The 72,089-nt window shown below is 36.3% G+C and overlaps 1 protein-coding gene across 2 annotated transcripts; it reads left to right on the top strand.

Annotated features, from left to right (window-relative positions):
• Positions 46,933 to 57,349, top strand: LOC109838057 (F-box protein SKP2A-like). Of its 2 annotated transcripts, none has more exons than XM_020406511.1 (5): positions 46,933 to 47,062; positions 47,777 to 47,968; positions 51,966 to 52,314; positions 52,396 to 52,537; positions 56,796 to 57,349. In XM_020406511.1, the coding sequence occupies exons 2-5, from the start codon at positions 47,784 to 47,786 to the stop codon at positions 57,182 to 57,184; spliced, it is 1,065 nt and encodes a 354-aa protein (XP_020262100.1). In that variant the 5' UTR covers positions 46,933 to 47,062; positions 47,777 to 47,783; the 3' UTR covers positions 57,185 to 57,349. The 2 variants fall into 2 exon arrangements, with proteins under 2 accessions (XP_020262100.1, XP_020262098.1); XM_020406509.1 differs by having other exon boundaries at positions 46,938 to 47,062; positions 47,717 to 47,968.

Here is a 72,089-nt window from a genome sequence, read left to right as displayed (position 1 = left end):
TATAATTTTAGGATGCCAACTACAGTACCATCCGGGCTTGACATAGCCGAAAATAATTGCCTATCAAAATTTTGCTCCCAAAAGTATCATAAGTTTCAATTGACTATTTATATGTTAATTCGCTATCAGTTAGTCCTAATTCATGTGGTACACAATTTTTCAGGAATTATGATGTTATCAAAATAGCTAACAACAGTTTGAACAGAGAAGAGTTGTTGTATTTGCTTCATGGTTGCCAGCTTGATGACAATATTAGATTATATAAGCTTAATAATTGAAGGTGTCTTGTTTATATTGAATTTTAATTTTTCATTGATGTTACAGATGAAAGAAGCAGTGTTGGACACGGTTCAGATAGATGCATATAACAAAAAATTTGGAGTCGTCTCAGTGTTCTTTCTTGTAAGTACATGTTAGGTCTAAATTAACGTGTTAGTTCTAGCTGAAATGCATGCTATTTCTATCTGGGGTGCATGTTAATTCTAATGGAGTTGCTGTTACTTTTAATTGAATTCGTGTTAGTTCTAATGGAGTACATGTTAGTTCTAGTTGAGTTCCTGTTATTTCTAATGTATTTCATGTTAGGTCTATCATCCCTCATGCATAATCCTAGATTCTTCCTTTTAATTTCAACCCATACATTATTTGGTTTGTAGCACTCACTCTATAGATAAGAGCCGGACAATTATATGCTATTTTTATCATATATTGAAAAATATACCGCTATCCGCATAGAGCATCTGTTGATCCCTATGGTCAGGGACGGTCAATAGTATCTGGTGGAGGTTGATTTGAAAAAAAAGTCATCAAACATTACAGTTCTACTAGTCATGATGCTTGGTTAGATCCTGTTAATAAAATCATAAACTATTTTGATCACCAGCAAGCTGATTTTGTTAGTGCAAGGGTGCGGAGAGAATTTAAATATAAATCTATCAAATGCGAGCAACAAAGAGGGATGTTAGTTCTAATGTTTTAATTGTTTGTCTAGAGATACAACAGAAAAAACTAGCATACACATTCTATGTTGCAGCTATGACTATGGCATGTTAGTCTACCTCTTTATGCAAGCAATAATTGAAGGTCGCTCGACATTACACGTGATGCCTCCGGACGATATCCTTAAAGCTATGCGAGCAAGACTTGCCGCACAATTATTAATTGTTAGTTGTGAACAAAGATATAAAGACGGATCATCGTTTAGTGATGAATGACATGTTTATACAAATACAATAATGTATGTATATTTAATTAGAAATGTATATTTTATAGTTTTTGTTAGCTCTAATTGATATCCTGTTAAGTCTATCGCATTTCTGTGCAGCTCTAGTTGAGCATTATTTCTAGTGGACTACATGTTAGATCTAATCGAGATCCTGTTAGTTCTATCTCATTTCTTGTTAGATCTAGTCGAGCATTAGTTCTAGTGGACAACGTGTTAGATCTAGTCGAGATTCTGCTAGTTCTATCTCATTTCTTGATAGGTCTAACTTCGCGTTAGTTCTAATAGAGTAAGTGTTAGCTCCAGTTGAGATTAAGTTAGTTCTACCTTATTTCGTGTTAGTTCTATTGCAGTTCTTGTTAGTCCTAGTGGTTCTCGTGTTAGCTCTAGCTGATTTCGTATTAGTTCTACTTCCAGCTCGAGTTAGTTCTAGTAGAAGTGTTGGTTCTAGTGGTTATGTTAATTTTATTGTAGCTCATGTTAGTTCTAGTGGTTTTCGTGTTAGCTCTAGCTGATTTCGTATTAGTTCTACTTCCAACTAGAGTTAGTTCTAATATAAGTGCTGGTTTTAGTGGCTATGTTGGTTCTATTTTAGTTCTTGTTAGTTCTAGTGATTCTCGTGTTAGCTCTAGCTGATTTTGTGTTAGTTCTACTTCTAGCAAGAGTTAGTTCTAGTAGAAGTGTTGGTTTTAGTGGCTATGTTAGTTCTATTACAGCTCATGTTAGTTCTAGTGATTCTCGTGTTAGCTCTAGTTGATTCCGTGTTAGTTCTACTTCCAACTAGAATTAGTTCTAATATAAGTGCTGGTTCTAGTGACAATGTTAGTTCTATTGTAGTTCTTATTAGTTCTAGTGGTTCTCGTGTTAGTTTTAGTTAATTTCGTGTTAGTTCTACTTCCAACTCATACTGGTTCTGCTAGAAGTGTTGGTTCTAATGGCTATATTAGTTCTACTGTAGCTCATGTTAGTTCTAGTGGTTCTCGTGTTAGCTCTAGTTGATTCCATGTTAGTTCTACTTCCAACTATAGTTAGTTCTAATATAAGTGTTGATTCTAGTGGCTATGTTAGTTCTATTGCAGTTCTTATTAGTTCTAGTTGTTCTCGTGTTAGCTCTAGCTAATTTCGTGCTAGTTTTACTTTCAACTCGTGTTGGTTCTGCTAGAAGTGTTGGTTCTAGTGGCAATGGCTATGTTAGTTCTATTGCAACTCATGTTAGTTCTAGTGATTCTCGTGTTAGCTCAAGCTAATTTTGTATCAGTTCTAATACTTGTAATATTTCATCTAGTGGAGATGGTGTTAATTCTCATTTAACATGAATATACTTACAACATTAAACAAAACATAGTAGTTTGTAAATATACAAGCAAAATAATTAACAACATTCTAAACACTTAATCATCAATAGTTTTATTACATGTTTTATGATTATGACCTTCCATATGACATCAAGAGCATTTAAGTGGTCGGGTGTAAACAGTTATATTGTTGATATGCCTAGTTTTATTTCTCCCTTTCCCTTTTGTTATTAGTGGTGGTAGGATCGGTATCTCATCACATGGTATGCTACGCTTCTCGTAATCAGGGATAGGGTAGAGGATTAGCTCGTATCTCTTTTTAAAAGCTTCAACCGTCATAAACCAGTCACAAAATTGCTAAACATCCCTCTTCATAAACATAATGGTTGTGCATGCATGTTTGCAAGGGATACGAGTTACATCCCACGAATGACACGTGTATGTTTTTTGGTCAAGATGCACTTGACAAGTTCTATAGGATTTTACCTCAAATAATCCTCCATGGGATTGACGCACATTCAATAAACACTCATTTTCCATGTTCTCTTTGAGGACAAGCTCAGCTTTAGGACAAAGAAATTGATTCCAATTTTCAGCCATGACACGTCACTCATGCATGCGAATCATAATCTGTTTACGTATGTACTCTACTAGTTGTAGTATTTGTAGAAGTCTAGCCTCATGTATCTTCTTGTTGAATGACTCTGCAATATTTGATGTAAGGTGACCATATCTAAAACATAACAAGGAATTCATCACAATTTCTTGTTAGTTCTACTGAGTAGGCATTCATGTCTAATTTCATTATGCAAACGACTTAATTAAAATAAGAAATGAAATAGCTTATAACTTACCTAATTCTAAGAAAAAACACATTTGCTAAATTCTCTGGAGCGTAGTTCATTACAATATTATATGCTCTTTCGTCAATCAGTCTAATGTTGTCCATATAATCATTCCATTCTGCTTTAGTATATTTATAACAAGCAGATTGAAACAGGTTCCCCAAAATCTGTGTATCCTTTGCCTTTAGTCCTAAGTCCTTCAAATTTGTCCCGAAATTCTCAACTAGATGTAGAACACATCTAGAGTGTATAGCATCTGGAAAAAATTTTCTAACTGCTTCTCTGATCCCCTTATTCGTATATGATATTATAACTAGCTTGTGTGGAGGGTTATCTAGATCTAGCCTTTCATAGATAATAGACTACAAACCTATAAAGAGTTGTAATTAACATACACGAAGTTAGAGTTAACAAAAAATGAGTTAGAACTAACATGAGAAGTAATAGAACTAACAGGACTCAAGTTAAAACTAATCTTGTAAGAACCACTTCCAGTTAATATTATTTTCCTGATCGCATAGGCTAATGGAAATATCCCCTGATTTCCATCGTATGCTACGGTGTTGAGGAGTATACCTTTGAATCGATCTTTCAGAAAGATACCATCTAAAAATATAAGTGGTCTACATCCATGCAAAAAAACCATTTATACAGGCGGCATAGCAGATGAATAGCCTTGTAAACCTCCCCTCATGTTGTTCAACATGAATATTGCTACTTGGGTTTATCTTCTTAACATTTTCTACATACCTAAAAATTTAAAGATTAAGTGTTAGGATTAACATTAACAAAATTAGTATAAACAGCGTAACATAAATGAAATTAGTTTATATATGGTAGATATTATCTTTTACCATCGTAATTGATCATAGGGCTCATGAGCATCACCATATAATTGCTCTTATGCTCTATCTTCACCCCACCATATCTTACTATAACCGACCCTAAGCCTATACGAACTTAAAAAACTCCTTTTGTATGTTAATAGGTCGTATATCAGGTCGGACCTTTAACGTGGGTTGTAATTGGGTCGCAATGAATTGTCGAAAGGCCCTAGATTGACCTGCATTATTGCCATGCTTCCCACAAGTGTGATTGTCCACAAACCTTTTGATTTCAAATCTATTTTATTTTTAGGTGGAGAGGCAAATAACATCCACGAGCAACTTTTGGCTTCCTTAAATCGACAATAAACTCGAATACGCTTCGGTTCATTCTTTCTAAACAAGTACTCGAATTTTTTTGCCATGAAATAGTATAGCAAAGCCAATCTCAATTCTTTCGCACTTTTAAATCATTGTTCCTCACCGGTTAAAGCAGTGTGCCACCAAGCAAGAATCCTCTGATTTTCTAATCATATCATCAATCATCAAAACATTATCTCTGGAAGGATTATCATTAGGAATCCAATCTAAAACACATGAGGACGTCGACAATGGCGGATCACAGTCTATATTTTTTGAGTTCAAACTGCTAGAAACGTTGCAAATATTAAGAACATAAACAAATAATCATAAACTACACAAATAGTAACATCAATAAATAACACCAATCAGAAAAAAAAGAAAAAGAAGAAACAACAACTGTTTGTGTTACAACTAGCATGAAATCCATTCGAACTAACAAGAACTCGATTAGAACTAACATGAAATCAATTAGAACTAACATATTTGACCTAACATGGAACTGGAGCTAGAACTAACAATAAATCGATTAGAACTAACAAAATATCAATTAGAACTAAAAAATATCAATTAGAACTAAAAAATATCAATTAGAACTAACAAGAAAACTATTAGAGCTAACAAGAAATCGATTAGAACTAACATATTTGACCTAACATGGAACTAGAACTAGAACTAACAATAAATCGATTAGAACTAACAAAAAATCGATTAGAACTAACATATTTAACCTAACATAGAACTGGAACTAGAACTAGAACTCACAAGAAATGGATTAGAATTAACAAGAAAACGATTAGAACTCACAAGAAATCGATTAGAACTAACATATTTGACCTAAAATGAAACTGGAACTATAACTAACAAGAAATTGATTAGAACTAACAAGAAATCGATTAGAATTTAATATTTGACCTAAGATGGAACTGGAACTAGAATGAACAAGAAAAACGATTAGAACTGACATGAAATCGATTACAGCTAACATAGAACTAACACGGAACTAAGAACTAACATTAACTGATTTTACACTTAACATCATAAATATTGATCTTAGCATCAAAAAATCCAATAACCTACATTTCTTGTCGAACGTGCTCGTTTTTTTGGATATTTGAAAAATCCTCTATTTCTTTAAAAGCTTGCATGTGAACCTCTTTCAAACCAATATTGTGGTAATGCTCCACCATAGATGATAGATCATCTTCGTTCTCAATAGGAAATTTGAAGCTTCCATTTGTTTTATCTTTGTATAACAAAGTTAATGAATCATATGGAAGATCTAACCACTCTGACACATCAAATTTGAGATCCAAGATGGTGATTGAAGAGTTAGTTTTTAAGAATACTGCTTTATCACCTGGAGAGACAATGCAAATGATGTCCTTTCCAACCATTATAAAGGGAAGGTAAGAATAATGGATCGAATTTTAGGATAAAGAGGAGTAATAGAGAGAGTAATGGAGAGAATTTTCGGCTGATGAAGAGTAATGGAGAACTTATTGCTCATGATAGAGTAAAAAAAGGGGGAAATTTCCCTCCATTTCTTACATTAGATCGCATTAATAGGATATGACTTTCAAAGCTTTTGGGGATGAGGCACCTGGGGAAGAAGGAGAAGGGCAATTTTGAGTTTTTTTTAAAATACAATCTTTTTTAGTATACTGCTGATGTGGAGGGACCTTGAAATATTAAACGGTACTTTTTGGGGCTGATCCACATGGGCCAAAATACAAGGGACCAGATCACAAGGGGTCCTTACTTTTGGGGTCTCGACACAATTTTCCCATTTATTTTTGCAACAAATCAAACAGCTTCATAAATGGGAACAAAAGCATTACTGTTACCTGACAAGTGGCTCAAGCGTTAGATGTTTGGAACTTTGGACTAAGAGGTCCAATCAACAGGTAAATATTAATTTGAAGGGTATTGCATAGCTCATGCTATTTACATGGGCCCAGGATGACATTTGTGGGAAGGAGTTGAAGCTCCTCACAAGTGCACAAATATGTGGCGGTGGCCCTCTAATAGTATTGTGTGCTCCCTTATGGTAGAAGAACTTAGACTTTGAATCTTGTTCCTTAGTTATTAGAAATTCTTGAATTTTAGACCTTGTTCCTGACACCTGACTAATCTAGCTAAGGTTCCACATCACCCAAAAAAAGTGGTTGTCATGATGCTAATTAAATATATAATTTTTTTATCTACACTAGTAGAAAAACGACCAAACTAGACGGAATTTTCCGTATAGGTTGCTACATTTCCCGTCTAGGTTGAGCAACCTAGATAGAGTTCCATCTAGGTTAAACCATCTAGGTTGATTCCGTCTAGGTTGAGGCAAACTAGACGGAATTCCGTCAAGATTGACCAAACTAGACGGAAAGCAACCAAGACAAAATATGAATACCATCTAGGTTGCAACCTAGACAGATTTCCGTCTAGGTTACCAACCTAAACGGAAATCCGTCTAGGAAAGCAACCTAGATGGAAATCCGTCTAGGTTGGTAACCTAGATGAAATTCAGTCTAGGTTGCAATAATGACAACCTAGAAAGAATTTCGTCTAGGTTGGATCAGCCTAGACGGTTATTCCGTCTAGATTGCTATTTTTTAGCAAAAATGAATTATTTGAAATTATCAATTCCATGTACATTTAATTACAATTACATTATACGTATTTATTTACATCAATCCAAATATAATCAAAATTCATAACAAGTCCATCCATAACCAAATATAATCAGATCCAACCATCTTTTTCAAAATACAGTTGCAATAATCTCATTCAATAAATATATCCAACAACATATACACTAGCAATACACATGGATAAGATAGAGTACATGACATAAATAAAAGTAGAGTGCTATAACAAATAAAAAACTATTTATTGCATTAAAAAATAAAAAACCCTCAGATATCATCGTTGTCAGTAGCATCTCTATTCCTCGTACGAGGACGGGTGCTACTCCCTTAAATATCTCTAGTCTGAAGGTCCAATTAAATAATAATTATGTGGTGTTTGATAACATATTAAACAAAAATAATTTTATAAATATAAAGAAAAATAAGATACCTGAGCGCTGCTCTGTTCAGCGTCGGAGTTATCGACACCCGAGCTTATGAGCTGTATGATACCACCATACATGCTATAGGGAATCACACCGCCTAAATATTCTACAACATAAGCCATGACATCTTCAATCGAGTTGGCCCTCCTTGCTATGTTGCTCATCTCATTAGTCACCTGAATATGCAGATATGGGTCAATCTTGTGAAGTAAATGCACAGAGATACGTAGGACAAATAGCATAGTCTGGAAACTGCTTAGGGATGCTCTCATTGTTCTAGATGGCATGGAGGATGCTGTAATTGATCTTATGCTTATCCCTGGTGAAGCTCCAACACCATGATGAGGATATCTTCCTCTCATATTATTAGGGAGAAATAAATATTAGATTTTTCTCTCGAATTTAATAATGTTAAACAAATATAAATAGGAACATAGTATTCAAATTAATTCAATTTTTTACCATTCCTACCTATTATGTCCTATCAGGTTCTGAGTAAGAGTGATGTTATCCTCTGCAAAAAACATGTGAGGGTCCGGCTCGCCCTGTTCTTCCTCCTGCGACATGTATACTGTTGCAGCCTCCTTGGTTGCAGTCTCAAAACCCTTCTAAAGCACAAATATAATTTTACAAATATCAAATTGGTTGCAGCTTCATTATAATAATTATAAAAGGTAAATACCAAATTGACTTACTTGCAAATTTGTTTACTACTAGGCCAATGTGTTAGATTATTCACATGTCATATATTCCTCTGTAAATACCATATTATTCGTGTTCTTGTTTTCTTGTAATATTATCAACGAAATAGAGTAAATAATACTAATTAAGTTATATATAAGTCTCACCACCAACTCGAGATTTGCCTTGATCTTATCCTGATTCTTGTCCTCACCCCTATATCGATCACGGAAAGTACCATATGCCGCCATTTGCCTTGATTTCCCTTGTCATATTATAAATTTATGAGATTTCATAGTCATACTAAGTATTAAGATCATTTAAAGCTTTAAATGACATATACTGTATCCCAACAATAATCATCCTCCAGGTTGGCATAGGAGTGTGCATCCAAGTGGTGGTCATGCATCTTCTTCCTTCTATTCTCTGATACCTTTGTTGATATATTCTTTAAAAAAATATTTTAGTAAATATGTCTTAATTTACCATCATCTACTCGATCTTCCTTGTGCCACCTCATGTTCTTCGTCGTGTCCTTGTTCATGTACAATCATCGCAATCTAGGAGCTGATGAAAAATGTCGAAGCACATTCGCTAAAATTTTCTTCTGTGTTACCCATGTCTTCGTTGTAATCCTTGTTGAAGATATGTGCGTTGCTTCCACCTAGAAACTCCACATGTCGGACACTCTTGAAGGTCTTTATTGGCTTTATGGTACAAACTATAATCATTCGGACATGCATCAATCTTATTATAATCAAGACCTAGAGACGAGACAATCTTCTCAGCCTGATAAGTTGTTTGGGGTATGCTATTTTCTCCTCCACGAATTACCATTTGAAGCAAATCAAGAAGCATTTCAAAATAATTATCTGACATACCGCTAAGTATTCTAATATGTAGGAGTTTCAGCATAAATGAAAATGTGGAGTACTCGGTACATCCCTCATATAAGTCATTTTCACTATCTTCTAGTAGCTCTATTATTCGCTTTATTTCTGCGGAGGAATGCATATCATCAGTATTTTTGGCACTTTCGACATCTCCTACCTCTTTAGCTTCAACTTCGATATCATCTTCACTTTTATCTCCGATATCATCCTCGACATTATCATCAACATCATATTCTGTAGGTCGAGAAAAAATACCATTCAACAATTTTTCTGTGTCATCTATCCGTAGGCCACTAGACGTACCAATATGCACATTTGGATCCTCATCTTCAGTGATACATTCCCCATGATATGACCAATATTTATATTTTTTATCAAAACCTAATTTCATTAGGTGGATATGTATATCATTTCTATTCAGGTGCTTTATATTCCTACACCTATAATAAGGATAATACATAACACTGCTTTTTAAATTTCTCAGATTTATTTTAGCATAATGCATAAAGGCATCACATCCCTCCTTGTATTGCATGTCATAAAATCTATAAAGCTGTGGGATATCTATCCATGATTTGTTAGGAATTATCCTCATCTATAAATTATATATAATTATTAACTATGATTAATCTCACAACTACTAGTACATTCATGACTCTTATACATACAACACGCATCAAACATACGTTCATATATCATTTAACAATATGAATATTTTTCTACATAAAATATATCTCAAATGTATGTAAAAACTAATTACACCAATCTAACGGCTGTCATAGGAAGACTTCTATCCATTAAGAATACAGTAGTGCTTACATCCAACTTCATATACTTTGTATATTTTTATTTCTTTAAAATTTTGGCAGCATCTACCCGTTGTTCTCCATGTACACTGTGTAGATATTATTATGTGTATCAGTAATAGCTCAAAACACAGAACAACATATACTTATTGTACATGGAGAACAATGAATACGTGCTGTCCAAACTTTCAAGAATTAAAATATACAAAATATACAAAGTTGGATGTATGCACTACTTTATTCCTAACCCGTCCGAGAAGGACAGATCCAATAATTTTGAATTTTGGTCTAATTCTTTATTCGTATAATATAAAATAAATAATCATTTTTGGGAGAAAACTTCGTCTCCTACCCGAATATGAGTCGTCTATCTTATATTATAAGTCCAAAAAATTAGATGTAATTATTGGACGGAAGTCTAGGGATAACATTATTTTTTTTATTCACCTAAATTGGATTATAACACATTATTAAAGATTATAATGTGTTATATATCACTCTACTTTTAAAAAAATTATTTCACATATTTTCACATCACAAACTTAAATAATCACACCTACTTAAAGTTTTTACATCATAATTAGGAGTGATGGACTATCATGAATGGGGTATTTTTTTACATCATAATATATAAATTTTAAACTAAATTCAGAAATAAACAATATAAAAATTAAAAAATTTTAAATTTTCATGAAAATCATACATTTCAAAGAGATGAGAGGCAGTTGTTGCAATCGGACTTAGAAATTTGCTGTAGGAATGACACCCGAGGAAAGCTAGGGTGTTTTCATTTTTTGTTAAATGAGGGCGGGGCGGGGGGCGAGGGCGGTAGTGGAAGGAGAGAGAGACAAGATAGAGGGCAGCATGGGGGGGGGGCGGCAAATGGGGGGGAAGATAGGTAGATAGCGCAGCATGGGGGTAGTGGCAGGGGAGATGGTAGGAGAGGGGTGGGTGCTGGGGTAGGGGATGCGCGGTGAGGAGGGTGCCATGGCTAAGAGGAGAGAGGGTAGGTAGAGAAATGGTTAGAGAGGGGGATTAGGGGCGCGAAAGGGGGGAGGCGGGGGGTGTAGGGGTAGGGGGACGACGGGCGAGGGGGGTGTGGCCGAGAGGAGAGAGGGTGGCGAAGAGAGGTAGCGAGATGGGCGGGGGAGGCTGAGGGGGAGCGCATGGGAGGAGGGAGAGCGACGAGGGGAGCAGAGGGAAGAGGAAGTGGGAAGAGAGGGGTGCGGGGGTAGGGTGGATGCGGGGCGTTAGGGAGTGCGGCTGAGAGGAGAGAGTGGGTAAGGATGGCGGGAACGTGACGAGATGAGAGAGCGGTAGCGGGTAGCGCGGCACGTAGAGATGGGCAGAAGATGAGTCAGAGAGAGAGAGAGAGCAGAGAGACCGGTGAGCGAGAGAGAGGAGAGGAGAGAGGGGAGGCGAGAGAGAGAGAGAGAGGCGGGAGAGGGAGACGGTGGGTGCGGGAGGAGGGGGCGGCAGAGGAAGATAGGCGTTTCTCGCGCGCCCTGTGCGAACGAAGATTGTGGCTGGGGGAGGAAGTGTATAGGTTCAGGGTTTTTTTTATTAAACACAACCTAGACGGAAATTCCGTCTAGGTTGCCAACGAATATAGAATCTCCGTCTAGGTTAATTTTTAATTTTTAAAAAATAAAAAAAAATTATTTCTAGTTTGGCATTCTAGATGAAACTTTTCGTCTAAATTGACTCAAACTAGACGGAATAACCTAGATGGAAATCTCTGTCAATGTTGCTCAAACTAGACAGAATTCAATATCGTCTAGGTTGTTCCGTCTAGTTTGCTCTTTTTTCTACTAGTGCTATGTGCATTACATTTGAAATAGAAAGTAATATATGTCATTTATGAGAATATTTTTGGCATGTCTTCCTCTCTTTTTAATTTTCCTGTGCTCTCATGATGCGTGCATAATATATTTTTATTAAAGAAGCATGTGATTTAGACTTTTAAGGGGAAAAAGAAGTTCAAAATAAATATGATAGATTACACATTCTTAGTTGATAAACATTAGGTGAAACTTCCAAAGTTCTCCCAAATAACCAAATGGATGTCCTAAAGGTTAAAGCTCATACTAAAGTACTTGTCATCCTCAAAACAAAACAAAACAAAACAAAAAAAGCAAAATCAATTGAGCCTTTTTCGAACACGAGGAAGTGAGTTTTGTGTTAGAAGGGCTTCCAGAGATAAAAGAGCAGTAAAAGCTCTTATAGTTTTTTTAGGAGGTATAGCTAAGAAGCCTTTCTAGAGCCTTATTTCATTCTGGTGTCTCGAACTTGCTTTGGAGCTGGGCATTCTCGGAAGTTGGAATCCTAATCCTCTGAGTCAGGGGCTACCCTTTTCTATTCTAGATATGGGAATAACAACAACAACAACAACAACAACAACAATAATAATAATAATAATAATAATAAATAATGTATGTAGAGTTAAAGAGGAGAAATGAAAGGGCATCACTTACCAACCTTACCATATATGATTACCATATATGACTAACTAGCGTCATATTCGTGTCATGCCGCATGGAACTTTTTTCTAACCCAAAAACAAATACTATATATAAAATAAATGTAATTTGGTGAATTTAACACACTCCCAAACAATGAGAGTATGTATGTATATAGATTACAATGAATCAATTACAATCAATCACATAATCTTTACAAACCTATATAAGGTAACCAGCTATTCTTGCTCTCCAACCTTTCCTCAATAGGTAGTTTCCTACTGTCCAATCCTTTCTCAATAGATTATTTCTTGCTATTAAATCTTTCCGGAATAGATTCTTTCTTTTTGTCAAATCTTTCCTCTGTATGCCCCCACACACTAAGCAAGAGGCAAACACACAATTTGAAGTCACAGAATCATTTAGTAGAAAGAGCCTTGGTGAGAACATCAACAATTTAATCTTGTGAGGATATGTAAAATATTGAAGATTACCCCGCTACAACTTTTCGCGAATAAAATAAAAATCTACTACGATATATTTGGACTACTTGTGACAAACTAAGTTAGATATCATATATGTAGCTGACAAATTATCACAATATAATAATAGAGAAAAAAGAAGAGCAACACGAAGTTCACATAGCAATTGTTGCAGCAAAATAATCTCGATTGTGGCTACAACAAGGGATCAGTATTCTACTTTAATACTTGACTGCGCCACTACATGCTACTTACAAGATGACCATCCATTAGGATTCACTTCAAAATAAATGTAATGCCGTTGAGTAGATCTACAGAAATTAGGATCCCTTCCTAATCTGCATCAGAATAAGTAGCTAGAGTGCAACTAGGAGAGGAGCGAATGAATAGACTATGATTATGAGTTTCTTTGAGATAACATAAAATGTGCTTCACCATCTTCTCATGCTCGAGAGTAGGTGAATGCAAAAACTAATGCACTAAATTCATCGTGTTTCAAGGAGTATCATTGTAGCATATTGAAGGGCCCGTGCAATGATGAGATATAGGCTAGGATTATCCATAGCTTCACCAGAGTGAAAATGTTGAGAGCCAATATTTGCAAGACTGGAGATAAGCTTTTAACCATCCTATGTCCACTCTCATTTCAAAACATCCAATATGTACTTTGACTATAGATCATCATATTTTATTACACTTTTGTAAACCCTTATTATCTATTTTATTTGAATAAATATATCAACTAATAATGAGTTTTTATCTTAATTTGTAGGTAATAGAGAATTAATAAATAAGAGCCTAAAATAACCAAATTCCCTCAATTTTTAACCATTTATTAAAGTCTAAGATCAAGACAAAAGGATGCCCAACAAGCCCAAGACATGAAAAAAAATCAGGTCAATAAAAGAATTAATTATTTTAGGGAACAATTAGTTAACCAACTAATGGGCCAATCGGTTAACCAATCGATTGGCCAATCCATTAGGTAATTGATCGACCACCCAATTGGTTCATAATAAAATTAGTTAATGATTGAGATTTACTTCTTGGAGCTTAAGACAAACTCCTTATGATTAAGATGATTTTTATATCTAAGTTTGAGAAAGTTTTTCCTATGATTACGATTAGAGAGTTATCTGAGAGTGTGATTAAGCTTAGATTTATCCACTTTACTCTTAAGAACAAAGCTAAGAAATGACTGTATAACTTACCCATAAATTCTATCTCAACTTAGGATGAATTTGTTATTGTTCTCTTAAAAAATCCTCCCAGTTTATAAAATGGTAAAACTTAGGAACAACATTCAAAATCTCAAGACTATCCCAGGGGAGTCGTTCTGAAAATATTTTGATAGGTTTAAAGATATTTTTATCTAATATCTTCATCATGGTCTAGAAAAGTATCAATTATGAAAAATTATCTATGAAGAATTGGATTATACTTTAAAGACATTATTAGAATCTATGTATCCATGGGATTTCATGTAGAAATATATTGATAAATCTTAGGAGTTTTTAAAAAATTTATCTGAGAAAACATACAGTAGAAATATTATCTATGAAGAATTAGATTATACCTTAAAGACATTCTTAGAATCTACGTATCCATAGGATTTCATGTAGAAATATATTGATAAAGCTTAGGAGTTTTTAAAAAATTTATCTGAGAAAACATACAGTAGAAATACTGAAAGAGTTTTATTAGTGCATCCAACCAAATCTAGCAGTCTTTCACTGGAATCAAACATAGCCTTTGAAGCAAAGATGGCTACAATCCTGCATAGATTAGAAGCCTCAAAAATCGAAGAATGAGCTCCAGCTCAAATCAATTTTATTTCTATTCAAGAATATCATAACTGCCTATCTCAAGCCTATGGTTCAACGTAATGTCCTCTCTTAGGAAACAACCAACCACTAGGTCTTGTGAACGTAGCATTCTAGCATCTTGAGAATAATCTATTTTCTCCAACTACAATCTGATCGAGTTGGACAAATTATCCTAGTTTTGCATGGAATTAGGAAAGCTTCTTTGGGAATTAAAATTTTACTCCTACTTCAACTCTATAATTTCTTAAAGAAAGCACAGTTTCATTCAAAACGCTGAATAATTTTCCACAATCCAATCCTATATACTAGAATCAGTCTCTTCAAATTAACTTATAAATCCTATTCTACCAAATTCTTATCATGAGAGACATTTAAGAGTTTTAGAGAAGGGTTTAGAATCCATGATCAAAACTTCTATCCAAACCACTAACATGTTGACTTAATCATTCAACACTATAAATTTTTTCATGTAGACAACCGGTTAATTGCTTAATTCCAACACTCAATCTATAGCTAGGTTAGAAATGTAACTTAGTCACCTAGCTAGTGTCATGAATGAAAAAGAGAAAGAAAAATTTTCAAGTCAACCTATTGCAAACCCTAGAGACACTGCATCTAGTCTAACTTACCTAGCTCAAGTGAATGCAATCCATACATTACGATTAGGGAAACATGTCTATAATCAAGTTAGAATATCTCTTGATCGATCTCCATCTTCTTCTTCTCCTGTTCAAAATACTATACATGAATAAACTCTTTCTTCGTCTGATAAATTACCTCCTTCCAATGACCACGAACCTAAAACTGAACCTGAACTTAATTTTGATAGTTTTAAGCCTGTTGCTCCCTTTTTAGGTAGACTCAGGCCTAAAAAACTCTCTCCATGTAGAGAAAATTCTAGAAACTTTAATTAGGTCAAAATCAACAATCCTCTCTTAGATGTCATCTAATAGATGTTGTTCTATGCAAAGTTTTTGAAGGATTTATATACTAAGAAAAGAACTACAAATATTCCCAAGAAAGTTTTTCTAGCTGCTAATATCAGTAACATACTATCAAAGCCCATGCATTTGAAACATAAAGATGTTGATTGTCCTACTTTTTTATGTGTCATAGGAACTACATTCATTATAAGATGCTTCTAGACTTAGGAGCTACTGTGAATCTTCTTCCATGTTTAGTCTATCAATAACTAGGAGTAGATGAATTAAAACCTACCAGATGTATCCTCCAATTAGCTAATAGATCTATAAAGATACCCAAGAGAAAGGTTGAGGATGTTTTAATTAAAGTCGAGGAGTTTACTTTTTCTATTGATTTTTTAGTATTGGAAACACAGCCTATTTTCAATCCTAAATGTTAGATACATGTCATTCTTGGAAGATCGTTCTTAGCAACTTTCGATGCTCCAATCAATTGTATAACTGGTTAAATGAAGTTGTCCTTTAGAAACATGATTATTGATCTTAATACTTTCAGTCTAAGGAACTAGCCGATTGATCCATCATATCAACTCTTAGAAGCGAACTACATATAGGAAATATTAAGTGAATAGTTAGAAGGGGGTGTGAGTTAGATTTTACTGACATGAGTTTTTTAGAGATCATTAATTAAGAAATCAAGCTTTTTGATGAAAAATTAAATTTTTAGAGAAGATGGACCAAGCAGCTCATTAGGTCTCAATCATGTACCCCAGTCTAGAGGAGATTTTATACGCTAATATTGAGTTATTTGAGGAGTTAGAAGAATATTTTGATCTCTGGTACAGTTCTGAACTTAACATTCCATTAGTGGAAATGAGCATCACACATTGATTTTGGTTCGACTAATTACTCCTTACCAAACTACCATAATATGCATTAAAAATCCTAAAAAGTATAGAATTCAAGCATATAATAGAGTTCATCATTTTACAATACTTTAAACTCCGCAGTAGATTTTTTAGCAAAAAGATAGGATTTGATGTAGAACTTAAGCTTTTTATTTTAAAACTTTTATTCTACATATTTACTATTTGTCTCATAATAATAAGAAAAAAATTATTCTTCTCTTGTTTTAGAGCTTCTTGCTCTTTTGAGGAAAAAATGAAAAAATGAAAAAAGAGAAAAAATAAAAAACAATAAAAAAATAAGGGAACTTTTTTTTGGCTGCATCCTCCTCATACCAAAGGTAATTGTACATTTTTACCAATATTCTAGGTTGACCGAACAAATGTAAGTGCTTATTTACTATCTGCTTTACTTTATGCATCATATAGTTTGAATCGAGTTTAATTTAAAGTTTAGTGTGGGGTGGGGACTAGTCATCTTTTCTCTTTATTTTACCATTTCTTCTTCTTTTTATTTGATATTTTCCTTTTTCTTTCCCTAAAAATAAATTTGTCAATTGCCAACTTGATAAAGTTAATTAATAATTGATTTACTTGATGAATTTTTAAACTTTTTAATTTTTAGCTAGTTTTATACTCAAGTTATCCTTTTATGATTACTCAAAAAATATTTAAGAAATTAATTTTCAAAATAGTATATTCCATCCTAGTCCTAACTTAGATTTTATTAGAAATAATAAAATTTTTGCATGCTTAATTTAGAGTTAAAAATAAATTTTCAAGTTCTTTTGATCTAAACATATATATACACACAAACATACATACAAAAAAATTTGCAAAGGAAAAGTGCGAAAAATGGGCACCAATAAAAACTCACTTGAACTCCAAGGTGACTCTATCTTACTAATCCTAAGTTGACAGAATAATTAAGTCTGAGGAGTATTTCTATACGTAATGACCTAATCCCAATTAAGTTAGGATCCATTAGCCCAAAACTCATTATAGGTCACTTAGAAGGCCTGATAAAATAAAATAAATTCACCAAGGTATAAAGAAATATATGTATATAGAAAAAAGGAAAAAAGAGAATTTCCTTTTATAAATTGTTATATTTATATATATGTTCTTAAAAAATAAATTGATCAAGAGATTTGAAAATTATTTAAAACAAAGAGCTAGCATGTAATTTTTAAAAAATTTAATTGAATGTCTAAGTTAGATTTGGTATTGTATAACTATAATTAAAACATTTTCTAAGAAATTAACTTTGGAGTTGTGCATAAAAATATTCTCTTAAGCATAAACTAACTCTAACTAGATTATTTAAAGATATCAAGTGAATTGATTATATATTGACTTCTATAAATTAGCAAGATGATCAAATTTTGTGGATATGTTCACTACAAACCCTCACGAGACTACAACTCGTTCTCTAGGGTAATCTAGGAGTACAAATGCTTGTTGCATGTGCTAAATACAGCTGTGATTCTGCAAAAGTAGGCTAGGATTTTTTCCTTCCCTTTTTATTTTTTTTTCTTTGCTAGAGGACTAGCTAAAGTCTAGGTGCGGGGGTAATTAATCATCATATTTTATTACACTTTTATACCCTTATTATCTATTTTATTTGAATAAATATATAGACTAATAATGAGTTATTATCTTAATTTACATATAATGTGGAATTAATGAATAAGAGCCCAAAAACAAAATTCTCTTAATTTTTTTACCATTTATTAAAGCGGTCACCTCAACGTCCTTTTGATTCAGATTTTGAAAAAATATTCAGCCCCAGACGCCTACTTAACACCGCCTCCTCGTAGTGCCATCAGCTGAGCGCAAATATGGAAGTGACACATCACTTCCCAAAAAGTTTCATAAATTTTAGGATGGGCTGCCCTTAAAATAGTGAGTTCCTCGGTCCTCGGGATGAACTCCTCATATGGTAACTCCCCAAACGGCAAGCTAGATACCTCATACATCTTATGAAGAGTGAAGCCCAGCTCTCGATGGATGTGAAGACAATACAAGTCTCTGGGTTATATCGCTCCAGCATGGCGAAAAGATTGTAATGGCTCTGTAAGATTCCATATCGGGTAGCCAATACTGGAATCCTAAGATCGGAGTGGGTAAGTTGCTCTCTCAGGTCCTCCAGAACAAAGTTCACCATGCGAGCCCATTATCCCATATCTGCAGATTATATCTAGCCGGGAGATCTAAACTCTTGTGTGGGAAATTCACCTTTTGCCACAATAAACTTTCGGATAAAAACATCAGCCGGATTGGCCGTGTCGATAACTAGATATTTCCACTGAACTTCACCAGGGCTTAGAGCCATCACCTGCTGATCATACCCTACTGGATGAACGTCCTGATGGGTGAGCACTCCAATGCGTGCCCCGTCTTTTTCTTTAACAAGATCCCAATCCATGTGTCTTGGGATAGAGGTGCATTAAAAATATGACAGCGGATACATTCGCTCCATGTTAGGTAGGAAAAGGTAGCGGTCATCAACCTTTCGGAGAATCCTATAGTTCCTATCATACAAAATCTCAGTGTCGATGTCGACAGAGTCTTCGAACAAGAATACCAGTTTCTTGAATTTCCTTCGGTCTACCATCTCGAGGTTAGTATCTGTGGCGATAGCCTAAAGAATTGATCGACTTGCATGAGTAATGACTTCCGTACAATCTTTACTTTGGCCTTGGAATACTGGGAGCTCCTGGTGAAGACTGAAGGTCACATTCCTATCCATACCCCCCTTCGTGACCAAAATGGTGCTGGAAAGTGAGAGGCTCATTGCAATAACGTACTAAAAAAAGATAACAGTTAGTATCTGAAAAGCAGATGAATTGAAAAAAGTCTAAAAGACTTAGGGGGTGTTTGGTTGCACAATTTTATAGAAAAGTTTTCTCAAAATGTCTAACAATGGCAATTCTGTAATTAAAATTTTTTTGTAGATTTCTGTAAACTGTGTTTGGTTCAAAAAATATACAAAAATATTTTCTGTAAAGTACAAAAAATACCAAAATTTATAGTAATCAATTTCTTCTTAAAATGGTTGGAAATCACCCAGAAATCTGACACCAAATTGATACTTTTCTATAAAAATTAACACTTTTCTATAAATTTAGGGGGTGTTTGGTTCAATCTCTATAAATTATAGGAAATCTTGCTATTTTTTATAAAGTTATGGGCTATTTTCTTGTTTTGAACCAAACAAACAAAGTAAAAAAACAAGAAAAATGGTACTTTTTGACTTCTCAAAAATTTTCATATAACTTTTTTAAGAAATACAAGGAAATCATATTTTGGGTGGAAATTATTTTCTATAATTTTTAGAAATTGAACCAAACACCCCCTCAGTTGAAAACGCAAGGATTCACCCCCGCGTTTCAAGTTCAAAACACGAGGGTCAACCCCGCGTTCCAAGTTCAAAACGTGAGGGTCAGCCCCGCGTTTTAACTAAAGAACGCGAGGGTCATCCCCGCGTTTCAAATCCAAAACGCAGAGGTCCATCCTCGCGTTCTAATGACAAAACACGAGCCTCACTCGACATTTACTATTCAAAACTTGTTAAAACAAGTTTTAAGCCCAAAATCTACCATTAAGAGGGGGGGTTCGTAATAGTCTTTTGTCCACCTGAGTAGAAGCACCGCCGGCGTCCTCAACCGCCAGCGCGCTTGAAGTCGCCTCGGCAACTTCCTAGGACTTAGAAGTGATCATCTTGGGTGCCATTAGTTGTTATCAGTGACTAAAAACTTATTGTTTTGAAGATTGAAAATCACAAAAGATTTTGAAGAAACGAGAACTTTCATTCAGAAATTGAGATGAAGATGAAAGAGTCGGTTGACTCTTGATTTAACCTACATCGGTCTACTTATAGGGCAGCCAGGCTATAAAATCAACACGAGATTTTAGGTAAGGATCCCACCTAAAATGCAAGGTTCGCATTCGAGTTAAGTCGGTTCAACTTCAAACACAAGGCCTACCATCGCGTTTCGGAAGACAAACACGAGGCTCACCTCCGCATTTCAAAAGACCAACATGAGGCTCACCTTCGCATTTTAAAAGACCAACGCGAGGTTCACCTCCACATTTAAAAGACCAACGTGAGGCTCACCTCCACGTTTCAGAAGATAAACGTAAGGATCACCACACTGTTTTAGAAGTAGGAGCATGACGCTCACTCTCATATGAGTTTTGTGTGGCAAACTCCTTTGACAAAGTGTTGTTATGTTAACAATACACCTCTAACAGTAAAAACCATCATCAAGTTAACACCACACATCTGATGATAAAATCAACTTATCAATTCTCATCAATAGGGCAATAAGTCCTAAAAAATCCCTTTTTGGCACATTAACATTATACCTCTGTCAAAATTCTTCAGTACTGTCCAGTTAACATCGCATCTCTGAACTGTACTAATCTCACAAACCTGATATGTTAACATTACATCTCTATCAATTTGATTTAACCAACCGGCTAACTTCATATCTCTAGTTGGTCACTCCTCTTTGGCATGTTTAACAAAACACCTTTGCTAAAATTCATCCGGACCTGTCAAGTTAAACATACACCGCTGACGATAAAATCAACTTATCAACTCTCTTCAATAGAGTAATAAGTCCACAAACTCTCATCGCGTTAACAATAGACCTCTATTGACGAAATCAACTTGCCAATCCTCTCCAATATGATGACAAGTCCACAAAATATCGTCAAGTAAACACTAGTCCTCTGATGATAAACTCAACTTATTGACTCTCTTCAATAGAGCAATAAGTCCTCAAAATTTTCATCAAGTTAATACCATACAACTGATGATAAAATCAACTTATTAATCCTCCATAATAGTATGATAAGTCCACAAATTGCTGTTATGTTAGCATCACACCTCTAGCAATCAAACCCCCATGAGCTTGTTAATTTTTAAAAGCATAGCAAGTGTTCATAAAAATCCTAAGTGAATTAAAATTTTCTAAAATTATCACATTCTAAGTGAGAATTCGTTCTAAGTTAACACTACACATTTGGCACTTTTAACTTTTTTTATTGTTTCAAGTTAAAATATAACACAGAAAGAGACAATGAAAAAACCAAAATATTATCACTTTTTATTCAAAATATTAAAGAGCGATACAAAATTGATTTGTTATTATTAAAAGAATGATACAAAATCAGGTTTGCGAGCCCATCAGTTTGATCAATGCGAGTCAAAACTTGACATCTGAAAGCTTCTTCTCATGAGCGGCTCGCATCGTCATTATAGCTTGTCTTCTGAGCTTGTCTTCATTCGGCACTGCAGAGACAACCTTCTTCTTGGTCTCCTCAAGGATATGCACCTCTTTGCAATAGTTTTCAAAAATTTCTACATTTTTAAGGGTGATTCTTTTTACGAGTGCTTCCTCCCTAGCAAGCAGAGCTTCTTTCTGAGCCAAATCCGCCTTTAGTTGCGCAATCGCTTCTCGAGTGGTCTGCATAGTTGTGACCGAAGTGGTTCACTTAGTTTGTGCTTGGTCGCGCTACTCCTGTAAGGATCTAATATGAGCCTCCCTCTTAACCAAGCCCTTCTGAATGACTTCCTGTTGACGTGTAGCTTCTCTTGGATATCAGAGAAAGTCGATTCAATTTGAGCCTCAAGATCGTTGCATTCAAGGTCATGTAATGCTTTTAGGTCTACTTCTAAGTGAGGAATACCCTCTAAACAACGTTCGATACATTGGGTGTCACCTAAACATTTGACGTTGTTCATAAGCAGGGTCTGAAAGACTCAAAGGTGCCCCATCCAGCGCTAACGATCTTGATCGTCTTCCTCATTATGCTCTCTAATTGCCCAACAAAAATTCCAAACAAGTCAACAACATCCACTAGGCTTAGAGAAGTGGTGGGAGATGGTAATAAGACTCCCGGAGTTGTAGAGCTTGGTAGAAGAATGGCAGGCGATTTCGGTGAAGCGGCAAGAGATGGCATTAAAGGAGTTTGATGTTCCGACGAAGGAGTTTCTGCTCTAAGCTCTTCAATTCCTGGTGTTGGGGATCCTGTACATGAAAAGTCATTAAAACACATAGGAAGAGCTTGTCAAATTTTGAAATGAATGACACTTACCTGCGGGAGTGAGAGCAATATAAGCCGATGCTTTGTTGGAAGTGACTGCCGGTGGTTCATCAATATCAATATCAGCGTAGTCCTCCCAAGAAGAAGGGGTCCCCTATGAGGTCTTCTCATCGTCCTGTGCTGCAGAAGATTAAGGCAATGGTACAGCGATAATCAATTTAGGAGCTAACCATATTGTCAGACTAGGTCGTATAGTTACCATCGTCGGCATCAGTGCAGAAGTAGTAAGAGATTGGCCCTCATCAAACTCGTCGAGCCCAGCCACCTTAGGCTCACCTGCAGCGGGCTCAGCTTCTTCAACTTGAGCAGCTATGGGCATAATTTCTTCTTGCATCTCCCTTGTAATTGAAGGAACAACACTTGAAGCCTAACCAGGAGGGATCATAGCAAGAGGTTCCATCACTGGAATGGACTTTGCATCCTCAGCAATCGATTCATCCTCACATTCTTCTTCTGGTGGATATAAGAGTAGGCTACACTTATTAAGGCTGGACCGATCAAATGGAGTCCAACCCAATGAGAGAGGCCCGCAACGAAAGACTCCTCCTCCTCCTCCCCCCATATGTACAACAAGCGCCAACTTAAAAGTGTCTTGCATTAGCTTCGCCCCCTGTTGAGCTTTAGAAGTCAGAGATTCAACTAACAACTTTCGGCAAGCCCACTTCTCATGACGACATGTTTTTTTTGTAGTAAGGACTCGTTTCCCTATTGCTCTCTCCTCACAGGTCTCAACTACTCTGGCTTCTTCTTCCCGAGCCTTCTCTATTGTTTCACCTCCTACATACCGAGTTGTCGCCTCCTCACAAGTTAAATACTCGTCGATCCCCTTCAGACGAGTCATCTTAGACCCCCTCTTTGATTCATATAATCTTCTTATCTCTTTCAAATAGGAGGTGTATAGTTTGTACTCGGGGATTTAAGAAGCAGTGTGATACTAATTACAAAAGCCTAAGTAGTGTAGGAGTTAGGCGTATTGTGGGGTAATCTGAATACGTCTTCAGGACTACTAGCTACTGAATAGTACCAAGCCCTGACTTCTTCATATAAATTGTCAATGAGTGTGAACCGAGGGTTAGGATTTCCAATATATAGCTAATCGTATCCGAACTGCCGAGAGAATCTGAAGGGCTGATAGAGATCAATAATACACTTCCCGCCCTGCCTGAAGATGAGATAGCCCGGCCTGATATTGATGAGCCAGCGAAAGGCACCTCTATTTAAATTTGTGAAGGCATTAGGGCCTCTCACGTCTTGATGAGTCTCACCATATCCTCCACACTCAAAACTGGGGAAAAAACAGAATACATGATAATTAAGGTACTTCGATATTATCTGCCGGACCATAACCATGTACTAGCCTTCCCACTTAGCCGTCTCAAGCCGTCGGATTAACAGAATGAAGGATCTGATGTAGGGAGAAGCTGCCATCATCAACGAGGGGCAATGTAAAAAGAAACTATGCCACCAAGTAGGTATATGGCATTGGTACGCGCGGGTTGGGAGTTTTGAAGGTCTTCTTCTCACCAGAGCCTATCTCCTTGACTAGAACAAAATTGAAAGCCAACTCTTGTAGGCCGCTTTGAAGGCATCACACCATTGTTGAGAGAAGGTTTAGCGGTCTTTCATGAGTTAAGAAAACCGTAGGTTATACAACTTCAACTGCAATAGCTTCAAGTAGTTTGGTAGGTACCACACACCACTTCAGCCACAACATTAAGAATCCGGCAAACAATGCCATATCAGAGATGGGATGTTGAGCTTGATAATGGAAGCTGTCAAACTCTGTGAAGGGTGGAAAAATGTCCTCCTGGGCTTCATTGACATATTGAGATGTAGCAGCATCAATCCGAGCCTTAATATCTTTAGGAGAGCTTCCGGCGAGACGAGTCACCTCAGCATCCTTCTGGTTTAAGTTCTGGAACAAATATTCAACCTGTGATGCCTGCTTGACACCACCTCCTGGCAACCCCATCAATTGATTGCATATGTGAAAGTGACGCATCACTTCCTAAAAAGTTTCATAGATCTCAAGACTTGCCTCTCTTAGAATTATGAGTTCTTCGGTCCCTTGGACGAACTCCTCATATGGTAGCTCCCTGAACGACAGACCGGAGACCTCATACATTTCATGCAGAGTGAAGCTCAACTCCCCAACAGGCATGAAGAATGTGTAAGTTTTTGGATTATATCGCTCTAGCATGATGAATAAATTGTAGTGGTTCTACACGATTTAGTATCAGATGGCCAACACGGAATCTCCAGGACCAGAATGAGTAAGTGGCTCCTTCAGCTCTTCTAATATGAAGTTTACCATACGAGCCCACCATCCCCCATCTACTGAGTGTACCCATCTAGGGATTCTGAAATCTTGTACGGGAAACTTACCCTTCACCGCAATAAATTTTCTAACAAAACTATTCGCTGGGCTAACCGCTTTAAAGACTGGATACTCCCTTGCAACTAGGCCGGGCCTCAAATCTATCACCTGCCGACTATAGCCTATCGGATGAACACCCTAAAATATGAGTGCTCCGATGGATAAGCCATCTTGTTCTTTGACAAGATCCCAATCCATATGTCTTGGGATTGAGGTGCTTTGAAAGTATGATAGAGGGTACATCCACTCTATATTAGGAAGAAAAAGGAAGCGGTCATCAACTTTGTGGAGCATCTTATAATTCTCATCGTACATTATGTCAGATATTAAATCTCGACGGATCTCCAAATAGGATGCCGGCTTTCTCAACTTTTCGGATCTAATCATTTCAAGTTTGGGTATTTGTGAGATAGTCCCGCAAGATCAGGAGATAAAGCTTCGATTGATCATTCTCCGTTCAAGCTCCTTGCTCTGAGCCTATGGAATACCGGAACAATTCCCACGTGAGGTTAAAATCCACATTATTGTCCATACCCGTCCCCCCCCCTTCATGCCGAATGATGGTGGAGAGGAGAGCGGTTTCATCTGGAAATAGCAACACTGTAACAATTAAAAAGATAACAGTTAATATCTAAAAAGTAGATGAGCTAAAACAAGTCTTAAGGACTTAGTCAAAAGAATGCATGAAGGGCCACCCCGCGTTTCAAGAGCAAAACACGAGGGTCAGCCCCGCATTTCAAAATCAAAACGTGAGGGCCAGCCTCATGTTTCAAAATCAAAACGTGAGGGTCAGCCCCATGTTTCAAAATCAAAACACGTTGATGAACCCCGCATTTTAAAATCAAAATGCTAGGGTCCACCCCGTGTTTCAATCTCAAAACATAAACCTCGCTCGTCATTTCAAACACGAACTTCACATTAAAAATAGAACTTGTTGAGCAAGTTTTATGGTCCCAAAACCTACCGCTTAGGAGCGTGGTTTGTGGTAGTGGTGCGGCCGCCTGAGTACTAGCACCACCGGTGGCCTTAGTCGTAGGCGTNNNNTAGGCGTGCTTGAAGCCGTAGCAGCGGATTTCTTGGAACGAGAGGCGCGTTTGGGTGCCATTGATTCTTGTCAATGGTGGTGAATAGTGTTCACTGAGATTGTTGAAAGAGATCTCTTGTTAAGAAATTTTGGTGAAGAAAATAAGAGTCAAAGCAACTCTGAAGAGACCTACACGATCTATTTATAAGACAGCCCAGCTCTCAAATCAGTTCAACTTCAAACGCGAGGCTTACCTCTGCGTTTTCAAAGATCAAACGCGAGGTTCACCTCTGCATTTCAGAAGTCAAATGTGAGGCTCATCTCCGCGTTTTAAAAGCCAAACTCTAGGCTCACCTTCGCGTTTCACAAAACAAAATATGAGGGTCCACCCCCATGTTTCTGAGGTAGAATCATGACGCTCACCCTCATATGGGTCCTGCGTGATAAATTCCTTCAACTAAGCTCACAATACCTTCGAAACGGATATAGTGAACAAACTCGTTTATGACAAGGAATCAACAGTACCCTGATCAAAATTAAGATCCAAATTATTTCAAAAATTCATTCCAATCAACCACGAACTTTTGAAAACTTTGGAGGGGGTTCTGTAGGCTGTCAAAAAATTACTACAGATAGCTAATCCCAACAAAGCACTGATGATAAAATTTACAACTTGATGACTTTCACGATAACATATAAGAGTTACAAATTGACGACTCTCACATTTCAAAGAGCCAAATGCAAGGATTACAAGATAACGATCCTTGCAACACTTGAAAAAGAGATTACAATTAATGATCTCTTTAATTCAAAACACGAGGCTTCACCCCTATGTTCCAATTCAAAAATGCAAGGGTCACCCTCACATTCTAATTCAAAAATGTGAGGGTCACCCTCATGTTCTAATTACAAAATACAAGGGTTATTCCCACGTTTTAACCCCCAAAACACGAGGGTCATTCCCGCGTTCCAATTTTAAAACGCGAGGGTCACCCCCGCGTTCCAATTCCAAAACGCGAGGGTCATTCTCATATTTTTAACTTCAAATGTGAGGCTCACCTCCACGTTCGAAGCTTCAAACGCGAGGCTCACTTCCGCATTTTAGAAGCTAAACGCGAGGCTCGCTCTAGAACGCGAATCTCGCGTTTTACTTGTTCAAAACACTTTTTGAGGGCGGTTCAAAAACCGTTTTGCACGTAATGAGGGCAATAAACCACCATTATGGAGCGATTTAAGGGGCTAGTTATACCCCCCTTTAACCCTATAAATAGTTGGGTTTACAGCTAAAATACGGTTGGAGAGTTAACTTGGTTGGAGCTTAATTTTGGCTTTTGATAGAGCTTTTGGTGGAGCTTTTGGCTTGGTTCTTGAACCATTTCAGATGATCATTCTTGAGATTGGTTCTTTGGATAAAAGGGATTCATTTCCTCTCCGAAATCAACTATTTCTTAGAGTTCATAACTTGTTATGGGTTTAAACTTGCCCTGCAAGTTCCACTTAACTTGTTTAGAGTTCCAAAATTTGCCTTGCAAGTTCTTCTTAACTCATTTAGAGTTCCAAAACTAGCCTTGCAAGTTCTTCCAAAATCAGTTAGAGTTCAAAACTTGTTCGGCAAGTTCTTCTAAACTCATTTAGAGTTCAAAACTTACTTCGTAAGTTCTTCTCGATGTCGAGTCAAGAGGAATAGACATAGTTCCACAAAGCTACATGCTCAGATCGTTAATGGGATTCAAGATTCAAGCTCCCATCGATACCAAGAAGAACCCAGCTTTAAACAAAGGGAAAGATCTTCGTCGATTCCTTCTCTCTTTTGTAAATCGGGAAACTGATAAGAGAAATTGTAATTTCTTTTTCTTAGTCAGTTAGAGAGGGATTATTGTAAGAGATTGTATTCATTCTTTTCCTAAGTCAGTTAGGGAGATTAATTCAAATTTTATTTCTCAAATTTTCTTGCATTTTTTCCGCAAACATGCAGCTCTGTTAATAGCTAGTGGTGGTGTGACTGTTGGTGATGCCTCTGCAATAGGCATAGCTGGTACGACTGGTGGTGGAACCACAGGAGGTGGTGTTGCTGGTGGAACCTGATTTACTACTCGCTCCTCAAGTGCTACTAGTCTGGCTGCAATCTGTACTATGAGATCAATCAAATACTATGAGCCTATTATGGATCGGGCTCTGGCTCAGCTTGCCTAGCTCCCTGAGTACGGGATCAACCACGACCTCGTCCTCGTCCTGACATCTATAAGTTCAGTAAGAGAGCTATTAGACATAGTAAATGAGGCCACAAGCATATATATAACGTAGCATATAGTAATAGGAAAACATAACACATAGTATCCTCGAAAATACTTTATAATCAAAGTAAGATAATCATAAAAATAATTTTTGAAAATTTTTAAGTTATACGCATAACGGCGTCACTCAATTTAGGAATTCCTAGCGAACTCTATACATGAACCCTAGGAAACTCAATACTAGCTCCACGACTCAACACAGGATATTCTAAGGATGTTGGAACTAGAGCTCTGATACCAACAGTGATGCCCCTGGTTTCACACATGGTTGCAGTCTAAGGTGAACCCAGAGATGTCAAACCTGTCATGCACCCTCTACTGTACATAAACATGTTTCACTATCACAATTGCTATCACTCTAGCAGAAACAAAGTATAAAATAAGGAGGGCACAAATAGATACAACAAAGATAAAAATATATGGAATATAATGTAGATAAAAGACATCCATCAGTATCAATATATTCCAACAGGAGAAAAGAAAATACATCTGATAAACTAGAATTAAGAACATCGAATTTTTAATACATAAGAATCAACTGAAAAGTACATAGGCACCCAACCTCTAAAATGAAACACATCTAAAAGAGTTTTAAAAAATATAATAGACTAATGTGGATTACTAACTATCTATAAATGACGGAAATCTATACTCAGTCTTTGTCAACCTGTGGCTCTCTGAACCCCTGATTCGCTGCCTAAAAAAGATGAAAACAACGAGCGTCAAAGCGCTAGAGAGAACATCTCCACCGCCCCTAGGGGAAGGGGTTAGGTGTATAAAAATATTAATCATAACATATATAAACATATAAATCATATATCCTGAACTAAGAGGAGTTAAGATTTAGAAATCTACAACACGAGATGAGTACATCGAGCAAAATAATCCAAACAAGGAAACCTTCATATATATACCATGTATCTTAAATTGTGGATCGTTAAATATCAACTACAAATCCTATAAATAACTATTCAACAAAGAAAAATACACCATCAACATCTTATCAAAAAACAAGTCGTATATGTCGTATCGTAGTATTTCACGCTACCCTCGAGTAGGTGGCACAGAAACTAAAGTACAATCATGTGAAAACTTCATCAAAGTATACACCGCCACATAAGAAAGTCAAATGTTGGACTAAGTTCACAAATAGTACTCGTATGAGTTCTAAGCTTCCTAAATATGTATAGTGTAGTCGTCCGTAGTATCATGCGGCTCACGAACTAGCACACTTAGAGTGTAGTCGCTCGCTATATCATACGGTACACGGACATGCACACTCAAACACCAAAAAAATAATGAATCACGGAGTGTAGTTGCCCACGTTCTCATGGTGGTGCATGGACTAACACACTCAGTGTAGTCGCTCGCGTTCTCATTGCGGTGCATGGACTAACACACTCAAGCATCCACAACTACCGTAAACTAAAATAATCGTCACTCCCTATCATGACAAATACAAAAATATTAGACTACGCACTACCCAAAAGCTCGTGCATGCTCAAACCTAATACGTGCATTCTCATGATCACACAAGTGTATCGACGTGTGACAGGTAATTTATGGTTGTGATCAAACGCACATGGAAAAAAACTAACATTTTCAAAACAGCACTAGGTCGGTCGACAGATTTTCTTCATCGGTCGACCGGCAGTGACATGCACAAAACATGCATAAACATCTAGCCTTGATTGGTTGACCAATACATATGCCGGTCGACCGACCAGAGAAAAATCCCCAGATTTTGCTGACCAATCGGTCGACTGATAATTTTTATCAGTCGACCGACCAGAGGAAATTTTCTAGATCCTAGAAAAATTAGTTTTCGGTTGGCTGATCCTTCTGATCAGGTGACCGACCAGGTGACAGATCAAAGACGTCAGATTTACTCTAAAATTCACCAAAAATCAAAAACTTTCAAAGAAACTCATATATACAAACTTGATTTATTGTAATTAGGGTTTATTCTGGTACATGAAACCACAACTATAAATTTGAGGGGATCTAATCACCCTAACTTGATTATATTTGTAAATTCATAATGAAAACAATTAAATTAGCAAAAATTTCATGTTAGATTTACTTCAAACCTTCAACCCCAATTAAAGAATTCGTTTCATAACTTTTAAATCAGAAAAGATAAACTTTTCATCATAAAGTTTAAGGGGTGATCTCTACACATATAATAGGATTTAAAAAATCCAATAAAAACCAAGAAAAATAGGGATGGGTTTAGATAAGATAAAACTCACCTTTTGAAAACGTTTTGATCTATCACACGTGGAAGAAAAGCTCAATACTTCTTCACAAAAGCCACAGATCTCGCCCTCCTCTCGAACCTTGCTTCACGAATCTTCCCCCAATGCAAGATAAAATTTTATAGAGTTTTGAGGGGGGTGTCTGTTGATCAGAATGTGAGAGATGAAAAAGAAAAGAGGAGAAATTCGGGTATGCACACATATATATATATATGTTGGACCCTAGGGGGAGTGAATGGGGTCAATGCTAATCTAATCCGATATTAATGCCAATTTAAAACTAATTAACAAATATCATATCAAATATGATATGCAACAAGATATATATGCAATGATAAGCAAGATAAACAAGGTTGAAATAAACTATAAACAAATACAAATAATATAATAGATAAATTAGACAATAAGAGAATGGCAATAGAGATAAACACAATATAAGTGCACAAGCTAAACTCAAACACACAAGAAATGATCATGGAGTTCGGACCTTCCGTCCTACGTCTCCGCTCCTGACTCCCGGGGAGAATCCACAACACAACCGGGTTTTCAACGCTCACCCGAATAACGTTTACACCTCACACTCAGTTGTCTAGCTTACCGAAAACTTTACAATCAATAATCTTTTAATCCCACTCTACACCCTCTAAGTGTTGGTCTCTATTCTGTATCTCCCTCAAGTGCTCGGATTTACAACCTCTCTCTAGGCTTTACTACCGAAGCCACTCCTCTTAGGATGACCCCGTCTCTCACCATACACTCCTCTTGGTGTACAAATGTATGACAAAGTGTATCCTCACAATAAAAGCTTAAATACAAAGTTTTGTTCTCTACTATGGATGAGAACTCAGTTAAGGCTCACTCTCAATGTCACAATCTCACAACCCCAATATATACTATGTATACAAATACAATAAGCTCAATAAGTTGTGTGTGAACAATGAGTATAAATCAAAATCAAAGTAAACTCAATATAAACTCTAGCTTAAAGAAATAAAAATCAAACATATAAATAGCTAGATAAAAGTTTAGAAAAACTTCTCTAGATGACAAGAGAGAGAGGAAGAAGAGTTGAATGCTCAAATACCAATGGATGATCTCCTCAAGCTCTTCTAAAATTTTCTTCACAAATAAACTCTTAAAACAAATACTAAAACAAACTTAAAACCCTCTTAAACTTGTTTAAAACATTCTCTTGGCTATACAAAATAGTTATGATAATGAGGTATATATAGGGTGGAAAAAACCATCCCAAGAAAACCCTAAAAAGCCATAAAATTATTAAAATACACAAAATCTGGAAATAGCCGTTACTGTAAAGCGGTCAGACTTATAAGTCGACTTGGTGTAAGTCAACTTGATATAAAAGTATAAGTCGACTTACAAGATGAAAACAACAAGTGGAAAGCAAGATATAAGTCGACTTACGAAATGACATAAGTCGACTTGCTATGATATATAAGTCGATTTGGCAGAGGCTAAATGCACTTTCTAGAGTAGTTCATAAGTCGACTTATCTAACCTGATAAGTCGACTTATGAACATGCACAGGGATTGTAAACGGCCAAAAATTGACTTTTAAAATGTATTTAAAAATAGCAAATAAATTCAGAAAAATATAAAACTTTGGAAAATATTTATAAGCATGATAATAAATATGTTACAAAAAAAATTTAATTTGCACTTCCCATTTGTAAAATCTCATCATTTTGCAAAAACACTCAAATACATGTTTGTATAAACACTTGATTTTTTATTTTTGACTTAAACAAAAATTTTGAAACCTTATAAAATAATTTTATAGACTTATTAAAAGATGTATATAATTATTATCAAGTCCATAAACCAATAACACAATATTTTCATAAAAACACCTATATTTTGATAAAGTCAATAAATACGTGTGTTTGTATAATTGAGCTTAGAGTATCAACACACAAGTATAAACACCTAAACTAATATACCAAGCAATGATCTTCATGACGCTTGATCTTGGTAACATGGATGAAGCTTAAACTTAAATCTTTAACTTGAATTACATTGCTTCATACCGACATTCCTCCAACCTTCATTAGATATGATCGTGAAAGCTCGATTTCATCCATCCTCCAACTCATTGTTTGTCTAGAATAAATAAGAAAAACACAAATACTAGACATACAATATTAGTTATAAATTGTTTGTTAAAAGATCATCAAAACAAAAAGGGCAACAATCTCCCCATTTTTGATGATGACAAACAATTTATAAAAAGAGATATGCATGATACGAAATGAATATATAAATTAGAATTATCATGCATATAAACAAGAAGTATATACTCATAATATTTCTCCCCCTTTGACAACATCAAAAAGGGAAAATGATAAGAGAGCAAAGGCTCCCCCTACCTACAAGCACGGTGAGTATAAAAAAATACATATAGGAAAATGCTCCCCCTATCAAAATGCCTTAATAAATATATACAATGAGGACCAAGGCAAACATATATGAGCAAGCATAGATATATAAAACATGCTAAGTATAACTCACATACAAAAAGACAATGAGAGCACATATTGTTATGTCATTATGAAAGAAGTGTCTTATTACACAATTATAAAAATCATGTATGAATAAATTTATGAAAACAAATGAAAAAAGTTTTTAAATGAAAACAAATCACTCAAATAAAATCATAAATCAAAATTTAAGTCATAAAAGTGAATTTTTCAAGACCAAGAAATGAAAAATAAAAACATTAAAAATATTGGTTTAAAAAATCAAAATGGTTTTGGCACCCAAACACTTGTGGTGCCGAAAGTTTTAGGGACACGATCCTATCATTAAAACTCAAAGCCCTAGGGTAATGAACCCGTTTGGACGCATGTGGTGCACAAACACGGTCAAAGCAAAAATTATGTAAATGACCTTTTCGATTACAATAAGTGCAATAAAAGATGTCCATTTGATTTTGTTGACCATAAACTTGTGCACAAGAAACATTTGCAAATATGGATGGTCTTTTAAAATTATTTTGTAAATGTGAAACTCTTTTTAAATCAAAATAAAATTTGGCCAAATGACCAAATCTATGACAAACATCACACTTAAATTTTTGTGGTCTAATAAAATCATGTGGCAAAGGTGAAGTCTTTTTCAATCAAAGCAAAATTTTGCCAAATGGCCAAAACGTCCATATTAATCACATTGAAACACACTAGCATGTTTATTATGAGCATTTGATGCATGTGCATGTCTGTGTGAAGATGAAGCTTTATGAGATGCACAAGAAAAATTAATATGAGCCTTAGTGGGTTTATGTGCATCATAGCAAAATCTAGCAAGATGGCTTTTACGACCGTAATTTGTGTATTTGTAGACTTTGCTATACATGCGTGCATAGTGTGTAGATTTCTTAGAAGAGTTTGTGTTAGACTTTGCACACAAGTCCATAAGTTTTTTATTATTCACAATGCATGATTTTAGTGTAGAATCAAGAGATGATATGTGAACCTTAACATGATTCAATTCATCGTTATACATACAAGCATTGTTATTAGAAGTAGAGCAAATATAATCATTTACCAATGAATCTAATTTATTTTTACTAGCTTCTACTTCTAACATGACATTTTCTTTTACGTGAGATAAGCTAGTAAGAGATGAGGTCAAATTTTTATTTTCTAATTTTAACATGTTATTATTTTCTTTAAGCATAGTATTTTCTTTTACAATGACATCAAAATTGAAAGCTAGCTTCTCATAATCGGAATTCAAAATGACATGCTTTCTTTTTAAATCTAAGAAGATGTAATGCAATTTATTGTAGGCATGCAATAATTTTTCAGAAGAACAAGCAAGTTCATCACTAGATAAATCATTAATGGATTCGAACTCGCAAACCTCACTAGGGCTATCACCTAGTGACTGTGTGCATTGTGCTCCAATGGAACTTGAAGAGGAGGCCTCCAAAGCTTGTCAGATCGCCTCCAAGTTCCCTTGATGTGCTTCTATAAATTTTCATAATTTGTAAGCACTATCAAAAGAAGCAAATTTGTTAGAAATAGATGAGTCAATTGTATTTAACAAAAATTCTAACAAAAGTTTGTTCATAATAAACATCTTTTTATCATTTATGCTCCACTTGGATTTCTCCAATGTGGGTACAACATAGGCATTGTCAATAACTTCTCATATATTTATATTTTTAGCTCTAGCAAATAGCTTAGATCTAAAACACCATTGTGCATAAGAAAAAACATTGAATTTAGGAGAAACATTTATATCATAGCCTAAACAAGGGAGCGGACAATGGCATTGTGGTGCATTGAAATATATAATATATGTTATGATAATATAGTGATTTATACGTCATAGGGAGGATGGGTATCGGTATACCTTGGGCACAAGGATCCATTGGTAAGTGATGGTGGACCACATCTTCGTCCATAGACCATCGCAACACCTTGTAGTTGGGGATTGCTCCAATCTTCAAGGTGTGATGTATGCGACCAAGATGTAATCGCAGCATCCAATACCTAAAGGATGCCTTGGTAAGCCGACAAGTATACCCATTTTTCTCCATATATATATATATAACATCAAAGTACTATATGATATAGGTATATATAGATAAGTAGGTATATTAGGTAGGTATAGATAGTAATATATATTATAGATAGGTATAGTAGTACTATATTTTATATAGCTGGAGAGGTTCTAGAAATAAGAAGGAGTCGCCGGCTGCTTTAGCCTACAAAAGCCATAAAAACCATGCCTCATGCAAATGGCTAGCGATTCAGCTTCAAACAGGGTCAACAGACACATGTAATTAAATGTAGCCTATGGTGAAACACCATGCATTGATATTAAGCATGTGCAACAGTAGTGAATCTTGGAATGTCAGCTTGGCAAGGTGATCTGGATTGCACCTGGCAGTGAATTCTGGATTCAAAACTAGCAGTGATTCGAGGATAGCGTTGAAGGTAGTGAAAATGCCTGGATGTCACTACGGTTGAGGTAGATTAAACTGAGCAGTAATTAAATATATGTCAGTTGACGTTTGACTCGAAACCCACGCTGATGGGTAGGATTCATCTAGATCCAATGGATGAAGGAAGGTTTTTGAGTTTTTAGGCTACATGGAGCGTCTTTTTATTGAGAGACCGGCGTCTCGCCTATAATATAATATATTATATTATACTGTTATATAATATATATATATATATATAATGATATAGTATATAATATATATTATAATATACTACGTAGTAGTATTATATATATATATATATTATATATATAAAGTATATAGTTATATATATACTATATATCCATATAATATGTATATAGTAGTAGTATTGGATAAAGTATATATTATTATTATATATATGAGGTAGGGTAATATTCAGTATAGTTATATATAAATATATAGGTATATAGGTATATAGTAATATATGAGGTATATAAGTGAGCAAGAAGAGATATACTTAATTAATGGCTGCAGAATTAGAATTAGGGCAGCAAAAAAGATAACCTGGGATTCTTTAACTCAAGCGCGATTAGGGCAGATCAAATCAAAGAGCAGCGCAAAGCTTGCAATACCAATTGTTGGGAACCTAGAGGGGAAAGGGGGGGGGGGGGGGTGAATGGGGTTAATACTAATCTAATCCGATATTAATGCCAATTTAAAACTAATAAACAAATATCATAACAAAAATGATATGCAACAAGATATATATGCAAGAATAAACAATATAAATAAGGGTGAAATAAACTATAAACAAATTCAAACAATTTAGTGGATAAATTATACAATGAGAGAATGGCTATACAGATAAACAAAATATAAGTGCACAAGCCAAACTCAAACACACAAGAAGTGATCACGGAGTTTGGACCTTCCATCCTACGTTTTTTCTTCCCACTCCCGGGGAGAATCCACTACACAACAGGGTTTTCAACGCTCACCCGAATAACGTTTACACCTCACACTTAGTTTCTAGCTCACCGAAAACTTTACAATCAACACGCTTGCAATCCCACTCTACACCCTCTAAGTGTTGGTTTCTAGCCCGTGTCTCCCTCAAATGCTCGGATTTATAACCTCTCCCTAGGCTTTACTACCGACGTCACTCCTCTTGGGACGACTCCGTTTCTCACCACATACTCCTCTCTGTGTACAAGTGTATTACAAAGTGTATCCTCACAATAAAAGCTTAAATACAAAGTTTTGTTCTCTACTATGGATGAGAACTCAATTAAGGCTCACTCTCAATGTCACAATCCCACAACTCCAATGTATACTATGTGTACAAATACAATAAGCTCAATAGGTTGTGTTCGAACAATGAGTATAAATCAAAATCAAACTAAACTCAATATAAAATCTAGCTTAAAGAAATAAAAATCAAACATATAAATAACTAGATAAGAGTTTAGAAAAACTTCTCTAGATGACAAGAAAGAGAGAGAGAGAGAGAGAGAGAGAGAGAGAGAGAGAGAGAGAGAGAGAGAAGAGTTGAATGCTCAAACACCAATGGATGATCTCCTCAAGCTCTTGTGAAATTTTTTTTCAGAAATAAACTCTTGAAAACAAATACTAAAACAAACTTAAAACCCTCTTAAACTCGTTTAAAACATTCTCTTGGCTATACAAAATAGTTATGATAATGGGGTATATATGGGGTGGAAGAAACCAGCTCAAGAAAACACCAAAAACCCATAAAAATCATTAAAATACAAAAAATCTAGAAATAGTCGTTATTGTGCAACGGTCAGATTTATAAATCGACTTGGTTTAAGTCGACTTGATATAAAGTATAAGTCGACTTACAAGATGAAAACAACAAGTGGAAAACAAGATATAAGTCGACTTGCGAAATGACATAAGTCGACTTACTATAAGTCGATTTGCTATGATATATAAGTCGACTTGGTAGAGGCTAAATGCACTTTCTAGAGTAGTTTATAAGTCGACGTATCCAACCTGATAAGTCGACTTATGAACATGCACATGGACTGTGCGTGTTCAAAAATTGACTTTTAAAGTTCATTTTAAAATAGTAAATAAATTCAGAAAAATGTAAAACTTTGGGAAATATTTATAAGCATATTAATAAACATGTTAACAAAAAATTTCAATTTGCACTTCTTATTCGTAAAATCTCATCATTTTGTAAAAACACTCGAATACATATTTGTATAAACACTTGATTTTTTATTTTTAACTTAAACAAAAGTTTTGAAACCTTATAAAATTGTTTTATAGACTTAGTAAAAGACGTATATAATGATTGTTAAGTCCATAAACCAATGACATAATATTTTCATAAAAACACCTATATTTTGATAAAGTCAATAAATACGGGTGTGTGTATAATTGAGCTTAGAGTATCAACACACAAGTATAAACACCTAAACTAATATACCAAGCAATGATCTTTATGACACTCAATCTTAGTAACATGGATGAAGCTTGAACTTGAATCTTTGAGTTGAATTGTATTGCTTCATACCGATATTCCTCCAACATTCATTAGATATGACCGTGAAAGCTCGATTACATCCATCCTCCAACTCATTGTTTGTTTAGAATAAATAAGAAAAACACAAATACTAGACAAACAATATTATTTGTAAATTATTTGTTAAAACATCATCAAAATAAAAATGCCAACAATATATATGTGCAAAAGTGCAGACCTGACCCGAAACCTACCCAACCGCAAAAACCGTCAGCTTGCGATCGGTCGACCGATATTTAGGTTCGGTCGCAGATGATAATTTAGGGTCGGTCGACGCGACCACGCAAACTAACAGACTCGATAGTTTTATATTTATTGATGTAGCACACACACACAGCACACACACACACGACACACACACACACACATATATATATATACTATAATATATATATATATATATATATATTATATATATATATATAATATATATATATATTATATATAATACACACAGCGGATCTCAAATCGATTACAAATAGGTCCATTCATCTTAGAACGATCACCAACCATAAAAGAACCCATTTATCATTATTTACAATAATATTATCAATTTTTTGGGGTTTTACAATCCATAATTAATCTTCTTATCAAATTAAATCCATCTATAACTAGAGAATTCTAATTATGGTTAAAATTTTAGTAATTAATTTTTTTAATAATTATAAATTATCCATAATTAAAAAAATCTGACGATCATATTTTTAGTTCTCTTCTTTTTATATATAAAGAAACGATTAGTTATTTACTATTAGGCTTACATTTTAAAAAATTGCTATATGGTTCTCTTTTATATATAATGAAAATTTTCTCATGATGGATGCATTTTTTATCCATAACTAAAATTATTATCACATTAAATCTATCTATTATTATAATTCTTATTAAGTTAGGTCTATTTATAATTACCAAATTCTAATTGCAGTTAAATATTTAGTAATTAAAAATCTAATAATTTTATTTTTAATTTTCTTTAATTATTGATATTTAAAAAATCTAATAATAATATGTTTTGTTCTTTTCTTTTTTATATATAAAGAAATGATTAGTGGTTTACTATTAGCCTTATATTTTAAAAAAACTAGCATATTCTGATACCAATTGTGACGCCCCAGGGTTCACACAAGGCTGCAGTCCCAGGTGAAACCTGGATTATCAAACCTGCCAAGCACCAAAAACCATGCTACGACATGTTTCACCATCACAATCGTTACCTCTCTAGTGAAAACAATAAATAAATGAAGGTACAGACAGGCAAAACTACAAATAGAACAACACCGAAAATACACAGAAGAAGCATAAGAGATATTAATAATGAGCCCAACTGGAATGAAATAGATATATCTCTGAGTCTGAACTGAGTCTCAAATACAATGAGTCAAATAAACAAAGTCTCACAAGAGTTCTCAACTCTAAAATAAAATACCAATCTAGAGTCTAAAAAATAATCAACTACATGTGGAGTTCTGCAATAACTATAAAATATAATAAATAGCTAAACGGACAACTAAGATGTCCCATCAACCTGCGACTCTCCGTGTGCCGGAATCCGCTGTCTGAAAGAGGGGAAACAACGAGCATCAAAGCGCTAGCGAGATCATCACTACCTCTCCGCCCAAGAAAAAGGGGGTAGGGAAGTATATATAATATATATATATATATATATTATATATATATTATGATATTATATATATATATATAATAGAGTCAGCTACTTACATATATCAAATATGATCATATAGCTTTCATAAAAAAAACAAATAGTCCAAGGAAAACATGAAAAAGTACCCTAATGCCGCTAGGAAGGAACCCTAGAGGGGGGTGAATAGGGTTTATGCTAATCTAATCCGATTTATGCCAATTTAAAACTTATTAACAAATATCCTAGCAAGTATGATATATGACAAGATATATATGCAAGGATATACAACTAATACAAGGGTGAAACAAACAAAATAAGATAGTGGGAATATAAACAATGTGCAAATGACAAAGGCAATATAAATATGAAAATAAGTGCGCCAATGCAAACACAAACAAAACGATATGTTTACGAGGTTCGGTCCGCCTGACCTACGTCCACGCTCCTCACCTCGAGGAGATCTCCACTATCACACCTGGTTTTCTACGCTCACCCGAACAACGTTTACACCTTAAAATTCGGTTTTCTAGTTCACCGAAAACTTTACAATCACTCACAATGTAACTACACTAACTACCACCTCAAGTGTTGGTCTCTAGCCCGTGTCTCCCTCAAGTGTTAGGAATTATAACCTCTCTCTAGGTATTATCACCTACCCCACTCCTCTTGGGATAACCCCGTCTCTCACCACACATTCCTCTTGGTGTACTAGTGTAATACAAGGTGATCCTCACAATTAAAGCTCACAACACAAGATTTGTTCTCTAATACAAGACGAGAAATCAATTAAGCACAACTCTAAGTCACAAACCCCACAACCCAAAATTATACTATGAATGTAAATACAATAAGCTCAATAGGTTGTGTGTGAACAAAGAGATAAAACAATATAAACTCAATATGAAATCTAGCTTATGAAATTAAGAACAAACTTATAAAATGCTAGAATTGAGTTTAAGAAAACTTTTCTATAGATGACAAGAGAGAGGGAGAAGAATGAATGCTCAAACACCAAGGATGATCTCCACTTGCTCTTGTGAAATAATAGCCGTTACTGTTCAACGGTCATATTTATAAGTCGACTTGCATTCGACTTAGTATAAGTCTACTTGCATTCGACTTAGTATAAGTCGACTTGAAAATTCACATGAGTCGACTTTCCAAATAAAAATAACACATAAAAATCAGCACATAAGTCGACTTGGAAAATGACATAAGTCGACTTGGTCTAAGTCGACTTAACAGTTCGAATAAGTCGACTTGGCAGAGAGTTTTTGCACATTCCAGAGCATTTCATAAGTCGACTTGTCAACTCTGATAAGTCGACTTATAAACGTGCACAGGCACTGTACATACTGAAAATTTGATTTTAAAAGTGCCTTTAAAAATAATAAATAAATTCCAAAAATTATAAAACTTTGGGAAATCATTGTAAACATGTAAATGAACATGTTACAAAAAGAATTTTTGGAATTGCACTTCCCAAATGTGAAAACTCATTATTTTTCAAATATGTCCAAAAACATGAAAAGTAAACATACATGTTTTTTGACATTTGACATAAACCATGTTTTGAAACTTTGTAAAATGAATTTATAGACTTGATAAAAAGTATAAACTATAGTTGTTAAGTCTATAAACCATATAAACCAAAAACACAATATTTTTCCAAAAGCAATAGAATATGAAACATATAAAAGTATATATGAAGATATATATTATTTCATATCCATATAGCTAAACCAAAACATATATGTATATATATAAGCTTAAAGTATCAACACACAAGTATAAAAACCTAAACTAAATATACCCAAGCTTGTGATCTTCAACGAAGCTCTATCTTGGTACACTTGCGGATGAAGCTTGACTTGGATCTTTAACATGAATTGCAAGGCTTCAACCACTACTCCGCCAACCTCCATTGAATATGATCGTGAATACGCAATTCCATCCATCCTCCAACATATTGTTTGTTTAGAATACCTAATAAGAAACATAAACACTAGACAAACAATATTAGGAATTGTTTATAATCATCAAAGCAAGATTAGAAGATATAGGCTCATAACATGAGACCTAACAATCTCCCCCTTTTTGATGATGACAAACAATCTACACAAAGAGTAAATAAGTTATACAATAAAGCATAATACTCTTAAAATATACTCACAAACCACTTGTTTCTCCCCCTTTGGCAACATCAAAAATGGGGAAACAAAACAGTAAGAGAGCAAAAGCTCCCCCTATCATAAAGCATAGGTGAGTATAACACATAGTATAGGGATTGCTCCCCCTATCAAATTGCCATATGGAAAATATGCAATTATGAACACGGCAAACAAATGTGAGCAAGCATAAATAAAAGATATGCTAGATATTACTCACATACAAACAAGATAATGAGAACACATAATGATATGTCACGATAAATAGGTGTCTCAAAATACAAGCCTAAAAAATAGATTTATGAAATCAAAAGAGAGAAAACATGAGAATCATGCAAAAAGAGTTTTCGAATGAAAACAAATCAACCAAATGAAATCGTAAATCAACCATTTAAACCAAAAATGATGTTTGATCAACAAAAAAAAATTTCTTTGTAAGACTTGATCAAACCACTCATAGAATACATTATAAAGCACGAATAGATGATCCATTAGCACAAACACATAAATATCATCATATAAGTGAATTATAATGAATTCAAAAGCAACAAATCAAAAACACACTTTTTAAGAGAGGCGACAATTATATCAAGCTCTTGAGCTTGTTCCAACCCATATAATCATTCTAGCATCTGGTAAACATGATTTGGGAATAAACACCCAATAAACCCGGAGGGTTATATAAACACAAACCTCTCATCAAAATCAAGACTAATAATTATGAAAACAAAAGATTTTATAAAAAAATGTTTTCATAACAAAAAGATTTTAAAACATAATTTTCAAAACCAAGAAAAAAATTTGTTTTGGTACCCAAGTATTCTTGGTACCAAAAGATTTAGGGACATGACCCCTATCATTCAAGCTCAAAGCCCTAGGGTTATGAACCCGTTTGGGCACATGTGGTGCACGAAAGTGGTCAAAACAAAAATTATATAGGTGACCTTTACGATTGCAATTTGTGCAATGAAAAGGTTAAAATAATTTGCGTTGACCAAATGGTTGTGCACGGAAAACATTAGAAACATTTGCAAACATGGATGATCTTTTAAAATTATTTTGCAAATGTGAAACTCTCTTTACATCAAAACAAAATTTGGCCAAATGACCAAATCGATCACAAAAATCACATTTAAACACATGAGCATGCTTATGATGAACATGATGAGTATGTGCATGTGTATGTGAAAAATGTGATGATGAAGCTTGATGAGATGCACAAGAAGGATTAATATGATTGTAAACTTTGCTATACAAGTGTGCATAGTATGTGGGTGATTTTGTAGCACTAGATTTAGCACACTTGTCCATAAGTTCCTTATGATTATTAATGCATATTTTCAAAGTTGAATCTAAAGATGAAATACTATTTTTCATAAGATTCAAATCTTTATTTTTAGGCACATATGCATTTTTAGAAGTAGAACATAAATAGTTATTTATAAAAGAAGCAGTATCATTTTGTATGTTCTTTACTTCTAACATGGCATTATCTTTTTCATGAGTTAACTTGGCAAAGTTTGAAAGCAAAGAATCATGATCCAATTTTAATTTTTCATTGTTTTCTTTAAGGATCATATTTTCATTAGAAATAGTATCAAACTTAGAAGTTAAAGACTCATGATCGGATTTCAAATCTTCATGCTTGCTTTTTAAATCAATAAAATCATTTTGCAATTTCTTATAGGCATGCAATAATTTTTCGGAAGCACAAGCAAGTTCATCACTAGATAAATCATTATCGGGTTCGAACTCGCAAACCTCACTAGGGCTATCGCCTAGTGCTCGTGTGCATGAAGCTGCTCCACACTCACTTGAAGAATAATCCTCCAAACTACGTTGGAAGAACTTTATCTCGACTCCTAAATAGAGATAAGCCTACGCCTAACATGCGTTGCCGGTTTAGTCTTTCACCGATTAAAGAAGACACCAGAATATAAGTCTGAAAACTTTTATCCTGAAGCCTAAGTAGGGATAAGTCAGCGCCTAACACGCGTTGCTGTTTAGTTCTTGATCGTAAAAAGAACAAAAGTCCACATTGTTAGACCCTAGAGGGGGGGTGATTAGGGTCTTATGCTAATCTAATCCGATTTAATGCCAATTAAAATTAATTAATAAGTTATCCTAGCAAGTATGAAATATAACAATGTATATGAGCTAGGATAAGCAATATGAACAACAAGATATATCCTAACAAAGAGATATAGGCAATGTATATGCAAGGATATATAAGCTCAAGGGTAAACAATCTAAACTAGATAGTGGGCAATATAATCAATAAGCAATATACAAAGGCGATATAAGATATGAACATAAAAGTAAGTGCGCCAATGCAATCACAAACAAACAATATGATTACGGAGTTCGGTCCCCACGACCTACGTCTCCGCTCCTCACCTCGAGGAGATCTCCACTATCACAACCGGATTTTCTACGCTCACCCGAACAACGTTTACACCTCAAAATTCGGTTTTCTAGTTCACCGAAAACTTTACAATCACTCACAATGTAACTACACTAACTACCACCTCAAGTGTTGGTCTCTAGTCCGTGTCTCCCTCAAGTGTTAGGAATTATAACCTCTCTCTAGGTATTATCACCTACCCCACTCCTCTTGGGATAACCCCGTCTCTCACCACACACTCCTCTTGGTGTACTAGTGTAATACAAAGTGAATCCCCATAATTTCAAGTGAATCCTCACAATTAGGCACAATATGACAAATGATTTTGTTCTCTAATACAAGGCGAGAACTCAATTAAGCACAACTCTAAGTCACAAACCCCACAACCCAAAATTATACTATGAATGTAAATACAATAAGCTCAATAGGTTGTGTGTGATCAAAGAGATAAAACAATATAAACTCAATATGAAATCTAGCTTATGAAATTAAGAACAGACTTATAAAATGCTAGAATTGAGTTTAAGGAAACTTCTCTATAGATGACAAGAGAGAGGGAGAAGAATGAATGCTCAAACACCAAGGATGATCTCCACTTGCTCTTGTGAAATTGAATTCACAAACTCAAATAAACAAACACTAAACCCTTAAACAAAACTTGTAAACCTCTTAAAAACTTTTCTCTTGTTAGGTGGGAGAGGTAGATGCAATGGGGTATTTATAACAACCCAAGACATCAGCCAAAACCCCAAGGAAATGACAAAAAACCCACACAAAAACAGATCTGGAAAATAGCCGTTACTATTCAACGGTCATATTTATAAGTCGACTTGCATTAGACTTAGTATAAGTCGACTTGCATTCGACTTAGTATAAGTCGACTTGAAAATTCACATGAGTCGACTTTCCAGATAAAAATAACACATAAAAATCAGCACATAAGTCGACTTGGAAAATGACATAAGCCGACTTGGTCTAAGTCGACTTAACAGTTCGAATAAGTCGACTTGGCAGAGAGTTTTTGCACATTCCAGAGCATTTCATAAGTCGACTTGTCAACTCTGATAAGTCGACTTATAAACGTGCACAGACATTGTACATGTTGAAAATCTGATTTTAAAAGTGCCTTTAAAAATAATAAATAAATTCCAAAAATTATAAAACTTTGGGAAATCATTGTAAACATGTAAATGAACATGTTACAAAAAGAATTTTTGGAATTGCACTTCCCAAATGTGAAAACTCATTATTTTTCAAATATGTCCAAAAACATGAAAAGTAAACATACATGTTTTTTGACATTTGACATAAACCATGTTTTGAAACTTTGTAAAATGAATTTATAGACTTGATAAAAAGTATAAACTATAGTTGTTAAGTCTATAAACCATATAAACCAAAAACACAATATTTTTCCAAAAGCAATAGAATATGAAACATATAAAAGTATATATTAAGATATATATTATTTCATATCTATATAGCTAAACCAAAACATATATGTATATATATAACTATATATATATACAAAAAACAAAAAGTGTATGTGTGTATATAATTGAGCTTAAAGTACTAACACACATAATATAAAACCTAAACTAAATTACCCAAGCTTGATGATCTTCAACGAAGCTCTATCTTGGTACACTTGCGGATGAAACTTGACTTGGATCTTTAACATGAATTGCAAGGCTTCAACCACTACTCCGCCAACCTCCATTGAATATGATCGTGAATGCGCAATTCCATCCATCCTCCAACATATTGTTTGTCTAGAATACCTAATAAGAAACATAAACACTAGACAAACAATATTAAGAATTATTTGTAATCATCAAAACAAGATTAGAAGATATAGGCTCATAACATGAGACCTAACAAAACATTCTCCAATCTCCAACATAAAGAATAAATATCTTATCTCTAAGTACATCCGAGTAGCCTGCTCTAAAATAAAAGGATGCCAACTAAAACAAAACGAAATATAACTACCGTCCATAACGGGTGTGCCAAAGTCTCAAAGTAAATACTCTACTCACGGATAGTCTATCATGAAAGTAAAACTTATAACTGTTCAATATCTAGGAGGAAAATTCCCTGCTATGACAATGACACTCATTAATCTATTTGTAATATATACGTACAACCCTTTAATAAGGTCACGATATCTTCGTCAAATTTACAAAATGAAAAAGTCTTTCACAATTCTCGTAAGAAGTTTCGAGAAGATGAGGATGAATCTAAGTATCCATGACCAACACCGTCCATATTGACAGAGTAAACGGACCTGAAAACCACTGTGGCCATCAGTCACCCTCACGTTAACGGTTAACCTATCCTCGAGCACACGGTAACTCCAAATTTTTGTTTTCTTTCGCAACCTCGGATTTCCACGTCGCCGATCCGTTCCTTCTTTCCCTCCACCGAAGCTCGCTTTCGTGTCCCTTTGTGGGCCCCACCGCTCCAGCAGCGCCCCTTGGAGACGGACACGTGTCAATTTGTTGGACATAGTGTCCTTGCCTCAAGAACCGTAGGCGTCCTCCTCAGCTTATATAAACTCCCTCGGAAATGGAGAAGAGAGCTCCAGCGTGATCCAGAAACCCCAGGGCTTCCTCCTTTTCTCACTCTCCCTGATTTTTCCCTTTTGAAAACCCTGGAAATTGGGATTTCATTGCTTGATCGGTTAGTCTGCTTTCAAATTCGTTGCTTGCTCTGCTGTCTTGCTTATTTTCTTGATTTTTTGGCTAAGGTTTTTTTAGGGAAATCAGGGGAGTGTTTTTTTGTGAGATATTAGTTAATTTCTATATTTGAAAAAAGTTGAGTTCCTTTGGGCCGTTTTCTGTGTGCATATGCATGTCCCGTGTTATTTGAGTTGTTTTGGGTTAATTTATTTGATCTTCTGATAGAGGGGTTTTGAGTAATTTACATTTGTGAATTTATTTGTGGGCTAACTCTTTTTTTTTCTGGGTTTCTTGTTCCTATCGCCTTTGATTTGCCTCTACTTCGCTTATTTTAGAAAAAAGACGATTTCTTTGTTTGATTTTATGTGTTAAAAAAAACAAATTTCTAGAGTTTTCTTTTCTTCTCCTTCTTCTAATTTACTTCGAGAGGCAACCCAACGGTTCTTTGTGGAGGCTCTGATTCTTTGCTTTCCAAAGATCAACAGGTTGAGAAATTTGACTTAGCTTTTTCCTGATCACGCTTTTGATGTTGTGATCATTAAGACATTTTCGTTGAGTTTTGTTTCTCGGCTCAATCTATATATATAACCTGTCAATTATAAATTGGGGGTCCAAACTTGTAATTGAATTTGGGTTTACTTTCTTGTTATTGTAGGAACTCAATTGAGATGGTTGGAGGGAGGCCTGTAACTGGGAATTTGGATTTTTGGTTTAGGAACCTGATGGTTGCTGATGGTGCGGAAAAGATGGAAGGAGTTGCCTTGAATGGATGGAAGGATCTTCCAATGGAGCTCCTACTGAGGATCGTTTCCCTCGGCGATGATCGAACGGTCATCGTCGTGTCGGGGGTCTGCACTGGATGGAGAGATGCTATTTGTGCCGGGTTAGGTCGCCTTTGTCTGTCATGGTATACCTTCATCTTTCTCTTTGTCTTTTTTGTTTGCCTAATGGAGATCTTCAGTAGGGTAAATTTCAGATAATGTTCCTAAGTTTTAGAGAGAACTTTGTGGGTTTCACAAAAGAGTGAACTATGGGATAGTGATCGTCGTAAACCTAGATAAAGGGGAAACCCTTTTCTAAATTGCCAGAGGAAAAGAGGGGGTGAAAAAAAATAAGGGCAGAGAAGAAGTTTTATTGGATGGGCAAGAGTAAAAATGTCCACATTTTTGTCATGTGGGAAACACGTTATGGGTTTAACTTAGCTCTGCCATGACTGACATCAAAGTGAGACAAGTTCGGGGATGTTCCTAGGATTTACAATGTTTAGGGGTGCTTTGTGCAAAGTCCTCCAACGTTTAGGGGCTTTTCTGAGGTTTTCCCTTTTCAGTACTTTACACAATTGATTCTGTCATTTTAAGGCCATCTTCCCATCTATAATTACTTTGAGAGCATGTTGTGTTCAATAAGAGGTGAAAAATGAGGAAAGCGGATCTTCTTAGTTTTCAGACAAGGGGAAATACATCCACCTGTGAAGGGAAGATTTTTTTTTTATTTTTTCTGTGGGTTCCTTGTTCACCTCAAAGGAGTATTAGAAAGAATCCTTTGTTAATTCTTGTAACAGTAAAGGATGGCAGTACTGATCTTCAGGGAAGTTATGGTATTCTTTAAAATATCCGACTCTGCATAATCTGTTAGGTTTGTTATATATTCTTTAAACTATTTTGTAGTTCATAATGTTGAGGTTTATTTTCTTTTCTTTAAAGTAAAAGGGGGCATAAACGGTCTTAGATATGTTTGTATTGTGTGTGTATGCATGTACGTATACACATGTGTACATGGATGCTTGTGTGTGTGCAAAGAGAGGGAGGGAGTCTCCTCCTGTGGTTGCCTTAAAACCATTATTATCCCAAACAAGTGCATGCACACTGTTGATTAGAGATTTTTTTAAATATAATCTGCATAAGTGGATTCAACTCATCACTTAACTCTTTATTCTTCATAGAGATTGGAGCTACTTAATCATCCGAGGGAATAGTAGGGAAAAAAAAGAAAGTAATGGTCTAGTGTCATCTAATATATATGTGTATGTGTATACAACACGCCTATATACGGCCCTAATAACATAATCATATATTTGGAAGCCTATGGCTATTGCGGAGTTTACATTATGTGTATGTGCATACAACATACATATATACACCCCTAAATTATGTAATCGTATATTTGGACAATAAGTCTATGGCTGTTTTATAGCTTACATTATGTATGTGTCTGGCTCTTGCTATCTTGTCCCATCATGAGCTTTCTTACTGTCTATTTCTCTTAGTACATGCTTATATTTTCTTCAAAAGTGCACCTTGGTCATGTAAGTAACTCATATGGAAGCACATGAATTTTTCTAATAAAAAAAAGTAAAAAGTAAAAAAAATAGAAAAATAAAAAGTAAAAATCAATAGAAATCCCATGAGCGAGCAATAAGTCTCTTTTGGATAGAAAAGTAAATCATATAGGTCTTCTATCTTTAGGTGTATACCATCTCTCTTTAATTTCTTTGTTCATACAGTCTGAACATTATTGATGGCATAAACTTGAGGAGGATCCTCTCTTATAATTTGTTTAGTGCTTATTCTAGTTGTTGTTGACAAAAGTTAATTTCTTTTTTTTTGGTATGGACTGCGCACCTGTAGGAGCCGTAGACAGGTTTAGGCTAACAGTTTAGTTTCTTTAAATTTAAATATGCAGTTAAAATAAACATGAGATATGCTATGTAAAGCTTTAGTTTTTAATATCAGTTCTCTTGTGAACTTTGTTCTTCTATTGTTTGTGTACTTTTTGTCAAGCAACGATGTCCTCTTTCTCCTTTTCCTTTATTCCATCTTTCTTGGAAATGGTTACTTGTAATGGCATTCGAAGAAAAAACTTGAAAGACATAACACGTTTTTAAACATACAACTGGTCCTCAGTAGGTGGAAACTGAACCAAATGGTTGATCTTGTAGAATCAAATATCAGTAGATGAAACCCTAAACATTATTCTGATAAAGGCATGACTCAAATGTTGCTAATTTTGGTATGCTTTGATATGCTTCTACTAAATAGTTTACTTCCATCATAGTTATGACATTAATCTTCTTCCAGTGAGACAATCAAACAATCAAACGATATTCACAATTGGATCGTTTTTACGGTAGCATTTTGTTATGATCCTAGTTCATGAATTTTGTAGTTACTAATATACGGATCTCCTTTTATTTATAACGAGTATAATGCACGTGCTTTGCACGTGAAAGTACATGTTCTAAGTTTTAAACTTTTATTGAATAGTAAAACTATCTATTAATAAATAAAATTGTATAATAAGATTGCTTAAAAAGAAATGTATGAATTAATTATTATTGTGTAGTTAATTGTAATTGAATGTTTTTCTTATAATGATCGCTCCGTGCTAACTTTTTTTGAATAGGTCCTCCAAATCTAAAATTGTTCTTAAATAAAACTTTCAATTATATACGTTCTCTTAAATATGCCCCTCCAACTTGAATGTTGTTAACTTAACTGTAAATTGACTAAGTTGCATTAATTTGCTAGCTTTTTTCCTGATGTTCCCTAATTAGTTACACTTAACATCTGCAACATATTACAATAGTTACTTCCCATTATTGTTTAATAGGGTAAATTATACTAAGCTGTTATGAACTTTTAGCCTCTATGAACTTTCAAAATCACACTAAACCCCTAATGACTTTTCTGTTTCAAAGAAAACCCCCAATAACTTTTTAAATTTTGCAGATGACACCTATAAATTAGAACTGAAAATGGCATAAAAAGGCATTTTGAAAGTTATTGGGGGTTTGGTGTAATTTATCTAAAAGATATTGGGAGTTTCTATAAAAGATATTAGGGATTTAGTGTGATTTCAGGGTTAATAAGGTCTATTTATTGCAAAATGCTAAAAGTTCATGGGGGCTTACTGTAATTTACCTTATTTAATATTATACTTCTTAGTTTGAATATTACTATTAAAATTATTACACTATCTATATACTATAATACATTTATCTAATTTAATTTTTTTGATTATGCTCTTAAATAATTTAGTATTACAAATATTTATTATATTATCATTAACCATTAATGGTATTATTATTAATATTAAATAATTTTGTTGTAAAAAGGTTATTTTTCAATCATTTCCAAGTATAGATTATTCGGTATCATGTAATAATCTTTGAGAAATTACTCTAAAAATAATATTAAGTTATTTATTTAATGATATAATACTAAATAAATAGTGTAATTCATAATTTATGTGATATTATTAAATAATTACACAGTTTATACGATTAAATATTTATTTTATTTATTTTATTGCTTATTGAATTATAGTATAATTCTTAATAGTATTTAGTAATATATTATTCTATTTGTGCTATTATTTTAATTATTTTATTGGTTACAACTAATAATTGTGTATACTTATTTTATAAATTATTTTATTATATATTTTTAAGTAATTAATAGTTATAATATTATTGATAATTATAATTATTTAGGAAGGTGAGGAGGTGTATAGTTAATAAGAGGCTGTACTTATTTAATGAAAGATTAATTAGAGATAATGGCGTAGTTAGAGGTCAAAAAAATTAATTATTTTAATTATAATTCATAAATAATTATTATAATAATTTAATTGGTAACAACTAATAATTGTGTATACTTATTTTATTATATATTTTTAAGTAATTAATAGTTATAGTATTATTGATAATTATAATTATTTCGGAAGGTGAGGAGGTGTATAGTTAATAAGAGGTTGTATTTATTTAATGAAAGATTAATTAGAGATAATGACATAGTTAGAATTTATTAAAATTTGAGAGGGCAAAAAAAGAAATTAAAAGTTTTAACACCCAGTCTTCTTTTTATAGTAGTATGAATTTGTTCTTTGAGTTGCCTTCCCTGCAGGTGCAAGGATAATATGAACAATCTTGTGCTGTCGTTGGCTCCAAAATTTGCAAAGCTTCAGACTCTTTCCTTACGCCAGAACAAACCTCAACTTGAGGACAACGGTGTAGAAACAATTGCAAACTATTGTCATGATTTGCGAGAATTGGACCTAAGCAAGAGCCTCAGGCTTAGTGACCAATCATTGTATGCCTTGGCTCATGGGTGCCCACGCCTTACCAAACTCAATATCAGCGGTTGCTCGTCCCTTGGTGATGCTGCCCTTGCCTATTTGACTAGTTTCTGCAGGAACCTAAAAAACTTGAACCTATGTGGCTGTGTGCGAGCTGCATCTGACAGAGCCTTGCAGGCAGGAATTATCAAGTTTTGATTTAATTTTTCTGTGGCGTATTGGAAACTTGCATATTTATCCCCATATATTGTCATGCAGGCAATTGGACTTAACTGTAGGCAGTTGCAGACATTAAATCTGGGTTGGTGTGAGACTGTGACTGATAAGGGAGTAATCGGTTTGGCACTAGGATGTCCTGATTTGAGAGCTTTGGACTTGTGTGGTTGCATTCTTATAACAGGTATTCCTTGGTGAAACTAATAGCGAATATGTTTTACAGCAAGAACTATAATTCAAGGGTTCTAATATTTTTTTGGGATGCATTCAAGTCTATTTATAGCTCTTGTGGTCGTCTCTATATTAACTTAAATCAGTTATAGGAACTCATGTTTATAGTCTAGAATAAAAAGTTTGCAGTAGTGCCATAGGCCTTTTGTTTTCCTTCTTTTTAATGTAATCTGTCATGCTATGAGGTTGTCTTATCTCTGTCAGGTCTTCTTTGATTTTGCATACTTTCTTGGCATTTCTTTCTTCGTGCATTATGCTTTCCTTTTTTTTCTTTTCTATTTTATGTTAGCTTTCTGTTTACATGAAGAAGTCTGTTTCCATGTTCCATTGCTGAATGGTTTACAATCAATTTTTTGCAACAAAGGTCTCTTTAAGTGCTATATTCCTTGATCATCAGTATGTAAGAAAATCATGTATTCGGTGGTCACACCTCGAAAATGGAAATTATGTGATTTGGTGCTATGTATTGGTTGAGCCGACACCATGTAAGAAATATCTATTTTCCTGTCAATAGTATTCCAGTGAAGCAAGTAGGATGAATTTTAATTTATATGGATATGCCGGGCAAGATGAGTGTGCTTATGTCGAAAAATTGAAAAATATCACTTATGTTGCAGTTACAAGTGGGAGGAATGATACAATACAACTGCAATATAACAGAATTATTGTTACTGTAGTATATATGAAGAAAAGCAATTCTTGAAACCCTCTAGTTAGAACTTGATCAGAATTTCCTAACAAACAGAAGTTATTCTTGTTCAGATCTTAGCTATAGTATAATTTATTTATGAATAAGTCAATGTCTGGATTTATGCCACTTAGACATATTGATGAGGACATCACGGGCAGATTCGGACGTACCTACCAACGTAGAAAACACCCTCTGGGGGACAACATGTCTATATGGTTTTGAACTAATTGATGACAGATTCGGCAGCTAGAGTTGATTGAGCAGACATCTTATTTTGTTTAGATTTGAAATTTAATTATGGTTTAGATTTAGTAGTTGATTCAGTTTTAGCAGTTTAGATTTGAAATTTGAATTATGGTTCAAATTTAGTAGTTGATTCAGTTTTAGTATCTGAGTGGTTTTAGGGATCTCCAAATTTGTATTGTTCTTTTTTAAGCACTGCTGTAAAAAAAAAGATGAAGATTTGAATAAATTTTTTTACTTGAATTGCTGAGAGCGTGTGAAACCTCGCGGCCTAGTGGTGTGAAACCCTAGCCTGACGCCTCCCCTTCCCTCCTCCTCCACCTCTGAACAGCCCTGTCGCCTTCCTCAGCCACACCGATAGACCAATGCCGCACGCCCTCCCCAATCCCTTGACCAAATCTTCTGTGCGTCCACAAGGATTAGTCGACAACCGCCAGAGCTCGTTGAGCTCTTCCAAAGCAATACAGACCCTCATTATCACTCGCTCAAAGGTTCGTCGGCGCAACTGCCGCAGACTGGAAGCCTGCCTCGACTTAGCATCTCCTTTGAGGTCAGATCCCCTTCCATCGATCTCCGCCTTGTCTTCGATCGCACATACCGTCATCAATCTTTCATCGTCGATCGATCGGACCGCCACCGCCATTCTTCATCCTCGAACAGTCGCTTCGCCCTCTCTTTTCCTCGGATCGAAGACAACATAGAGGAGGCAATTCGGAATTGATCTGTTTTGATCAGACTCAAACCTGGTTCAGCTGGATCTGATTTTCAGCTCAAATCCAACCTACAATGGTAACAGGTCCGTTAATGGTTCATACTTGATTCAAAGCATGTTTTAGAGCCGTTTGGAGACCAATTTGAGTCCGATTCGAATCCGATTCGACCCTGACTCCGCGGCTCACTAGTGCATGGCTGATCCTACAGCCGAAGACGCCCAATTTGTGTACGACCCAGAGACCGGTATGGTAGATCTACAACTCTCTCAGTGGTTTGACTACCAGCCCTTCGACACCCCAGCAAAGTACATTGATCGCGTGACTCCTCAGATCACTGAGACCGTGGAGAGCCGTCTGGGAATCAGTTCGTAGCATCGACGCTTCAAAACCAGACGCACCACTTCACCCCAACTACATAGCTCTCGGAGATCTCCCTCCCCTTATATTCGGCGTCATCGTACCACCTCCAGAGGCCCCTCACGTCGAGCCTGTTCAGCCCGACGAAGGTATCACATTCTCTTGATTCGGTACTTTAGGAACTGTCATCGTATGCATGTTATTATCAATTATAATATCAACTGTTATGCTATATTCTGTTTGATTGTGAGAGAGTGACTCTATTTGCCTCGTATATCTGCTGAATTAAATATTACAAGTCAACTCTTATTACAAGAAAAAAATATTACGTTTCTTTCCTAGAATAATTTACAAGGCCGTAAACTTAGTAAATTGCAATTTTGTTTAAAACCATCTAGAGTTCTACTTTCTTCTTGAGGTTCCTAGCTAGATTGATCGTTGATTTGGTGAAGCATTGTTGTCGCTGTTCTTCATACCTGCATGCACATTGTTTCACATCATTTTTGATATCAGAGCATGGGTTTAAGTTAGGAATTTTTTATTTATTTATTTTAATTGCGTAAAAAAAAACTACCATTAATCTTATTTAGTTGTTAGCATGCTTACTCGCACAGGTCTACACTATCGATTAGGAGAGTAGTGAATCATCTAGTAAGTCTAACATGTCAGGCTGTACAGATCTCGTACTCCTTAAAAGATTCGATGAGCTAGCAGGACAACTAGGTGCCGTAGCCCAGGAGTGTAGAGCTACCCATAAGGTCCTGACAGACTTCCAAAATGTAACCAACGAGAGACCCGCTAGGCTTGAAGAAGCGCGTGTTGTAACTCCGCCGTCGCAAGGTCAAGGGAATGGTCATGGGCACATCGTTCATCGACCCCCACCTTAACCTGTGACTGATCCAGATGCTCAATACCTGAGGAGCATTAAGGTCGAAGCACCAACCTTTGATGGTAAGCTCGACACAAGTTTTCTTGGACTGGCTGAAGAACATGGATCGTTACTTTGACTGGTACGCCCTGACGGAACCGCGGAAAGTCAAATTTGCAGCAATGAAGCTTACCGGACAAGCCTGACAGCACTTCCCATATTCGTACGCTTCCAATATTCATGCCCGTCTCTGTGAACTTCCAATATTTATACCTGACCCCAGTAATTTTTGGATTGTGCTTGGACACTTGTTTAATATATGCTTGGACTTCCCATATTCGTACGCTTTCAATATTCATACCTGTCTTCGTAAACTTTTCAATATTCATGCCCGACTTCGGTACTTTTTGGATTGTGCTTGGACACTCCTTTAATATATGCATGCATTTATTCAGAGTGTGTATACAATTATACGATACATATTTTACTTTAAAACAGTTGTCATACACTTCTTGGACATATATCTTACCTCACATCCACTTCTCGTGACTGAGGTTGGGGTCATTTTTGTCCATACCCAATTTAGAAGTACAACTTAGATGTCATTGTTCGAAAAAGAGTGGTTTTCCAAGCTATAATCTAATTAGTAAAAGAAACATAAAAATTAAATATCTATATATTTAGCCGTTTCCTCTACACTATTTTCTACAAATTTGCCATGTCTTGCGCCCATGTCCATGCAACATAGCATAAAATCCATATTATTTATGACCCATGCTATTATAAGTAGCAAGTAAAACAACATAAATTTATTAAAAGATTGTTTTTGCTTCAAAGCATTGATTAAAGTTAGATATTGATAAACAAAATCTGAGATCAGGCCTGTTATGAGCCCATCTCTTATGGTTATCTTTGGGAATTTGAATGATCTGGAAGCTTGGAACTCAGTATATTCTGCCTTGCTCCCAGATAATGCCCGTTTTTCCTATTTCACTGGTTAATCCCTTGAGAAATATGACCGAGTTAGCAAGTTTATCGATCAAAGGCCTGAGTGATGGATCTATTCATAGTGGAGTCTATCTCCTCCTTTCAAGGTTAATGTTCAAAGCCCTGAGTGATGGATCTATTCATAGTGGAGTCCATCTCCTCCTTTCAAGGATCTCACTATGGGATTGTTTTATGAGACTAACAGGTGATGGGGATATTTACGTTAGAGACTAAATCATCTTTTGAAAGATTGAAGTACTAAATAAATTCATTAGACCATCTCATCCATGTTAATTTCATTTCTTCTCATTAAACCTTTAGCTAATATGAACTCCTTTTCGTCAAATGGCAGATGAGAGTGTAATTGCTTTGGCAAACGGCTGCCCTCACCTGAGATCCTTAGGCTTGTATTACTGCCAGAACATAACCGATAGAGCAATATATTCACTGGCAGAAAACAGCCGAGTAAAGAGAAAACACGTGTGGGATTCAGTACATCGGAGCCACAGCAGTAGCAACAACGAGAAAGAGGGGCTTATGAACCTCAACATCAGCCAGTGCACTGCATTAACCCCTAATGCTGTTCAAACTCTGTGTGACTCGTTTCCAGCGCTTCACACTTGTTCAGGGCGTCATTCACTTATTATTAGCGGATGTCTTAGCCTTACTTCCGTGCACTGTGCTTGTGCGGTACAAGCTCATCCTCGTGCTGGTATCGGGCTCGCGGATCATGCTTATTGAGAAGTGAAATGGGATATTGGTGGTTCAAAGAGCTCTTTTGGAAGGAGGCGGGTCTCTTTCAAGTTGTACAGTTGTAATTATTATGTTGTAGCAGAATGCTTGTGTTGTTTCTGAAGGACTGTAGGAACTATAATTGAGGAATTGCGATGAGTTTGTTTCTGTGCATTGACCTTTTGTTAATATATCGCTGGGAATGATGCGGCTTGGGGGAGCGGAGTGTACGACCCATGGAGTATGATTTCCGGCCAAACACATAGTAGAGTGACCCACCCTCCCTCTCTCTGCAGTGAGTTATTACACGTGGAAGCCCCCAGTAGCCCCTCATTTCTATTTTTACTCTTTTGTTTTATTTTAATTTGTTTTTTGGTAATAAAAAATAAGGCGAGATGACCTATTCATAGCAATCGCACGTATCAGCAAAAAGGAATAATCTCTGGATTCACCCATCTGCCCGGCCGTGGTGGTGATGTTCAAAATGAGTACAAAATGCAAGAGAAGAACAAAAAAGCTTCAACATGTTGACGTGCCCAGCATAGAACAAAGACAGGAATATACAGTGTGGTTCGCGATTTATCTTAAAAACCAAAGACCAATCACACAATCTTCGACGTGCATCAGATCATTGAAGCCGTTCCCTTCAGCTAACCTATTCAAAAATATCCCTGTTTTGTTGGTCGAGGCCCCTATCCAATATATCGCAAAGTATGCTACATTAGCAACCAGCTTAATAGATGGAGTTGCAACCTCGTTAAAAATCACAATGTTATTGCATGCTCTCCACAGGCACCGACATGTAGCGAGGAATACAATTTTTCATAGTTGATGGAGTTTCGTAGAAGATAGGAAATCGCTATTAAATTCAATCAAATCATGCAAAGAAAGATCACCCAATGTAAAACTAATTCTGCTCTCGAACTGCAACCAGACCTCTTCGACAAAAAAAAAAAAAAAAAAGCAAAGAAAGAGAAGAAAATCGAGAAATAGATGCTCGTCAGATTCAGTAGTGGATTGCGAAAAGGCATAAAGAATCATTAATCCAACCTATGTTTAGCAAATTTCCTTGGTTTGAAACCTCCTCTTTGGGAGGATCCAAAAGAACAGCTTGACTTTGTAAGGTATTATGGATTTCCAAATGAAGTTACGTAGAGGACTTGTCATGCCCCCACCAATAACATCATGAGCCACCCTATATGTATGTATAGTCACCCTATATGTATGTATAGCTGCCTTCTAGTGTGAGCTATGTATATGTTGCCATCCTATCATGACCCACCCTATATGTATGTATGTGTGGCTACCCTATATGTATGTATAGCCGCCTCCTAGTGTGAGCTATGTATGTGTAGCCACCCTATATGTATGTATAGCCACTTCTAGTGTGGGTTATATATGTGTAGCCCCCCTATATGTATAGTCGTCTCCTAGTGTGGGCTACTGATTGATGGGTTGTCTGGTATGTGTGTATATATAAACCTCTAAATCTGATCATCAATATCAAGTTCTCTCAATATCAACTTTACATGGTATAAGAGCTAGTCTTGCTGATCTAGAGAGATCTATTCTTCCAACATCTTCGACCGTCAACCCCAAAACTCCAAACCCAAAATTTCAGCCATTCACCATCTCAACTAAGCTAGAAATTATCTGGCCAACATCCATTTAAGTCTCTGTCGTCGATGCCACTATTGATTGCAGCCTCAGCTTCGTCCATCAAGCTCCAATCTCTGATTACCCACCTTCGACCCTCAGCTTAGCTTCCTTATTGAAGCAGATCATGGACGTTGCTACTCAGCCTCCCTTCACAACAATGTGTTCTAATTCAACCACATCTCCCCAAGTCTCCTTTGATCACTCCACTCCGGGCCCCGACGTCTGTAACTAATGAAGTCTCCTATGACCCTGATGCTCCTTATGCTCTCAGAGTCTTCTTCCTCGCTGACTTTAGTCACCCCTGCTCAAAGACGCTTCTACTCCATCTTCAACAAAAGTTATTTGAGGATATCATTGCATCCCCCACTCATTTACAACGCCTTTGCCTCCAGTCTCCATGACTGTCACTACTGCTAGTCGCTACCTCCATGGCCCCAGATCTAGATATCACTACCGACACCACTACCGACACCACTGCTAGTTAGTGTTTCCTCTTTGGCCGCTGTCATTGTCATCTCTGACTACTGGCGATCAGGATTAGGTTTGCTTTGCTCTTAGTTCACGTCTCTGAATAACCTTCAACGCCTTTGACCTCCTCCGAGCTCTCCCTCATTTCATTAGAGTTCGAGATCCCGTTTTTGGAATCATGATCCAGTCTCCTTCTCGCCTCAGTCTAGTCCTTGATCTCAAACCAATCCTATGGTTCTCCTATAAGGAGAAAACCTCACACCAAGTCCAACCTCGCCTAATGGTATCAAGTTCTTTGTGAAGCTCCTCCGCCTCACCGCAATAATTCACGAGATCAATCTCGCTTCAGCTCCGAAATGGTAAAACGTCAGCCACATTCTTTGCTCGCTACGCCTAGCCTTGAGGCTGCCTAGCAGAGACACCAACTCTATGCACCACCACCACTACCACGCTGTGCTGGTCACCCTTCGATCACACACAAATGATAACCCTCATCCCTAACTGTGCCTCCTTCCTCCTGCTTGTTATTCCGCTGCATCTCGATTCCCAATGCTAACTCAGCTGACTACCTTACTTCAGAGGCTGGCTCTAAGACAAGGGCTTCTCAGCATTGCTCTCCAGCTTGCCAATGAAGCCTTAACCATCGCTGCTACTCCAAATTGCCTCTGTCTCTGACAAACTCACCCAAAACTCTAAGCTCGCCCCATCAATCTCAACCGTAGGGCAGAGTTATCTTCTCCCTTGCACCTGGTTTTTGTCATGGAAACCAGTGACCACCTTAGTCTTAGTTCATGGAAAATTACAGATCCTCACTCCCAAAATCACTCAGGTTCAACACCGGGCTTTGATCGGTCACCTAAATCATCCTCTTCTTTAAGAACATGAAGGAGTCAATCTCGCCTCAGAGAGCCTCTATGATTCTTCTATTCAACCTCACCTCCTTTCTCATTCCTTCACCTACTCCTTTCCTAAATTATTCTCATTAATTAAGGAAAATTGGTGGCTGTTACCTAATTACCTTGGGGCTTTTAAAATTTGACCCGTGTGATCACCTTGATGTTCACACTAGTACTTTACAGCTCGAGTCCATTTGTTTATTTGTACGTTCATCGCAAACCTCAGTGTTGGCCTTATGGTACTGAACAATGGGTTGCTGCTACTGCATTTGCTGTAATAAAGACTGCTCCCGATGACTCCTCTATTGATACTTCCTCGTGATTAGTGGATTCATACCGTTCAACAGAATATGACCTATATTATGCGACCTATGGTTATTCGTATCCTATCATCCCAATTTCAACAAGCCTAATCTTCCTATTCACCATTTGGGATATTGGCGAATTGTTTTTTTTTCTTTATCAACTTCATGTCGAGCTTCTCCTCAATGTTCTATTGAACATCAGTACGCATGTTGGCCTTCAATCGAGCTCTTTGTTCATATCGGCGACCTTTCAAAACCCATTGCCGTCACATCCAGAATTTCGGCAAAGTCTCATGTTTCTTTCTTTTATGTGAGATATCTTCTTCATGGCCTCAACACCAACTATTGAGATTTTCCTCACAACGAGCTTCTCCTCTTCACGGTCTCGACATCGACTCTTAATATCTTCTCCGTCGATGTACAAGAATTTCTATCCCTTGCCGTTCAATCTCGTTGCCACTACAAATTTCTCCATTGATGTATACGAATTACTATCCTTGCTGTTCATCTCGTCAACATTGAGTTCTCCTCCATTGACGCTCTTGGATTCCTATCCTACCCGATCGATCATACAACCATTAGGTTTCTCTTTATCAGTACTCCTGGATTACATCTTATATTATCAATTTCGTCACCACTGTTAAGACTCTTTCATCAACTCTCAAACACGTGTCTTTTGCAAATTCCGGCTCTTTTTATCCAAACTCTCGGTGTTCGATCCACTGTGAGTTTGGGGGGGGGGAGGGTGTTAGATAATATCATGAGCCACCCTATATGTATGTGTAGCCACCCTATATGTATGTATAGCCGCCTCCTAGTGTGAATTATGTATGTGTAGCCACCCTATCATGAGCCACCCTATATGTATGTGGAGCCACCCTATATGTATGTATAGCTGCCTCCTAGTGTGGGCTATGTATGTGTAGCCATCCTATATGTATGTATAGCTGCCTCCTAGTGTGGGCTATGTATGTGTAACCACCCTATATGTATGTATAGCCACCTCCTAGTGTAGGCTATGTACGTGTAGCCACTCTATATATATAGCCGACACTTAGTGTGGGCTACTGATTGATGGGTTATCTGGTATGTGTGTATATATAAATCTATAAATTTGATCATCAATATCAAGTTCTTTTCATTACCAACTTTATAAATACCATATAAAGATTTCATTGTTGAAATTCTCGAGGAGTGTATAGGCCAGAAAGCTTCATCTTTGGTGACTAAAGGGTGAAGCTTTATAGAGGACATAAGAGTTTAAGGTTATGAATCTCTTGTCTTTCCTTGCTACTAATTCCTCTTTTCAAGTGTGGTCTCCAACACAAAGAACTATTGTGATAGAATCCTTGTGATGCAACTTTAACATTTGTAGATAATGCTAAGCTTTATGCCAAAAGGATAAGGCTAGCTAGAGAATTTGATCACATCCATTTATCCTCCCAAAATCTTATATAAGGTCCCTCACCTAACTTCTATTGAACTAGATATAGCTTATCTATAATCGCTTGATTTCTAGATAACAAATCTTTCAAAAACTTAGAAGCCATAAGTCTAGGAGGTGCGTTATTAAGAGAAGGATGACCAGATGAGTAAATAGAAGATAGAACATTTCAACCATAGAGTTGCTATTAAGAAAAGACCACATCCACTTGGATAACAAAGCAATATTGAAAGCTTTAAGATTAAGAAATAAGAGTACTAAGACCCTCTTCATTCTAGCATTTGCAAACTTGACTCCAATTAGCCGAAACTTTATCTTTTGCAGCACATTTTCCCCATCCCACAAAAAATTACAATATATTTTGTGCATAGCCTTGAAAAGCCATGCAGGAAATTTGAAAGAAGACAAATAATACAAAGGAAGATTGGATAGAACTGAATATATAAGGGTCAATTTGCCCCCTATAGAAAGATGGTTGCTCTTCCACATTGAGTTTCCTACTAGAAGAATAAAGGGGAGGCTATCAATCCCCTTTAGAAATACCATATTTTTTTAAAGGGAGGTCAAGATATTTAAAAGGAGGGGAATTAAGAAAACAATTGAGAATCTTGGCAAGCTGAATGCCTCGGTTGGGAAATTTTGCACAATAAAAAAGGCTAGTTTTAGCATTATGTATACCCAATCCTGAAATGTCCTTCTCGTTTGATTTACAAAAAATCATAGTATCATCAACAAATTAAAGAGAACAAAGATTATTAAGCTCGCCTTTAAGTTGGAATTCAGAGAGATCTCCTGAAAAACACTAGAGACCACCATTTTTTAAGGACATCTCTGCAAGGATGAATAACATAAGGGATAGAGGGTCACATTATTGAAGACCTCTAAAACAGTTAAAATTTCTTCATGGAGATTCACTAATGAGGATTGATGACTTAGAGGAAGAGAGAACACGTTCGATCCAATGATACCATTCTGAACCAAACCTAATAGCTTTAAGAAGAAAATTGATGAAAGACTAGCTGACACAATCAAATGCTTTCATAAAATCAATCTTAATAATGCACATTTCCTTTTTTCTAGACGGGCATTCATGAAGCATGTCATGATCAAGAAGGACAGAATCAAGAGTTGACTCCCCCCTTGGAAAGCTTATTGAGAAGCATCTACAAGAATATGGAGGAAATGTGCCAAATGATTCGCTAATACTTTGGAAAAAAGTTTAAAGGTATAATTTAACAGACTAATAGACCTAAAATCCTTCACTTGACATGCTCCCTCAATTTTATGAATAAGAGTGATAAAAGAGAAGTTAATTCTATGGAGAGAGGATGTATCTTTAAAGAGAGATTCAAAAAGAGAAAGAAGGTCATCTTGAATTAGATTCCAAAAAGATTAAGAAAAAATTAAGAATCCATGAGGCCCACGAGAGTTATCGGGATGAAGTTCAAACACTGTTGCCTTGATTGCCTCTAGAGAAAAGGGATCATCTATACATATGAGATAACGAATATGAATAGGATATAAAGAATTCTAATCAATATCAAAAGGGGATTGTTGTTTTTGTGAGAAGAGATTTGAGAAGTAATCATAAAAATCCAAAGGTATGAAACTATTTCCTAATTGAAGGTTAGGAATGAAATTCGTCCTTCTGTGCGTAGTAGTAGACTTATGGGAAAAAAAGGTGTTTGAGTCTCCCTCATTAATCCATAGGGCTTTGGATCTTTTTCACTGATACAATGAACCTCATTAATTGCATGAATCAACATGGTCCATCAAAATTTGTTCTAAACACTAATGACGTTGAATATGTCATGATTGATAGTGCAAAAATTTGATAAAAGTGTGATGCAGTAGAAGCATAAGGAGATAACTACTTGTTTTCCTATGAGCAATATGACACAAACCCTAAAAAACCCTAGGAATAGTAAACTTTTGAAATAAGAATAATCAATTTAAAACCCTACATGAATTCATTCCCTTTATAAATGATACAAAATAATAAAAAAGTACCAAACTATCCTTTTCCTAAAGCTTGGAGAAATCCTTAAAAAACTTTCTATAAAAAGTAGAAAACTAAAAGTAACCAAGAATTTCATGCACAATGAGCCTGAAGATGAATATGTAGAACACAAATATTATCTAGAATAGTGAATTAGTTTTATGTGTAGAGCACTTCCTAAGCTTCCGAAAACATATTACAATAAAGATTCTGTGGAGCGAGTCAAAAGATATGATCATCCAAAGTTGCATCTTATAATCTGTCCGAAAATACTCTTTCCTTTTAATCTTTCTGCTTTCGTATGATCGGATTTCTTCATAAAAGCATCAAATATTACCTCAGCATCATTCTTCCCTTCCTAAACAAAACTTGTCCTCATGTTTGGCTAAAGTTAAAGTGGCATGATCGGGAGAAACTTAGTTAAATCAGCAATCTTCTTAATCTTAAACATGTGGTAGGTTCTCTTAGGCAATGATTCCTTGCACAGATGATCTATCATCACATCTCTCTCATCAAACAATTTAAATGATGATGCCTATCAGCGTCCGAATCCTGCAAAAAAAAAAAAAAGAACTAACCTTTGGCTTTGCAATTTCTAAACTTGGTTCACTTTGTAAAGGAGCAAGTGCAAATTGAAAACCATCGCTTGGAGGTGGAGAGCAGTTCAGGTTATGTAGATGGCTTCTAAATAAAGAACTTGGCTCTTAGGAGTTTCTCATATAAGGACTTTTGTCCAAGTCAAGTTCCTCCATGTAGGCGTCAAAAAATGCTGAAAAGATATTTAAATACAGCTCAAGAGGAAATCATCCAAAAAATCAAAAGAACACAAGTATAGACTGTCTCGCACGCGAGACAGCCTTTGCTGTCTCGCCATGCGAGACAGTGTTTTTTTGTCTCGCCCGCGAGACAGTGTTTACTGTCTCGCCCGCGAGACAGCTTTCAAAGGATCAGAAACTGTTTTGTAACCACCGACACGTGGCCACCAACTGTTCAAGAACGTGGGAAACATCGTGGGCGAGAATCACGTTGATAACTGCCAAAATAACGGAGTTGTAAAACGTGGGAAGGCAGTTACAAGAAAACTGCTGGGTGGTTGAGGATTTCTGAGACAGCATTTACTATCTTGGAACCTGAGACAGTGTTTACTGTCTCGGAACCCGAGACAGTCTTTGCTGTCTCGACCGCCGAGACAGCAAACACTGTCTCGGAAGTGGTTATTCGTCCAGGGGTTATAAATACCCCCCTGTGATCATTTGTTTGAGGGGGCTAATCATTCTTGAGCACTTTGGAGCAGACAGAGCAGAGTTCCTGAGCTTCTGGCAATTCCTTGAGATTCGAGCTTTGACTTGATTTCAAGAAGAACGACTATCTTACTTTGATAAGATATCGTTTCAAATTCTCACTTCGATAAACGAAGAAAGAATCACTAAACCCCTCATGATTCAATCAGAATCTGTGATTTGGTGGTCCACGAGCCAAAGCGCTCCCGGCACAGGCAAAGATCCCACGCAAGCAGCGATCCAAACAACGATCCTGCGTTTGTTTCTAAAAAGTTATAATTTTCATTTTTGTTGTGTAAAAGAAGTCTTATAAAAAGACTATTTCTTTTGAATTTGTTGTAATCGACTGAAGATATAATAAATTCCACAACGAGAGCAACTTTTGACGAAACAAACTGGCGACCACAGTGGGAGCCAACGGTCTCGCTGCCGAGACCGTCATGTCGCAGCCGATCAAGATAATGGTTGAGTCCATGGTTGAATATGAATTCGACCAAACAAAGTTTGAGGAATATCTGTTATCCTCATCCTCAAAGTCTTCCTCGCCTCACAAATGCAGGAAGATTCCATATTCTAAGGAGGTTTTCAAGTTTTTGACTCCATCGAACACCACAGATGAAGACTCTCGCTTGATTGTTGCTGAGGATTCTACTCGCAACCTCTCTGTTCACAATGACTCTTATCTAGTTAAAGAGTCATCGAATCAAAGCCCACCGGCACCGACGAAGAGGACTCGTCAGAGACAACGTCAGCGCCGCGCTCGCCAAATAGCTAAGGCCTTGGAACAAACTGACGGGGTTCGTTATCACGCGGACCTAGAGTCGAGGAGGCATCGAGTGGTTCAGTCATCTCAGCAACCAATCACTCATATCTCTGCTAAACTAACGACGGATGAATGGACTTTTGTCAAAAGGGCTCGCTCGACCCTCAAAGAACATATACAAAAGCGTCGTGCAAACGCTGCTCATGCCCGTTCTCTCTTACAACAAACACGAGAAAGAAACGAGAAATTGGTGGCCAAAGAACCACCAAAACTCTGCAAAGTTTGGATTCTAAAGTCTGGACTTAGGCAAAATCAGCATTCGGAGCCCGTTAAGACTCCGCACCCGCAAGGGGGTGGTTCTAAATGTGTGACTCCTGACATAACCTTAGATTGCTCAAAGACAACAATGATTTGTCCTGAGAATGCCAACAAGGCTTTAGACCTCCAGAAGAAGACGTGCTCTCCAAAAGACATCGTTATACCTGTGAGGTCATACCAACAGACGATAGGATTTTTCGGCAATCATACCGATAAATCGTACTATCAAACTGGGGGTGCGAATAAATTTCGAAAAAGAATTGTTCAAAAAATGAACTCTCATTGTTCCTGTGTGCGACTCATTAGAGCAGTATTGTCGGAATGTGACTACTCCAAAAGAGAAGCCAACCTACAAAGAGTCTCAATGTTCCAGAGGCTTTTTACCGAAATGTCGAAGCCTAGGCCGAGACATTTTCGTAAGAGAAGATCAACGGTCCAAGAGGACGAATTTCCTGAAGTCACTATCAACATGGTTGATAAAAGAAAGTCTAAGCAGCATTCAGGTGACTCAAATCCTGATTTTTCCCGAGAGGAAAAGTCAATTCAAGAATTGCCAAACGGATTTCCCGACTCCAGTTAGGAGCCATCAAACATATGGACTACAAGAGAATGCATGAAAGAATGTCATCAGAGGATGAGCTCTCGGACACTTGTTCTGCGATCGCTTCGGATGATACAGTATCTAGCACAGGGCAAACCAGAGAAGTACTCACAGTCACCTCTGATCAGTTCATTCAAATACTTCAAGAAGCTCTAGCCAAACAACGTGAAGAAATTAGAGCTGAGATGAAGACATAGATGGAGTTGGCTATTCAACAAATGAAAGAATTGCTAACTCAACGATCTCAACTTCCTGAGTCCAGTCAGCGAGCTGAATCCAGCTGCCGCACTCAAAATATTGCAGATGACAATGATCCGAAAGTGGATGAAGTCATCTTTGCTGATGCACCTCCCAATAGCAATAACGCTGGGGGTGGTTTAACGCATCCTCCCAATAATGATATTGGGGGTGGTTCAATGGCACCTCTTACAGGGGGTAGTCTAATTCATTCTCCTCAACGTCTTTCGAATGAAGACATAAACGATAACGGGAAAATGAAAGAGCTTGAAAACAAAGTCAACGCTTTGATGACGGCTCAAGAAGTGAAAAAGACGGGTATTCTATGTCCCTATCCAAGAGAATGAGATTCAATACCGTACCCGGCAAAATTCAATCTGATTAACTTCACACCGTTTGACGGGAAAAGCTCGCCTACTCAGCACTTGATTTATTTCAAGTCTCATGTGGGCATGATTTTTGGAAACGAGGCTTTAATGGTCCGGTCATTCGTTGGCACCCTTCGTGGGCCCGCCTTCGATTGGTATCGACGTCTCAAGCCAGGGAGCATCAATTGCTGGGATGACATGGAAAGTTTATTCCTCAGCAATTTCTTCGATGATGATACCGAAGTGTCAATTGGAACCCTTTTAGATGAGAAGCAAAAAGACGGAGAGTCAGTCGATAACTTTGTCAAACGCTTCCGTAACAAAGCAATGAATTGCAGAGATCCTGTTACAGAGGAGTTCATCCTGCAAACATGCCATAATAATCTCTCCATCGATCTCCTGGAAGCTCTGGGGGTCGTACCATCCAAAATTTGGAAAGAGTTAAAACTACGTGGCGAACAAGCTGAACACTTTCTTAAAAGAAAAAAGCTGAGAGAAGCCGACCGATGATATCTGCAATCACCGGGAACGCGACTCCCGATCCGAGGTTTCAAAAGGAGTATTCTTTCGAAAACGATGAAGCTCCAGCCATATTGAAATACCTCCTCGCCAATGGCAAAATTGAGCTACTACCTATCAAAGATCAGGAGGAAGCTAAGAGGATTACAGATCCAAACTACTGTGCGTACCACAGAAGGGTTCTTCACCCCTACTGAGATTTGCTTTGGACTCAAAAACAAAATCCAAGCCTTAATTAACTCCGGCGTCATAACGGCGAAACAAGCCAAGTAAAGACGACTCTTACTCCATTGGGTGCACGAGTATAAACTGTTTCCCCTCACTCCAAAGAGTATATGAGTATAAACTGCTTCTCGATCATCCAACTAAGTACAATGTTAAACCCGGTTTCGCAAAGGAAGCTGGGGGGTGGATGATTTATGTAACGGGAAGTTCCTGAGAATCTTATATTCTTAAGGATAACACGAACATGCGACTGAGGATAACGTACTCCTCGTTACACCCAGTTTTGCAAAGAAAGCTGGGGGTGGATAATTCATGTAACGGGAAGTTCCCGAAAGAATGTTAAATGTAATATTCTTAGGGATAACCCGATCATTATGAACAAAGTGATAAACACTAAACTCCTATTATGATTTCCGAACACTCTTTTGCTGAGATGAGATTCGATCACCTCTTTAAATTAATCTTCCCTCACAAAACTCATATTTTGGTCAAACCTTTAAACAGTTAGGACCAAATCCAAAATCCCTTCTCGATTCCTTCCATGAACGAGAGGTCCACTCAAATTGAACGATCAAACCTTTAAACAGTTAGGATCGTCTCAAACCCCTATTTGGTCAAACCTTTAAACAGTTAGGACTAAAGTCAAAATCCCCTCTCGATTCCTTCCATGAACGAGAGGTTCACAAATTGAGCGATCAAACCTTGAAACAGTTAGGATCGTACCAAACTCCCACTTGGTCAAACCTTACTACAGTTAGGACCACCACCAAAATTTCCTTTCGATTCATTTCGCGAACGAAAGGTCCAATTTTGAATTGGATAATGAAACCTTATGACAGTTAGGATTATTCAAACCAATCCAGATTCTCTAAGTGGAGATCCCACTTCGAGTTTCCTTTCCACCAGGAGATAGAATATAAAATTCTTCCTCTCTGATTTTGGGTTCATCTCTACCAACAAACAAGAGACCAGGAGATAGGATATAAAATTCTTCCTCTCTATCATTGGGTTCATCTCTACCAACAAAAAAAGAGACCAGGAGATAGAATATAAAATTCACCCTCTCCATCAGTGGGTTCATCTCTACCAACAAAAAAGAGACCATATTACTCCAATAGGTACACGAGTCTAAACTGTTTCCCTACCCTCAACAGGAAATTTCTGGAGAATATTACTCAAAATATTCTTAAGAATAACCTGATTATCTCCCAACGGGTATATGAGGTTAAACTATTTCCCGAACACTCTAATAAAGTATATGAGTATAAACTATCTCTCCATTCTTCAATAGCAGTTCTAATTCAAGACTTCGATGATGGTCACACGATAAACGCAGCACCGAAGGAAGTTTAGCTATTCTACAAAACACTGAATAGGCTAAAAGATGAAGAAATCAAGAGTTGAAGCCATTTATGGGTCCTTCCGTATGATCTACTCAATCAAGTACCGAAAGGATTAAAAGTTAGACCCATCTTATCCAAAGTATCACAGACTCCTCTATAAAGGAATGAGTCTGGAATACTTTGGAGGGGGTATCTGTAGGCATCAAAAAATGCTAAAAAGATATCCAAATACAGCTCAAGAGGAAATCATCCAAAAAATCAAAAGAACACAAGTATAGATTGTCTCGCACGCGAGACAGTCTTTGCTGTCTCGCCGTGCGAGATAGCCTTTGCTGTCTCGCATGCGAGACAACCTTTGTTGTCTCGCCATGCGAGACAGTGTTTTTTGTCTCGCACGCGAGACAGTGTTTATTGTCTCGCCCGCGAGACAGCTTTCAAAGGATCAGAAACTGTTTTGTAACCGCCGACACGTGGCCACCAACTGTTCAAGAACGTGGGAAACGTCATGGGCCAGAATCACATTGATAACTGCCAAAATAACAGAGTTGTAAAACGTGAGAAGGCAGTTACAAGAAAACTGCTGGGCGGTTGAGGATTTTCGAGACAACATTTACTGTCTCGGAACCCGAGACAGTGTTTACTATCTCGGAACCCGAGACAGTCTTTGCTGTCTCGACCGCCGAGTCAGCAAACACTGTCTCGGAAGTGGTTATTCATCCAGGGGTTATAAATACCCCCCTGTGATCATTTGTTTGAGGGGGCTGATCATTCTTGAGCACTTTGGAGCAGACAGAGCAGAGTTCCTGAGCTTCTGGCAATTCCTTGAGATTCGAGCTTTGACTTGATTTCAAGAAGAACGACTATCTTACTTTGATAAGATATCGTTTCAAATTCTCACTTCGATAAATGAAGGAAGAATCACTAAACCCCTCACGATTCAATCAGAATCTGTGATTTGGTGGTCCACGAGCCAAAGCGCTCCCGGCACAGGCAAAGATCCCACGCAAGCAGCGATCCAAACAACGATCCTGCGTTTGTTTCTAAAAAGTTGTAATTTTCATTTTTGTTGTGTAAAAGAAGTCTTATAAAAAGACTATTTCTTTTGAATTTGTTGTAATCGACTGAAGATATAATGAATTCCACAACGAGAGCAACTTTTGATGCAAACACTCCATTACAACCTTTGATTTTTTTAGAGTATCGTAGTTCATCATCATTTGATAGAATAATTGCATCCATAAACTTCATAAAAAACCAAGTCAACAACACTTAGTTTCAAGTCCATCTCACAACGTCTTGAGCATGATACTTTTTTCCAAGATGACTTACTGTGTTATATTTCAACTTTCAACATTTCATTGATTTTCAGAACATCAATGCAATCTTCATGCTCAATGACAATCTCTAAATAGCTAATTGATGAAAATTGTTGCCTCCTTTCTACTTCTGTCAATATTTGTTTGTCTATTTGTGTAGTTATAGTTGTCTTGCTAGCTTTTATAAATGAACCATGATTAATCTTAATATCAAACAAATTATCTTTTATATGAACTCTATCATAAGGAGAAAAATTCAATACTATTAACCTATTTTCGCAATTGAATTCTTGCCGAAAATTTTCAAATTGAGAAAATAAGATTAGGTTGTAATCTATAGGCAAAAATCTGTATCACAACTCTCTCTCCATGCAATGCCAAGTAAGAATCGACACCCAAAAAGGCACTGCTCCCTCCAATCTCCAGCTTAAAGTTAAATTGACTAAGAGTGAGAATATCTCGATACAACAAACCTCTTAAAGCTGCAAGCCCGTGACGATGCTTCCTACTCAACGCGTCTGCTATAACGTTCACCTTCTTCGGATGATACTGAAGCGTAAACTCATAATTTTTAATGAACTCTACCCATCGCCGATGCTTCTGGTTGAGTTCCTTCTGGGAAAAAAGATTATTCAGACTCAGATGGTCTGTGAACAGTTCGAATTGAACTCTATAAAGATAATTTCTCCACGTCTAAAGTGCAAAGAACATCGTTGTCAACTCCAAGTCGTGAGTGGGATAATTCTGATCATGGGTCCTCAACTGCCGTGAGATGTAAGCCACTACTCTCTGGGTTTGCATAAAAACGCCTCCTAGTCTCAATAAAGATGCATACTTGTAGACAACAAAGGTCTTATCACTGCTCGGGATGATCAACACTGGTGTTGTAGTCAACTTCGACTTCAAAGTCTCAAAGGCCTTATGGCACTCTAATTCCCAAACAAACTGAATACCCATCTTCATAAGGCGTGTTAACGGGGTAGCAATCTTCAAAAAGTTCTGGATGAACTTCTTGTAACGGCCGGCAAGACCCAAGAAGCTACAAATCTCTGTCACGGTCTTCGACGGCTCCTAATCAAGAACTTCTTCCACTTTAGCTGTATCTACTGTAATGCCCTCCTTACTAATAACATGACCTAAAAATCTGACTTCTGATAGCCAAAACTCATACTT

This window comes from Asparagus officinalis, chromosome 4, assembly GCF_001876935.1.
Source record: "Asparagus officinalis chromosome 4, Aspof.V1, whole genome shotgun sequence".
NCBI lineage: Eukaryota > Viridiplantae > Streptophyta > Magnoliopsida > Asparagales > Asparagaceae > Asparagus > Asparagus officinalis.
Note: the sequence above shows the minus strand (reverse complement) of the source record. Positions and strands in the feature narration are given on the sequence as shown.

Coding starts and splice junctions, on each gene's coding strand:
- LOC109838057 (XM_020406509.1), top strand. CDS start 47,730: ATGGTTGGAGGGAGGCCTGTAACTGGGAATTTGGATTTTTGGTTTAGG. Junction 47,969..51,965: donor GGTCGCCTTTGTCTGTCATG/GTATACCTTCAT, acceptor CCTTCCCTGCAG/GTGCAAGGATAATATGAACA. Junction 52,538..56,795: donor TGGTTGCATTCTTATAACAG/GTATTCCTTGGT, acceptor GTCAAATGGCAG/ATGAGAGTGTAATTGCTTTG.